Genomic DNA, 72,089 nt, shown 5'->3' with positions numbered 1-72,089 from the left:
AGAGTAAATGGGTATGTGGGGAGGGGACCGATTGGGGGCGTGGAGGCTGAAGAAGAGGGGAGAAGCAGGTTGAAAAAAGATTGATTTGCAAGGACGAAAGAGTGGGTGTTTTATCCATCCATTTCTTGCGATGGCACGGTTAAGTGTTTTTACTGTAGGAACTGCTTAAGGGCGCATGTTGGAAGAATATGCACTTAGATTACTCTAGGGGATGACTGTGTGTTTAAATGTATGTGTGTGGTGCAAGTCATGCTTGGGCCAGAGGAAGAGATTGAGAACAAGAAAAAAGATGCCTGAAACTAATTTGCAAACGGTCTTTTTTTTGTTTTGTTTTTGTTTTTTAAGATGAAGGGACAAACATACCAGTATTTGTGTGTGTGCGCGTGTATGTATGTATGTATGTGTGTGACTGTGAGAGAGATTGAGGCAGATCGAGAAAAGTTAGGGAAGTTACTTCAACCAACACTTGTATGCAGAGGGATTTTTTTGGCTGTTTGCATTTCAACCAAAAGGTAAAAAAAACATTACTATGCTCTTACACTACAAGCTCGAAAAAAAGAAGAAAAAACTGTGCATACACTAGTATTACAACAGCGCAGTCGGCTGGACTACAAAAAACAAACATTACAACAACAAAAATACACTTCAAAGTTCACACTCGTGCACTAGTCCTGTGTAGAAGGGAGCCTAAAGGTCCATCTGGGCACCCAGTTTCTACAATTGGCCAAATGTGTGCTACATACCGCTCAGGCCTGTAGATAACAGACAGTGCACTGAAATAAAGGGATGGGGTGATAGTGGTAGGTAGGTACTGGTGGGTAGCTGAGCTTTACTTGTACAGAAAGAAGCACTAGTGATACAGTTCAATAGTTACTGCAGGGCAGGGTGGAGGGTGGGCAAGGGGGCGGGGTCCAAACAAGGGAGTGGGTGGGTCACACACAAGAATGTACAGTCATTGTCTCGCTGATTTGGTCCTGTTATTTCAGAGCTCTGTGTTGGCGTTTGTATAATCAGATCTGTTAATCAGTCAAATAAAAGGTGTATTTATTCGGATTCATCCACCTGGGCCTCCCTTTTGTTTTATTCTTACCATACCACCATCCATCCTCTCCATACTCTGAATAAAAAAAATGGATATTCTGTGAAGGGGGAATTGTATCTTCCTGTTTGTTGAAATGTTGGTAAGCAAAGTGTCAACCATGTTTTAGTGACCTCATCGTGGGAGACACTGAATGATCTTTCAAAGGTATGAAATGATATGAAATTATTTGGAAAAATTGACATGAAAATTGACATGAGGGGGGAGGTGTAAATATAACAAGCAGATAGCGTCATGAGAGCTATGAGTATGCATTACTGTTCCAGTCCACTTCTTCTCTTCTCAAGCAAAAACCAGAAGATTATAGGATGACATTACATTGGAATATCACTTCAGGCATCAAGTAACAGAAACCCCTCTATCATGTTGACTCAGATTTTCTAGCTACACATTTAGGAGTCTCACCTCCAATTGTCTACGTATTTATTGTAGTGATAAGATAGACATTTTAATACGAGAGTGTAAATACATCAAATTGTAAGAGGTTTCTTTTGCTTTGACCCTGCTGTGTGGACACCATGGGTATCATTGTGCAGGTTGTGCTTTAGGTTGTCTTTTCTATTTACCATGCTGTATTTGTCATTACTCACGTGAATTGAATACACTTGCTGGTCCCTCCACCACAGATGCATACCATGGATGAGCTTCTTATGGTTTAATTCTCAGGGTTTGATGCAAGTCCCACACACTGACGAAGATAGCACAAAATAATGAAAATACATAAGCGATATTTTTAATAAGTGTCATTATCTTATGATAGATTTTTTTATTTATAACTATATTGTCACTCCATTTGCTTTGTCAGCATGTGGTCCATACAATTACTATCACTTCCAGACATTATATGGTATAATAAAAATGATCCTAAGTTTCCTTTCCCATTACTTATACACAGATAAACTGCTCAATGACACTTTGGACTTTGACCTTAGATAGCATGTGTCAGGCACATGGAAATTCACTCTACTAGGCCTATGTGTCTGACACTTTCTCTTTTAATTGTTTTTATGCAATATCAATACGTTTTTCTTGCATTTAGCCAAAATATTAAGAGAAATTGAGGGATGACTAATTGATGCGACGCTTCTGTGTACTGAATGTAAAGCTGAGAAGTGGAAGTCCATAAGTACACTGCATTAAATTGGATGTTGGTAACTGTATACGTTTTATGGGATGCAGATTAGAAAAGTGTATACTTCTTCCACTCCTTTTCAGAAATGTAATCCAAATTATGTTTGACAATCTAGGACTGCGTTATGCTTCCTATTTGTGTAATATTGATGTTTTATTTATGAAGCTTTTGCTCCTCTTTTACATGTTCAAAATAAATCAAATCAAATTACAAGAACAAACATAGACCTACAGTAGGCTATGCAATTTTTTAAGCCTTTCAAAGGCACACTAGATTGCCAACCTTGTCTCTGTTTCACTGCCAGCCTTTAATCAGTTAGCTTGATTGAACAAGAAGGCCTATATGCAGCTCATGTCACAACACAAAACAACTATGGAGACAAGTGATCAAATGTGATTTAAACCACAGCCTTGGCCATGTTATTGTATTTTGTATTCATTTTTTGTTAAAATCAATGTTTGTTTTTTAACTGACAGTCTTTTTTTTGTCATGGGATCAAATTATTATTGGTTAACCTGAAATTCAATAACGGCAAGACTACAGATCGTTTTAAATGTTGTGGTCACACAATGACTTAACGTCGTAAAATAAATGATATAGTCCTGTTAGGGATTCGTGTGTCTCTAAGTTAACTGCATGTTAATGAACTCCCTCTATCATATCACAGCAGCTCATGAATCACATTCCTTTCTAATGAATGCACCTCGCCCTCCCCACCGCAGCAAGTATGATATAAAACACATTTCATGTACACGTGTGAAAATGTCATACAAACGAAAGGGCCAGCTACTCTTATAATTAATAAACGATATTAATAGCTGGCAATTACTGTAAAATACTAGTTTCGCTGCTAAAACTGTATTTAAAATGGTGCCCTATTTTTTCAAGTGCGGCAGAATACTGTATTTTTTTCCTACGCCATCTTGATGTTGGATCGCACAAGCGGAAGCAACATCTTCGGCGGAGCAACAGCGGGTGTGGTTCGGACTTCTACGGGTGGTTCACCTAGCAGCCCTTTTCCAATTTTCAGCCAAGAGAAAGGAGAAAAATTCCCCGACAAGAACCACGGAGGAGCCGCTATTACTCTGGTAAAGACAGTTTGTTAACTACACACATTACACAGCGGATTTACAGCGCGTCAATGTTCGCTTCACCAACGAAAATCATCTTTGGCTTGGAAGGGGGCTCCGGTGGGGTTTTCTGATTTGGCTGGCAGCACAGCAGGTTTCGTATGGTGGCGCTTGGATCTACTTTTCATACGTCCTGGCTAGCTAAGCTAATCAAACCAGATTTAAAGATTTTGGAGGGTTCGCTTTAACGGCACACTTCAAATAACGAACTGATTTGCAACAATGTTCTCTTCTCATGTCGGCTGCATTTCGGGACACGTCTTAACACGCTAGCGTTTGTGAGCGAAGCCATACACACTGTTTGTTTATGTTAGCTAGATAGCTAACTAGCGGAGGGGTTAGCTAGGCACGTTAGGTTAGCCTAGCGAGATTTCAAGGTAGGCTAGCCAACCTGTTAGATAGCAGCGCTGGCGTATACATGTTTAAGGCTTCGGTTTTGAATTAAAAAATATGTTTCGTGATTGATGTAATCAATACAGTCAACTGTGCTTTATTGGTTTTAATGAGGCGGCTTGTGTTACGCTCGTAGTTAGACCCACCGTTGAGAGGAGGAGTCATGGAAGTGATTGCGGGGCGGAGGGGGTAGTTTTCTCATTGGAAACCCAAGCTGCGAGGTCGGAACTTGGCCGTGGTAGGGGGAGGGGGAGAAATATGCCTTTGATGTTCTTTGCCGCTGAATGGTGAATTGTGTTCACGCTGGCCTGGAAATACCCACCGCTTTGCTCTCTCGGCTGGAGGTGGAGGCTCGGCATTTCCCCTCATAGCTACGTTAGCGAAAAGCAAACAACAGGGTCTGAATCACAGGGAAGCTGGCCCAGGTAGCGCTGAAGACACAGCGAGTTTATTATTGAGACCACGCAGGAGAAACGCATACACGTTAACGATTGGAAGGAATGAGGAAAGGAGCAAGAAGAAATCTAGGTTGACTGCGAGTTTTCTTATTTTCCCCTGTGTACTTTTTTTCACCCCCTTCTACACAGACATATCTGCTGTGCGGGCTGAGGGCAGGCAAGAACAATGGCAACCCAGTGTAAGTATGAAACACGTAACTTTTTATATACAATAGTTTTCTGCTGACATGAACACATCCATTGGTAATTTTACCTTTTTTATGTGGAATAGTTGTTATGTACAAACATACACGAAACCAAGGTAAGCCTCGGGGCACTGTGGCAATTGGGAAAATTGGAGCAAGGTGAGCACATGTGGCAGTATCCCAAGTAATTATATTTCGTCTTTTGATACATTTGAGTTTCTCCTTCAGGAAGAAAGAGGTGTCTGGGGATTGAAGGAACAAACTTGAATGAATTTTATGTTTGAATACCTAGGGCGTTAAGGAACACAAGAGTTTTTCTTTTTGTGTTTGCTTTAAATATGATTACTTTTTTTCTTAGTTTTCCTTACAAATACAACTTATTTATTCCCTACTTCTGAATTAAATCAAGATTACGGATGTAATGTACAGATACGATTACTGAAACCTTTTTTAAGATACTTTTTATTTTATTTTTAAAATTGACTCAAGTGTGGTGAGGTAAAGATTATTCTCTCCTAATGACATTCCATGTACAACTTGTTCTTGCCTTTTGTGTAGCTGATTTGATGGAGCTGGACATGGCAATGGGGGACAGCAAGGCTGCAGTGAGCCAGTGGCAGCAGCAGTCCTACCTGGATTCAGGCATCCAGTCTGGAGTCACCACCACTGCACCATCTCTGAGCGGCAAGGGAAACCCTGATGCTGAGGACGATGATCCAGGTCTCTACGACTGGGAGTTCAACCAGCCCTTCACTCCTGAGCCTACAGGTAGAAACGATACCCATACATCTATCATAATATTTGCAACATTGGGTTAGCCACTATGGTTAAAATGTTATTCCAAATCTCTGATTGACAAATGTCTGTAATGAATCATTTTATCCCATCACATCTAGACATTGAGGGATATGCCATGACCCGGGCCCAGCGTGTGCGTGCGGCCATGTTTCCCGAGACCCTTGATGAAGGCATCCAGATCCCACCGACCCAGCTGGATGCTGCCCACCCCACTGCAGTGCAGCGTCTGGCTGAACCATCTCAGATGCTGAAGCACGCTGTGGTCAACCTCATTAACTATCAAGATGATGCTGAGCTGGCCACTCGGGCCATACCTGAGCTCACCAAACTGCTCAATGACGAGGACCAGGTATGAGTGAATTATCACATGAACACACTTAAACACCAAAACGCTACCTGCTGTATGGCGGATGGGGAAACATGGACCTTATTAGCAATGCGGATTACATCCCTTCCTAGAGCATTCATCACTAACAATTATTGTCTCTGTCCTAGGTTGTAGTGAATAAAGCAGCTGTGATGGTGCATCAGTTGTCAAAGAAGGAGGCATCGCGCCACGCTCTGATGCGCTCCCCACAAATGGTTTCAGCCGTTGTCCGTGCCATGCAGAACACCGGCGATGTGGAGACGGCACGCTGCTCTGCTGGCACCTTGCACAACCTGTCTCACCATCGTGAGGGGCTCCTGGCAATCTTCAAGTCTGGAGGCATTCCTGCCCTGGTCAAGATGCTGGGGTGAGAGACTAGAGGAATTGTGCTGCTTTGTACTGCATCTGTGATATTAGATTATGAGTGTGTGTACACATCTTTATGGTCTGAAGCTAGAAACAAAAAGGGCGAGAAACTGTGTTAAACTGGGTTGTGTTGGGTGTTTTTGTGGCAGGACTTTCATGGTAGAGAGTGGTGTTGATGAGAGTTTAACATTTAGGTCATAAATGTGTTCATATTTGTTTCTCACACATTGTTGGGTACGGTAAGAGCTGGACACAGCCTACAGTTGTGAGCTTCCTCACTTACTTTACTCTTTGTATTCTCCACTTAAAACCAAAGCAAACAGACAAAGGAGTTGGCTGGCTGGCAAGTTGCAACCTGTTGGATGTCACATGTGTGTGTTTGAATTTGCACCTGGGATCACATAGCAGCACTTCCAGTGCAGGGTGAAACGGTAGCGTGAGAGCTGATGAACTGCTGGATTGTATTAGATCAAAAATAAATCATCAATTAGATTTGAATGTGGGTATTTTGATTGCTGTGAAAAAAAAATAACGTTAGAGCGACACAAAGTTACTTTATTATTACAATCAAATCTTCAGTGATTTATGTTTCTTTCATAAAGCTTGGTCAATGTGTCAATGGTTCCTTGAATTTTGCATCAGGAATGGTTTGTAGATTATGGCAAACTTTTCTACTGGTACAGTGCTCTGAAGTATTGGCTGTAATTTGCAAAGGTCTGCACGTTGCTGTGACTAGTGTGTCAGCATTAATTAATTGTTTGTGGACCGTATGCTTTCCTGTGGTTTTGTAGTTGCCAAGTTTCATCGTTACTCTTAAATGTCACTTAGTAGTTGTCAGGAATTTCTGATGGGTAGCAAAGACGCTAGAATTTTTTTGCTATAAGTATCTCCAACATTTGTGATTAAAAGTTTTTTTTTCTCCATCTGCATTGAATATTTACCATCAAGCAGACATATCATTTGTAGGCCTGATTTTATTAAACTGCTGAGCTGAGTCTTTATGGATACTTATGGTCTTGTCATAACATTCAATGTATGAAAATCATATTGGCTAACTGTTAAAATTGTTTGTTTTATTTGTGTTTTTGTATATTCTTCCAGCTCGCCCGTGGACAGTGTGTTGTTCTACGCAATCACCACACTCCACAACCTATTGTTGCATCAGGAAGGGGCAAAGATGGCGGTGCGCCTGGCTGGGGGACTGCAAAAGATGGTTGCCCTGTTGTCTAACACCAACGTCAAGTTCTTGGCAATCACTACTGACTGCCTGCAGATCCTGGCATATGGCAACCAGGAAAGCAAGGTATTGGAACATTCGTGCATTCAAATTCATTCTATCTAGGTTCTAAAAGTCCCTCCCAGCAGTTTTTAATTACGTCTAAACATAAATCTTGATTTTGTTTTAAGCTGATCATTCTGGCCAGCGGAGGTCCCCAGGCCCTGGTCAACATCATGAGGACATTCACGTATGAGAAACTGCTGTGGACCACAAGCAGAGTGCTCAAGGTGCTCTCTGTTTGCTCAAGCAACAAGCCTGCCATCGTAGAGGCTGGTACGTACATATAACACTTCATACAGAATGGAAACACAATAAGGTGAAAAAAAGAAATGCTTCTGGTGTAATAATTTCCCCTAAAATAAACTGTGGCTATATGTATCTCTGATAAATGTTGTAGTTGTGACTACTATGTTGAAATTCCTCAGATGAAATTAATTCTTGTTTTTGTACTTTGGCTTGTGCGTGTGTAGGAGGCATGCAGGCCCTGGGGCTTCACCTGACAGACCCGAGCCAGCGTCTGGTCCAGAACTGCCTCTGGACTCTGAGGAACCTTTCAGATGCTGCCACTAAACAGGTACAACAAACACTCATCAGTCACTTACACTATTTTCATATGAGCCCCAGGTTCAATGTTAAGAACTTGGTTATTGATTTGTTAAATGTCCATAGTGCGTAACAAAATACTCTTTTAAAGTAATTTTATTTTTAACAGTATGAAATCTATGTACCTACATACGAGCCCCCAGTTGGTTTTGGACAGTTTCAACCAGTGCCTATTCATAAAAATACCCTTAGGAATAAAAGTATTGGATAAAACAAGGTTGTCCCTTTCAACCTGTTTTCTGCTTCATCCAGGAGGGAATGGAGGGTTTGCTGGGAACCCTGGTCCAGCTGCTGGGCAGTGATGACATCAATGTAGTGACGTGTGCAGCTGGCATCCTCTCCAACCTGACCTGCAACAACTACAGTAACAAACTCATGGTTTGCCAGGTACGCATTGTACACATGTCTTTGTGTCTAGTCAAACCAAGACACCTGACATGTCAACCATTCAACATAACTATCACTGTGAAACATTGATTTTGTTTTCTTTTCAATTGTTTGGCTGATGTGTTATTTTGTGTGCGTAATAACATTCGGTCCTATGTTTTGATCTCTTCACATGTTAGGTTGGAGGCATTGAGGCTCTGGTGCGAACAGTGCTTAGGGCTGGCGACAGAGAGGACATCACAGAGCCAGCAGTCTGTGCCCTGCGTCACCTGACTTCCCGCCACCAGGATGCTGAGATGGCCCAGAATGCAGTGCGCCTTCATTACGGCCTGCCTGTGGTAGTCAAACTGCTGCACCCTCCATCCCACTGGCCACTAATCAAGGTTATTGACCATCTCTGACAAGCCAGACTGACATCATTCTGGATCAACCTTGTATGTACTGACATCATCTGTGAACAGGAAGTAATTCCAACTAAAAACCTGTCTCATTTCCCCCCATCTAGGCCACAGTTGGTCTGATCCGCAACCTGGCTCTTTGCCCAGCCAACCACAGTGCTCTGCGGGAGCAGGGAGCCATTCCCCGACTGGTCCAACTGCTGGTCAGGGCTCACCAGGACACCCAAAGGCGCACCAGCATGGGAGGAAACCAGCAGCAGTTTGTGGTGTGTAACCAGGCCAACAACTCTTCAAACTTTTCTTTATTTCAACATTTTAGATATGTTGTGATTTAGATTTCTTTTTTCCCCCACATCTTAAATAGGAGGGTGTGCGTATGGAGGAAATTGTGGAAGGCTGCACAGGAGCTTTGCACATCCTGGCCCGGGATGTCCACAACAGAATTGTTATCAGAGGGCTCAACACCATTCCACTGTTTGTCCAGGTAAACCTAATCCCTTACAGTGAAATAATCAGGGCAACTCCTGCAGTTACAAAGTATCTCCATGTCATGTTTTTTGTTAAATTCTGCCCCTTTGCTCTCCAGTTGCTGTATTCTCCAGTGGAGAATATCCAGCGTGTGGCAGCAGGTGTGCTGTGTGAACTGGCTCAGGACAAGGAAGCTGCTGAGGCAATAGAAGCTGAAGGAGCCACTGCTCCCCTCACTGAGCTGCTGCATTCCCGTAATGAGGGCGTTGGTGAGTAAATATTACAACATACAGACAGCGCACATTTCCCATTCTCTGTGTACTTGGTTTACCATGACACTACTCGGTATACTCAGTTTACTTGACTTATCTTGTTGGTCATTGTCCCCTATAGCAACCTACGCTGCAGCTGTCCTGTTCCGCATGTCTGAGGACAAGCCCCAAGACTACAAGAAGCGTCTGTCAGTGGAGCTGACCAGCTCTTTGTTCAGAACTGAGCCCATGGCCTGGAACGAGGTACATGCACACACACATCCACACTGAGGGATAAAATGGGACGGGGAGAACTTGCTGCTAATACACACGCATGTGTGATTATATTCTAAAAGACCAACGTGTGTATGTATGTGCATCATGTATGAGTACAACTCTGCCATTCAAATGCATGAATGTATGCTTCCTACAGTCAGACGTATGTGTGTTCTGCACTGCATTGAGCAAGGCACTTAACCCCAAACTGCTCCAGGGGCGCTGTACTACGGCTGACTGCCCTGTGAATTTGAAAATTTTAGGGGGTATGCGAAAAGCCAAATTTGAATGTGACTTGTGTAAAATTGACTAACTTAAATAACGAATACACAATAAAGAACAATAAATGATTCATATCAGGCTGTTCATGTTGTCCACATTTAGATAAACTGTTGTTTTTCTCCTGTCTCTGTTTTTGACTGTTTGGAGACACCATGTGTGCGAGTACAGTGTGGTAGTACACAGACGCCCGTCTGACTTAGGAGTCACACATACGGGCGCTTGCATGGCAGTTACATGACACTCACTCACTCACTCACTTAGGCTGGTTTGTGGCTTTACTCATAACTATTTTCCCTTTTTCATAGACTGGAGACTTGGGTCTGGATATGGGAGCTCAAGGTGACCCTCTGGCTTACAGGCAGGATGGTGAGTGGCTGTTTTTATCTCAAATTAAATACCTACTGTTTCTTACCCTATTTATTCTTCCTTTTGGTGGAATATGAAAGTGTATGTATGCCCTCCTGCCTCGATCTTGAGCACTGTGCATTTGTATAGAATAAAACCAAATTGCACACAAGGACTTTCCTTTTGTCTTTCAGATGCCTACCGGGCCTACCCAGCCGCCTATGGCCAGGACAGCCTTTTGGACCCCATGATGGAGGGAGCTGACTACCACACTGACACGCTGCCCGACCTGGGCCACCACACTGATCCATTGCCAGACCTCGGCCATAGCCAGGACCTGATGGACAGCAACCAGCTGGCCTGGTTTGACACCGACCTGTAGGATTGGTAAGACACACTTCCTCACAACCCTTTTCTTTCACAGTATAAGCAATATTGCTATACATGGCAACACATTGACTTGTATTTTGTCTCCTGTGCTTTTTTTCTTGCAGTTGTATTCTGATAGAACCTGCATTGTGATTGGCCTGTATTGTTTGAATCAGCATTATGATTGGCCTGTAGAGATGTTGAAGGTAAAGGAAGGAATAAGGGGTCTTGGAAAGTGCCTGACACAAGAAAAAACAAAGAAGATGGTTGCCACGGGAATGTTAAAGCAAGTCGGACCGGGGGTAAAAGTATCGGAGAGAAGTGGAATCACACAATGGAGGTCTTGGGGCAGGTTACCTAAATGGATAAGTGCACATGGAGGTGGATCTTAAAAAGTTTGAAACACATATGTTTTAGCCTTGCCTGTATTCTTATCAGTTTCTTTGTTTCTATTTTTCTTATTCTATTTTTTTATTTCTTTTTGTATTACTCATTCTCTGTTATGGTACTGACCCAGCTTGCCTTCGCACTAGCCATCTTCATTTTCTCTTCAATGCTAATCATTTGTAATTTTTTTTTTAAAAACGTATATTACATGTAGTGTTAAGTTATAGTGATATTATACAATGTTCCTTTGGTTTATGGCCGAATGTGTAGAACACTAATAATCAGTTGAATTGTACCCTGACTTAAAGTGTAACATTGTGTAGTTTTTTTTATAATCTCAAAAATGGAGAATTATGCATTCTTAAATAATGTGCTTGTTTAAGCATAAAAATATGTCAGTGTCACAAATGTTTTAAAGAGGGATATGGGTTGAAATTAAGGGTGGGTTGGGAATAAATCTAGAGACATGTGTTTTATATACAGTATCACTGGTAGGTTAACAACTATTTTGTATGCTATCATTGGATGTCTGATAGAAAAGTCTTTAACGCTATCATTGGTGGTCGAATAAAACCCAGTTTTATGTGCTATCAAAGGTAGCTAGGTTGATGAACCAGTTGTAGTCCTGCTGTGCTTATTTTGGAGACGAAGTTATGACACGGCTGAACAATAAAATGGCATTTCATTTCATTTAGTCTCTGTCCTGTGTCTTCTCTCCATCCATTTGCTTTGGTGATTGTTCACAACTCAAACAATACAAAAGACCTGTGCTTTCAAGCGTTTTCTCTTCGCTGCTCTCCTATTCACAGGGAGATCAGTGGTGAAGGTTGCAAGATGGATTTTGCATAGTCTCTTGCAAGAGCCGGGATGCCAGTACTACATGGCCCTTTGCAATCAGTACGTTTTTAATTTTATGTAATAGATTTTGAAAGACATTTTGGGACCAAATTGTTGATTTAAAGGTGAGTTCTGAAACGGCAAAAATAGAGCTGTCAGTGTGGGGAGCCTTTAAAAAAAAAAAAAACACTTCCTCTTGTGGATAAATTCCATTGGTACAGCTTAAAGAGTTTATGTGAAAGACGGAGGCTATTTAAGAACTTCAGAAAAGAAGAGTAAGTCTCATGGCATCTGATCCACTAGTATTAATCATTAAAATGGTGTCTCCAAAAGGGTTAATGAAAGAACATCAGACATCTAAAATGTGTATTTCATTGTGTCAAGAGGATTTCTCCATCTCTATACGGTACCACTTTAAAAGGGTTGAGATATTGCTAAAAGCCTATTTTTCACATACAGAGTGTAATTAATCTGAAGCCAAACAGTACTATCTTGTGTAAATGTTATTTCATTCATCATTGCACCTCCACTCTTTGTATTGACTGTCCTGCACTGTGTTTATCAGTATGGTCAATACTCTTAGTTTAAATAGTATTTCAAGGCTATATATAAAGAGAGGGAGGTAACAATCCAACATGGTTTATGAGAGCAATTTAATTAAGAAATTATAAAAGTTTAATTTTTCAATAAGAGTTTCATGCTGAGGAAGGTCTGTTAGTCTCATTTGACTGAAAGCATAATTTTATAACTGCAGTGGCATGAAGATCCTTTCTGTGGACAGGATTGATAATTACTGGCCCATACGATAGGCCATTATCATCAATAGGACGTTCCAGTCAGAATGTGTATTCCATGTTAATGAGGGACCTTTTCATAAGTGAATGTGGTCTGAATCCTTGGGGTGGGGTCTGGTGAATGACAATAGATGTTGTGCTGTTGCTCACCTGGGCGTTCCAATAGTCTGGTGAATGTAATGGTTTGTGTTCAATCCATATATCTGCACATTTAAAGGCTAGCCTACTCTGCAAAGCGAGAATTATTCAAATCTGCAGGACTTAACATGTCAGGCTTTTAACAACTGCTATATCCAGAACATACAAATACAAACCAGGTTAGTGCTCACATTTGTTTTGGTGTATATTTTCATCTTCACATTGTGTTTTCTGCCACAGGCAGTGTTTTTGATAGTATATACTAATTGTATACTAACATTTATTTGTGTATGGTGGACTTAAGTCATTTCAAGTTGAGATACCTCATTTTGCTGCTCAATGCCAGTAAGTATTTATCATCAGAATCCCTCTCAATGAGCCACCACTCCCATTCGGTGTAATGGTATAGACTCTATACCATTACATTCTCTATACTATAGAGAATGATAGCTCCATAACATTTTTCACTGTGAAATGGCAATATATTAATTATTTGTTTCAGATAAACTCTATGCATGCCCTGTAATCAGCAGCCAGCACACATACAATTTATTATATCCAAATAACTATAAGATTGGCCACAAAAAAGTAGAAGTTGCATTCCTGTAGTTAGTATTTCAATGGCCCAACCCCAATATTTGCACCTCGTTAAAGAAACCAAAGGTCTTCATTGACCCAAAGTGCACACCCTCTTATTTCACCCTATTGTCCCAACAGGACTTATAACCAGAGCTGACCACTGCAGGTCCACATCATCCACTCACTGAGGTTGGGATCAGTCTGTATTCTGTGTGTCTCCTGAGTCATTTGATTCTCCCAACAAACAAGATGCAGAATGGAACAGAGAACTTTGTTTTTCCAGCCAGCAGCTCTCAGCAACTTGTGTCCAAGAAGAGCACCACCACCTACCTGGCTAAGATCGCTGTCCTCCTCCAAGACGCTCCAGGCAAGATGCTCACTTTTTCTCGGGTAAGAAAGAGACTACATTTTTTTCAATAACCATGTTTAAGAAAATTGTCATGGCATATTTCTCTTATGTCAACTTGATTTATCTTGCAGTTGATGGAAAAGCTGGCACCAATCGGTAAAGACAGGAAATCTGTTGAGAACAACATCAGAGTCTGTTTATCCACCCACAAATGTTTTGTCAAGGTAAGTTTTTATTCACTGAATGTTTCCAAAGAAAAATAAATAAATGAAGGAGCGAATGACCCTTCTCAATCTACACACATTTTAAACTTGTTTTGTTTTGTTTTCAGATTCCTGTGGTTCTCGATTCGATGGACAGTAGGAGAAACTACTGGAAACTGGAGCCGGGTCACATCACAGCAAAGATGGTGCGTCGTCACTTCAAAGGACTCCTGCATCTCTTTCCAGAGTTGGCCTCCAAAGTGGAACCAGACAACAAGGAGGGCAGACCATCATCAGACCAACTCCTTCACTCTCCCGAAGCTGTGGGAAGCAGAGAGGTTCAGGTCAGGTGTTCAGTGAAGTTCAGCAGTCCTTTCTCCATTGAATCCCTCCTGAAGAGAGACTCTGCTCCCTCTACTCGGGCCTCCACAGCTTCTCCTCTGTCCAGTGTGCAGCGGCCTCGCTCCACACACGCACCAGTTGGGACAAAGAGGAGCTTCAGCTGGGACTCTGAGGAGCATCTCCACCAAGGAGCATCACAAGGAGCTTTCCCCGTCCGCTCCACACACCATGGACTTAACAGAATGCATGTGTGCACTGAGCCCTCATTCCCCGTCCACACAAGAGACAGGGCTGCTCCTTATTACACCAGCTCACACAACAGTCACATCACTTACTCTGTACCAGCAGCATTTACCCACGATGCTCTCCGTTTCTGGCTGTAATGTGTGTTGATATCCTGACGTACTAACTTTTTGGAGCACTTTAATTTTTACAATAAAAGGTAGAGAAATACAATTTGTGTGTGTGTGTTATTTTTCAGTAAAAGTGCATTGTCCTTAACCAGGGGTAAAAATAATGTGAAAAAGTCACAACTTTAATGAAAAACATGGCAGAGCTTGTTATCATTGGGTATATTATTTCAGATTATAAGGTTAAAAGCAATTCAAATCAGTAACAACAAAACAAAACAAATGTATGAAAGTATCACATGAAAGATGGCCACTGCTTGCCTAAAGTTGATATCTTTGGATAACAATCAAAATTATATTAAGGTAAGTATTTTTATAAGGTCTTCGCTGTGTCCAAAACAGACTTCAATAATTTTCTTATCTTATTTACTTTTCTCTCCCTGATGTGTGTCATCATTGAAAACAAATGTACATATTTCACATCATATATAGATAGATAGATAGATAGATAGATAGATAGATAGATAGATAGATAGATAGATAGATAGATAGATAGATAGATAATGTCCTTTTTATTAAACAAGAGAACACTTCTATTTGTATACATTAAGCAACCTTTTGACATTCTTATATATTTGGTATAAAGATCACCTAATAAATATTTTGTATATTAAATTAGTGTTCCCCATCACAAAAAAAGTACATTTCTCTCACCTGACAAAGGGTGTAATGGAAGAGGCGCCAATCACTGGAATGTAACCGGTTAATGGATGATTACAACAAACACAATGGTTTTGACTGGAAAGTCGTTCACGTTCACATTCAAATGACTGAGCAGACACCTGGATGATTTCACTGTCACACTGTCAACAAGCTTTTTAAAATCCATCTTATCATTAAAAAATGAAATACTAACCATTAGCCTATTCAATGTGCTAGTGGATGATTTGCTCGTCATTTCAGAGGGGGATAGCAATAAAAACGAATGAACAAAAGCTTTTTTTGGAGATAATTGTAGCGGATGTTGATGTTTAACAAACAATGTATTTACATCTGCGTGGATGCTGTTTACCTTTACCTTGACAATTCAACTTTCATAGGTTTATACATCTGTTTTTGCAGTTCTGTCAAATCTAGATTTCTGGATCCAGATACCTCACCAAATCTGCTTCTTGGAACAGACTCCAGAGCAGCTGAGTTACAAAGCCTCAATCAAAGACAAGTGGAATCATCTGGTGTAATGTTTAGTCAGAAGTGAAACCTGCAGAGCCTCTTAACCAGCCTCCAGTTCTAAACTTGTCTTTGCTCAAAGCATTCAGCATAGGTAACGGGTAGGCACTGCACCTTCATGGGGATCACTGATGGAAATGAGCTCGGCCATTTGCGACAGGGGACAATAGGTTTGACTTTGAAAAAGTAAAGAGGACGTGCAAACTGCTGGACTGTGATTGGATTGCTCATTGGAATGTGCAGTGTCAATCAGCTGTGTATGTATCAGCCCAACCTGTGAGAGGATCAAAGCAACATGGCTATTTGTCTTTTCAGAAATAAGGTTGAGTTAAATGGAATATTAAACCTTACGGTTTCAAGTTCAGTGTAATTAGTGACGTTTGACATTTTACAGAGAATCACAAAGAGAAGCAGGATCAACACATGGCTGTGCATGGTTGGGAATAGGCAAAGGTTTGTCTCCGCTGTGAAAACGTGTGGAAGTCGCTTTGGATAAAAGCATCAGCTAAATGTAATGTAAAAACATATTCACCATTGTAAAGATTTAGTTAACGTTTGAAATATGGTTAAATGTTGTTTTTTAATGTAAGGTTTGTCATAAGTATTGTCATAACTTCAAAAGTTCACAATACTTTGTATATCATTGGTATGTATGTATAGTAGTTTCTGATGCACTGTGGCTTGAATTGTAATTCATTAGTAAAGCTTTGTGTGTGTGTGTGTGCGTGTGTGTCATACATATCTCTTTAACGCCTCTAAAGCAAAGTGAATGTGCCTCCTTATATGATATTTGATGTTGCTTCATTTGTTGATAAGTCTGAAACTGTTACTGAGAACAAAGAGGCAGATTAGTCTATCAAACCATCCACATAAACATGCTTTGTGATGTTACTGTGTCCCTTGGCTCCACCTCTGGCACCAATGGCTCATCTGCTCATCAAAAGGTCCTCATTGACCCAAAGTTCACACCCTCCGATTACACTCTATTGTCCCAACAGGACTTATAACCAGGGCTGACCACTGCAGGTCCACTTCTGCACTCACTGTGGTTGGGATCAGTCTATCTTCCGTGTGAGTCATTTGATTTTCCCAACAAACAAGATGCAGAACGGGACGGAGAAGTTTGGAATTCAGCAACTTGTGTTCAGGAAGAGCACCACCACCTACCTGGCTAAGGTCGCTGTCCTCCTCCAAGACGCTCCAGGCAAGATGCTCACTTTCTCTCAGGTAAGGAAGACACAAGGCATTTACAAAAGCCATCTCTTTTAGAAAACATGAAAAAGCCAAAATTTTCTAATTTCAACCTTTTGTGTTTTTTAGTTGATGGACAAGCTGGCACCAGTCGGTGTAGACAGGAGATCCATAAAGAACAGCATCAGAGTCTGTTTATCGTGTAACAAATGTTTTGTCAAGGTGAAGTTTTCATTCCCAAATCTCAAAAGTTTGGATATTTCTAGTGAACAATGACTTTGCTATTTTAAAACCCAATACTGACTCAACTGTCCCTTACTTGTTCCATTATCCAGATTCCACTCTTTCCAGACGTGATGGACAGTAGGAGAAACTACTGGAAACTGGAGCCGGGTCACATCACAGCAAAGATGGTGCGTCGTCACTTCAAAGGACTCCTGCATCTCTTCCCAGAGTTGGCCTCCAAAGTGGAACCAGACAACAAGGAGGGCAGACCATCATCAGACCAACTCCTTCACTCTCCTGAAGCTGTGGGAAGCAGAGAGGTTCAGGTCAGGTGTTCAGTGAAGTTCAGCAGTCCTTTCTCCATTGAATCCCTCCTGAAGAGAGACTCTGCTCGGGCCTCCACAGCTTCTCCTCTGTCCAGTGTGCAGCGGCCTCGCTCCACACACGCACCAGTTGGGACAAAGAGGAGCTTCAGCTGGGACTCTGAGGAGCATCTCCTCCTTCAAGCTTCACAAAGAGCTTTCCCCGTCCGCTCCACACACCATGGACTCAACAGAATGTGCACTGAGCCCTCATTCCCCGTCCACACAAGAGACAGGGCTGCTCCTTATTACACAAGCCCACACAACAGTCACATCACTTACGCTCTAGCAGCAGCATTTACCCACGATGCTCTCCGCTTTCGTTTGTGAAAATATTTCCTCCTATACTTGCAAATTGCACTTTTGTGTTGTGTTGCAGTCTATTTGCAGCGCTTTTTTGATGCAGTGCATGCGTTGTCAAATTGATGAAGATCAAATTAGCTTGTGTTTTGTCTATTTGCATGTGTTTTTCTTAAGTTGTAGTCAGCCTTCAGGGCCACCTGAGTTTTTATAATTTTAAATGGAGCATAAACGTCAGAGATTTTTTTTAAAAATCAGACACACTTTTAAATCACCAAAGGCCCATAAACAGGTATTGTGTGTACCTCATGTCATATAGATATATGTATGGCTCCTTAACCTGTGATTAGAAGAGATGGATGTTCATATATCCGAAAGTTGTACTTGATGTAAACTCAAAAGGAAAAAAAACTTGAACAGATTAGCAGACTTTTTTTCTGTCATGTTTTGTATTTGAGGTCAGTATGTCACCACAAGAGGGCAGCATAGTATTCTAAAGTATAGCTTTCAGTACAAAAAGTGTCAACACACACTCCCTTGTATCAACTCAAAATGATTAAATGTATTTTCTTCTACATAAAAATGATTTGTTGTTTTGACTGTTATACCCCTGTAAAATAGACATTCCATTACATTGCCATTATTGCATGCACCAGAAAACAAACCATATTAACCATGCAGGCTGGTTGCTGTTGTTAAATTTGAACTTTGAACCTTGTTCCCTGCAGCTGCAGTGGCCCTATTTAGAAGGTGACCTCATACTGAGTTGACTGACCACAGTGACAAGGTTAAACTGAGCAAATATGTAGTCGATGAAATCTGTTTGCCTGTCTATTTGCAGCACATCTGCTCCACACATTGGTACATTGCGTGGACCATAACCTACTCGGACCATCTGAACACATTTCGTTCTCTTTAAAGCAAGAACAGCAAGAATAGCGCACGTTTATATTCAAATGTCCATTCATTCGCATAAGTTTACCAATCGGCTATAGGACTTGGGTTGGTTACAAAAGCCAAAAGTCAGGGATTAAACGGACACTAACTTCATCCTCAACAGCGGCTTTTTTTATAATGCACTGACACATTTACACAAACAGTAGTACTATCTCTCACTTGGTAGAGGGGATGGGAGGCCCAACGTAAGATGGCCTCAATATCTATGACCATGTCGTAACTGTCACTTTGAAGTCAAACATGGGAGCAACGGGTTCTAATTCTCGACAGTCAACACAAGACATTTAAACTTCACAAACAAACTGGGTAGCAAGCGGCCAGGCACCCAGCAAAAAGTGTTCAAATGACAGCTCTTACCTGAGAAGTTTGCAGGCCAGTAGCACACCAGCAGCTTTTTAATATTCTGTAAGACTGACATTTTTTTTTTTTTTTTATTACGTTGGCATCTACTTTCAGAGTTTTTGTTGTCCAGCAAGTAAAGCCACAGGTTGACTGTGTCCAGGTCATTTTACTGCAAGAGTGGAAAATCAAATATTTGATAAAAAAGCAAGAGTTTAAATGGTCTGGAGGCAGTAACAGACACAGCTGCCACACATACCATAAGATAATGTTTGGCAGATGATGAAGGGCAAATTCTCCACCATGTCGAATCCTAGTCTCCAAAGCTAATGAGTGATACCTATCCTTCAAATCAAATGATGTCTCGAAAAAGCTGGGTTTCTTAATTTGGCACAGATTGGGTTATATTTCATCGTCATATGAGTTATGACTATATACAGTGATGAGGCATATAACTCAATAGGATGAGTGATTTGAGATGTATAGTTTGGATGACAATTCTTATCCATCTTGACAGCTCATTATTGAGGCCAGGAATTTCTCACAGATAACATCAGAGCATGTGCGTCTCTAGCAGTGGAAGGGCAAACTGAGGGAGGTCTGTCATGAGACAAGAACTTGGCCGGACAAGAGGGCAAGGAAGTTGGGAAGTTGGGTGAGCTCAGCATTTGGCATCGTTGGCCCACGGCATACTTCTACCCTGTGGGATTATACTAGAGGATGACCTAGATTGCGACACAGCCCTACATCTGTACACCCCCCCCCCCCTTCACTCCCTCTGCTGATCAACAGAGATTACACTCAGAGAGCAGTGCATGACAGCCAGACAGACTGAGCATGTGACTTGACTGAGTGACACACTGAGGCTATACGGGAGACGATAAACAACAACAAAACATTCTCTCTCTCCCTTTCTACTACGGCTTCTCAATTTTCCTCTCTCTGATTCTGTTACTCTTTATGCCTCTGTAAGAATGAGCCCTTTACCCTCCAGAGCAGCTTCTTTTGAGAAATCTTCACCACGCCCTGTCCCTGGGATGAAAGAAGGCAGAGCAACTGGTTCGTTTTGAATGTTTAAAATACCCAGGTTTTGTGACTATTAAACTTATGGTATAGAGCAGGGGTCACCAACCTTTTTGAACCTGAGGGCTACTTCATGGGTATTGAGTCATTCGAAAGGCACTCAGTTTTCTGAACACTCTTCTGAAATAACAAATTTGCTCAGTTTGCCTTTAGTTATATATTATTATTAATGATTAATGCTATTCATCTATGTGAAGACACCGATCATGTTAATGATTTCTCACAATTATGATCAACAATGACTTAAAAAAGGTGGGAAACAGATTATTATACTATTTTTAGAACAGGCCTGCGGCTGCGGGCACCTCATATGCTCCTTGCGGGTACCCGCGGGCACTGTGTTGGTGACCCCTGGTATAGAGAAAGGATAGCAGGAGATTGAACTGACAAGATTTCCTTTAACTGCACAACCAGAGCAAACTGGAGCTTGTCTATCGGCCTATACAGTCAAGGATTAACTCGCTGGTTTGTATTTACGGATTCAGTAAATTGGTTAAAGCATTAATCCCCCTGAATGCTGCACAATGTATTGGGTATACCGGACAGTATTGTGTGGGGGATGTCAGTGTGACTGTATGTGTTCATTGGTATTGTTCCCACTGCAGGTGCTCAAGTTATACCTCATCCTCTCCTCTCCTTCCTAGTGAAGTTAAAAAAGTTGTAATGCTGTTATATTGATGATTTGTTTATAAAGTTGCCTTTTGTCCCTTGCCTCTCAACATGGTGTGTGTGTGTGTGTGTGTGTGTGTGTGTGTGTGTGTGTGTGTGTGTGTGTGTGTGTGTGTGTGTTTGTTTGTAAATGCAGGCTCAGTCAGCATCTTCTGAGCATGTTGTTGTCAGATTCCACATCCATTTACATGCTAAGCAGGCACTATTACTGCAGGGCGCTGCATGGAAATTTCCACACCTGCAAGACACTGATTGTTAAAACTGTGAATCTGCCAATAAGTGCTATTATTGGCAATGAGTGTGTGAAAGGTCATATCCAGGCTGAAATAATGCCTGTGTCTCTGTGGTTCACCACCCTTTAACAGCATGCAGCACATGTAATCTGAGTGTTGAGGTGTGTGTGTGTGTGTGTGTGTGTGTGTTTGTGTGTGTGTGTGTGTGTGTGTGTGTGTGTGTGTGTGTGTGTGTGTGTGTGTGTGTGTGTGTGTGTGTGTGTGTGTGTGTGTGTGTGTGTGTGTAAACTAATATGTAGTCAGTGGCTATGCAGCTTGTTTACATGTTGGCCTGGAGACACCATGGGAGCCTATATTGCACTTTGATGGATTGAACAAACACACTAAAATTAGCACTCAGACATCCATTTCCTCCCCTTCTTAGACAGTCGAGTCTCTAGAGAGTAATTAATTATTTTATTATTATTATTTTACTGTGATTATTCCTTAAAAATACAAACATTTTGCCATTTTGTTTTACTGTACAAGAAAAGTAAGACATTAAAACACACCCAGTGGTGGAAGAAATATGCAGGCCCTTTACTCCAATAAAAGCAGAATCACATATACTAAATTACTGTTGAGTGGTATTACCTGTTATCATGCATCATATCTTTTAAGTTTATCAAGTTTTTTTATTTACTCAATAAAATCTTAATCTGCAAAGTAACTGTAGTAAGCAGTAGTAACCCCCCCCACTCCCCCCCAGAAAGGTGTAGTAAAATAACATGTAAGCTACAGTCAAAATTGTGCCTTGAATTAACGTTTCGGAGTGATATGCCATGAAATACACTGGAGAAACTACTGGAATGTTGGGTTGATATTTCTTAAAGGTACAGTAGTTGATACAATTCTCAAGACATCGACTCATGTAGGCTATAGGCCTACTTACACCGTAATGCCCTGAGTAAGTAGGCTATAGCCATGGACCTATAAAGAAAGGCTATAGCTTATTGGAAAATTCCCGGAAGGTGTGGCCCTCCCACGTAACGAGGATGAACAAGAACCACGTTTACATCCGCTCACAACAACAAACAACAATTGAGGCAGTCACGTCGCACTCGTCTTCCTCGTCCCGGGTCCCGCCCCGCGCCGCCCACAGCAGCTGCTTCCATCCCGAAAACTACTGGATCATCATTACAGCCCTGTGTCCATTCAGCCCGCGAGGCGTTCAAGGGCTGCACATTGAAATGGAGACGTCACACACACACACACACACACACACACACACACACACACACACACACACACACACACACACACACACACACACACACACACACACACACACACACACACACACACACAGCTCTGTCTTTGTCGTGGCTGTTTGTTTTATTTTGACAGCTAGGCTTAGTAGGAATCAAATAGTTTATAAATAGTACATAAAAAGGTAGGCTCTGTTAGGTTGAAAAAAGTGAAAACAAAATTACATTCTATGAATTCAAACAATCTAATTATGTTTAATCAATAGATTTTGCACCAAAGTCTGTTCAACGCAACTATCCATCAGATTTTTCTTAATTTCCCAGTGACGGAATGTACTCTGCTCAGATACTCATTCGATGCAGGCTACTAAGGCCTACTTTATAGGAGTAGAGCTATTTCCTTTTTATTTTAATAAAAAAATCTACTGCACTGCATTTCAGACAGAAAAAAACTGTAACCTACTATTATTTAATGTCATTTTTTCTGACAGCTATTGTAATGAGTAACTCGAAAATTCAGATTATACAGACAAAGCTTATGCATTGTCAAAAATAAAAACAAAAAAGGACATAGATAGTAAACATTATCTTCACTTTAACAAACTTCTTATACAATTGTATGCAACACAACTGTTCGTCTTTGATGTATAACACATTTGCAGGACAATCTCAATGGGAATCTTTATAGACAAACATTGTTGACCCTTGTAAATATAATTATCACAATTAACTTTTCACTTTATAGCTATAGCTTTGTATAACATTAACTTGTATTGTTGTTGTCCTGAAATGACTTTGTTCATCATGTAGTTTAGGCGTGACCTTTGGTTTTACAGCAGCGGTATTGTTGGATTATATTGCCTGCACAACAGAGTATATGCTGTTTGTTTATCCTCTTTATAAGGTTAATAAGGAATCATTAACCACTGGGCTATCTGGGCTGTCTGGGCCACCAATTAATTATTCAACAACAACTCAAGGGGCGAAGGAAGCAACATGGTAACGCATTGCCCCAATTTTGTGCCAGAACAAAACAAACTGTCAATCATTTATATATACACAGTATTATCTCCTTGGAGCAGTGCAATGGGGCTTAGCAGGCACTGGTGTTGATTAGCCGTGTTCCTGAATCTGTAACTTTTGAGGACAATCAGCCAGTCAAAACATACTGAACGTCATGCACACACAGCCATGCAGTAGTGTCAAGGACCTATGTATAACCCACAGGTTTTTTTTAAATAAATAGTTTAAACATTTTAGGAAATAAGTACATTTGCTTTATTGTTTGGCGTTAGGTGAGAATATCAATGTAACTGTGTGTTTAATATGTGGTTACGGGCAGGTTAGCTTTGCTTTGCATGCAGACTTGAAATAATTATAGCTCTCTTCCTGTCTGATTGTAACAAAATCCACCTCCGAGCCCCTCCCTATCTCACAATTTATATCTCAGTTGTCAGATAGTTCCTTTAACATATTTACAGTCGTGTTGTGGAATCTTCTGTTGCGATTTCTTGTCCATAATCCCACTCTCTCCTAGTCCACTCTTTCTCATTTATACTGATGCCACCTCTTCTCTCATCCACTACGAACCACCATTCCTGATATCTGTATTATTAGATGACACCCGCTCCAGCACGCCTACCCGAATAAACCAAACAGCTGTATCCACTGTTTATATAAACCCTGCTGTTCAACAGGACGTCAACTCATTTTTCACAGGACACAGACTTGCCCTTGAATACATCCAGGAAGAGGCCTACAACCAGGATTTGGGTATTTTTAGTTTTCACTATATAGGCTTCAATAATAGTAACTGAGTCAAGCTGTGTGGATGGATTGGTCATTGGGTACTTGACTGAGTTCATATCTCTGTATTAAGTTCTGATCTAACACACAGAGCAGTCTCACCCACCAGCTAATGTCCTGCCATCCTGACCTCACATATTTTCCTGCAGGAATCAAAACATGAGGCCGGTTAGGTGCAGTTTCCACCTTGGCGAAGCCGTCCCTACTTTATCTGCGCCAGCTGACTGGAATGTGTTGACCCTTGCCATGAACAAAATGCAGAAAAATACATTTGGTGGGATTTCCACAAGTGTTTTTGACATCATAAGGACAGCAAAGCAACAACATAAATGTTTTGCCAATGTAGTTGAATACAATTTTAAGCTACTCCTGGGTAGCACCAAGGCCAAGCCTGTTAGGCCTACACAGCCTTTCGCATGGTACAATGTCATCGGCCCCCAATGTGCTTCTCTGTGTTTACTGTGTCTAAAATTGTCGCTGGTGATAAAGACATGGAGATCTCTGACTGTGGCTCTGGGAGGATTATGTTAGCACAAGTCCACGCACTGTTTGTTTATCTTCTTTTCTTATGCAACACAGAATGCTCTCAGTCAGATGCATGCTGGTCATTCATACAACCGCCGTCCCTCTTTGTATTGAGTTGCCTATAGCCAGAAGGCCATGGAATTCAATCTGAAATAATCTGATCTTAATTGTGAATTGGCATTGAAGAAGAACTATGCATATCATATTGTCACATGACTTGACTGCATTGTACATAACAATTTGTTCTTATTGAGTTACACAGTGGGAGTCTTGTGTCTTTGCCTCAGTTGGAGCAGAGGGCAGAAGGTTGTTCATGCCTTTTTAAGATAGAGACTTTAATAATTACACAGACGTGTTAGTCTCACTCCTGTGAGGATGTGTGAGCTGACTGTCATGGTGTTTATGGGACTAGTAAAAGCTTTCATTAGAACAACAAGTCTGATAAGCCACTTTGATAACAATTTAGAAGATCTTGTGACTTCATAGTGGTTAACATATGTTCTTAATTACATGACACAGGAGTAAGAATTCAGCCAATAAAGACCTGAGGAGTGTACTGTGTATATTTGTTAATTTGACCTTCGCCCCGAAGAGCTCACAGACCAAACATTCTTTTCTCTCTCTTGGCTTTACTGTTGATGACTCTAACACATCTGTAACATTTGCCCGGCCTGGCTAGTCACTCAGTAACAAGCTTATCAACATGAAGAGAAAAGAGGACAGTCTTATCGTAGCATGCAGTTACTGCACCTTATTTAAATAATCAATATTGAATATGGGTCAGCATGAGGGAATAACCTTGCATCAGAAGCACGCAACACTGCAGATACACTCACTATACAGCCAAATAAAAATCCAGTTTATTTGCCCGTTAACCTATGGTTCAATAATGTCTCATAAATTAAAAAATATAGTAATAAAGATCTCTTAGTACATGATAGAAAAAACTTTTTTCTTATTTTTTTTTAACTTTCTTGCTGGTAATCGTTCAAGCTTGTGCTGTAAAGTATTTTAAAGATACTGTTAAAAACGGGTTGAGAAAAGTAATTTGAAGTTCATTAATAAGATAATGTGTATGTTAAAAAAATTTGATATAGGGGAGAACGGGGGAATCTGAGGCATCGGGTAATGTGAGCCACCCCCTGTATCTAGGCAACGGAAAACATTTGTGGTCATGTGAGATATATGTTTTCAAGCCCCTCTCATTTCCCCATGGCCCTGAAAGAGAGGACCTCATGGTGCTGTGGTAAGCATGTTTTTTTCACCAAAATAGGTATTTTGCATGTAAAAGTAAATTTTCTTGCTGTCAACTTAATCAACTGTTGTGCCAAAGCAAATGTATTCACGTAGAAAAACTTCTATCATACGTGTTGATGAACTACCAACATATGAAACCATGTCATGCTGATAACTGAAGATTAGCCTGAAATGCTAAGAGAGGTAGTTTTTTCTCAAATTGGGGTGGTGGGGGAAAGTGAGCCAAATGCTGTTGGGGAAAGTGAGCCACTGTCTCACTTTCCCCCACCATGAGGCAAGTTAAGTTTAGTCTTAAACATATTGTAATGTAATATTACATAACATATGTTTTATTTTAATGTCATATACATTGTAGAAAAGCCATCATGCCAAGGAAATACACCAGGAAGACGAACTGGGGCAACTACACGGAAAGAGCACCTTCTCATCTTTCCCTGTAATCTTCAGGGCTGGAATGTAGAGTAGGCCTAGTTGTAGAGTATGACAGGCTGATGTTATAATCCAGTTGGGTCTTCTCCTGTGTTCTGAGTCCCAGGCTGTTCTCGCTGGTTCTGATTTTCCTATTCTTTGACCCCCAGACACTAGCTGGCTCTAAGGGTCCTGTGTTCTGACCCCCAGACTGTATTCTAATCTAACTGGTTCTATCTTTCATTTGAATCTTATTAAAACCTTTTGAATTATAATATGTGGTATTTGATTTTGTTCAGAGATACTTTCAAGTGTTTAGAAAATTTGCTTTGCTTAATTGACCAAACCCTATCATTATTTTACTAGTCCGACATTAGTTCTGGAATGTGTGGCTAGCTTTCAGGATTCTTACTGTTACAATATGTGTTGTTATGGTAGTTTCAGAGTGGAAAAAGTAAGTGGATCAGTTTACCCCACAGCTGGGGTAAAGTGAGCCACATGACAACTTTTTTTAAAACAATCATATTTTCACTGCCCTTTGTCTTGAAAAAAATCTTCTAATGCCCATTTCTAGGTAACATCCTGAATTAATGGGAAATGTGTAAATTTGAGTGATAAATCATTTTAGCTCCCTTAGAGGGGAGCAAATGTAAAAAGTGGCTCAGATTACCCCGTTCTCCCCTAGTTTATATTTACAAGGTACTGTTTAAAATACTAGACCAGTAAAACTTAAGGGGTTTTAAGAGCATTAAAGATGCACTATTTACAAACTGTTTATTGTATCAGAGACAAGAGATATGAAAGAACAACACTGTGAGAAAAGGTGTGTGTTTTGAATTAAGAGTATTTTTGTGTTTTTTGGTTTGTTTTGAAGAACATTAAAATATGTCTGGATAGACAGTATATGCAGTAATATGATACTGAGTTTAACATGAATGGACAATGTAAAGACAAACAGTAGCCTTCAATAAATCAACATGTTAAATGAATAAATATAACTGTCGGGGAAATTCTATATTTCCGACATATCTGTAATAGAAGACTAAACTCACAGAGAATTTAAGAATGTAATTACATAATACAATAAGACAAAACAACAGAGTCACAGAGTAAAGTTGATTCAGAAACCTGCAGGGAGACAGCCCAGGAGGGACTGCCTCCTGACCAGTATTTTCAGAGACCCTTTATGCCTCTACAGGAGAGGGGTGTGTGTACAAACATTGGCCTATAAGGGTTACAGGATAACACAATTAACGGTTGGTCTTGTGTTTATATTGTAGTGAGGAACTAGATATCTTCAAAGGGACAGGTAAACCCAGTTAGATTGCCCCCAATAAACATTCCACATAGTAAGTAAGTAAGTAAGCTTTATTTATAGAGCGCCCTTCACAGACAAGGGCCACAATGCGTTTCACAATCATTTACATATCTTAACACATTTTATACACACACTAGGGATGTCCATGGTTAACCTGTTAACCGTTAACCGTTAAGAAGATCTTTAACCGGTTAATACTAAAGGTTAAACGTGTGTGTGTAAATGTATGCACATTTCAGTCACTTATTGCACTTTCGGCTCATACATTCGCATACTAGACCTCTTCTCACAACAGACAAGGTGCCATGTGAATGTCAAATTGTAGGGATTTAAATTGGCTACTGGTCCCTGAATAGTTTTTAAATGAATAAACAAAAAAGGTCGGGAGCCTGCTATAATGATTCATGTATTTCACTATAAATAGGCTACATTAAATCTTAACGGTTAACCGGTTAATAACCGTTAATTCTTGTGGTTAACCGGTTAAAGAAAAAATACAAAATGGCCATCCCTAACACACACTCAAACACCGATGGCAGTATACACTATAGTTATCTAAGAATCTCTTGACTTCTTAACACATAATGACGAGAGCAAGATTACAAGAGAGTAATTGTAGAAATACATTAGTACAAATCATTCTGCCCTCACAATAACTACTGAGGATTTGAAAGGACAAGCCACGTCTCTCGTGTCAGCATTCTTTTCTTGTGTTTCAGTTATCTATTATCTGTCCACGGGCGCTCCCACCTGGGGCCCGTTACACTTGTTTGATTCAAAGATTTGTTCCTTTTTTTCTTTAAGTTAAAGCGAGGAGTTGGTTAGCTAGCTTAATTAAAGGTGCTCCGAGGAACTTTCAGTTTGTGTTAATTCTTGCACCACCAAAAACGGTAGTGTTTATACCACGCCAGCTGTTGTTCCTGGGTGAGTGTACTAGTCTAGCAGCAAGTGCTCAAAAAAGGCTTTAGTTTTCGAGATACCCCTACCCGAGGTAGAACAAACCTCAACAATGATTTTTTTTATCTTTAGAATGTCCTGTTCATGAAATTGATTCTTGAGCATTTTTATCTTTGGGCGAAATGTGTTTTTTTGGTTATTCTTTAGAACTACTCCAGTCCCTGAAAAAGAGCCAAATTCGGCCATTCAGAATAGGGGAGATGTGACAAAAAAGCCCATAACTTGGGAATGCTCACTCTTTTCTTCATCAGATTTGCTGAGGTACTAACCAGGTGTCTGTCCCACATCACCAAAAAGTTCAAATGTAATTTAGCAAAACATTTATTGATATAGGGTTCTGTATACATAGCTTTAGTTTAGGCGGAAATTGTACTTTTGTGGTGATAGGAAAAGAGGGTTCCTTTACTTTTCTCTCAAATATCACCAAAACATTAATCCCTACCAAATATACCATTTATGTATTGTCTAGGATGCTATTGAACAATAACCAGTGGTTGTATGAAGATATCTATTACAGCTCAATTTCTAATGAGATTTCTCCAGAAGTACTCCTGCACTGAAATAGCCAAATTAGGACATTCCGAATGGAGGATAGGTGGCATAATAGCCTATAGTCCAGCAGATATGTGAATGCATTGTGCTTTTTATGATACAAACATGAGCTTTGGCACACTGTTAGAGCATGCCCTAAGGAAGATTTTTGGCTATAGGGCCATCGCCAATTTTTCATATGGCGCCCATGGCGCCCATTTTTAAAAATGGCCACCAGCAGATGTTATAGTATCAGTAGCTTGGGTTGTAGAGCACCTAGGATCTTGATTATGGTGTCTAATCCTACATTTTCAAGGATGGACAAGGCAGTGGTGCTATTTAAAACATGCTAGAAAGTACCCAACTTTATCTGGCATTCAGGGAACACAATTGTGATAAAACCTTCAAATATTAGCGGAGTTATGCACATTTTCATGAATTACAGACTCAGTTCATGAGTTGTATGCTGACCTTATATGCTTACAAGTAAATATCTATTTCAAAGCCTGACCAATACATCAGTTTAGCCTGTTTGAGTGGTGAAATTGCTATTTTATCCGTGTAACCCACTCTGAGTAAGTCAACATTGCTCTAGGTTCCGAAGGAGCTAAGTGATATAAACAGTTACCACAATGAAAGTACCAGGCAAGGTAAGTTACAAGCAGTAACTTTTACTCGCATAAAGTTGTAGGTAACACCCAAAACACATATGCATATACATCATTTGAAAATAAAAACATGGGCCATTTAAAATAAACAAGTGTTGTCAATAGTCCTTTTAGTCTGTATGTTTTGTGATCACTTGCGGTTAATCAATCCACTGTCAGCGGTTTTCGGTTAAAATGTCTGTAACTGGTCCTGTGACAGTTCTTGGAAAGGATGTGTGTAGTAGTCCAATGGATGTGTGTATCCTCACTCTAAAAACAGATACTGCATATTACTTAATTTAATTGATGTAACATTTTTACACTCAAAAATATTGAGTAGATTTCAAAGCTTAGAAATCAAGTAAAACAAACCATGAATAATGAGTAGATTTACTTAATATTTTCTATTCATAGTTTATTCTCAAAAATATCAATGAAACATACAGTAATTATTCTAAAATATTTACACAATGTAATCTGTCAGTCAAGTAATACATTTTATTGATTAAATAAACTTACTTTATTTATTACATTTCACACAAATATTTCTGTTTAATTTTTACTCATGAATTTTGATTAAGTTAACCCAAATGCTCACCAAAATGATGTTTACTCATCTTTTTCAAGCAAAAAATACTTTTATATTACTGTTACATTTACTAAGCCCTTGAAATATTTTTTAGAGTGCTGGCGACTGGTATGGCCCTACCACATGTGGAGTATTTCATGGGTCGGTTCCTCGTCCTGGAAGGATCACACTCGGAGGCTCGCCATCAATGGAGAGGGATCTTCACAGTGGATCTCACTCTGTCTAAATGTTATGCAATAATCATACTAAAGCATAAAAACATTGTTAACACCAAGAATGACACAATGTAGTGTGTACTTCCCCTTTTCCATGACCAAGCCAAAAACGTTCGCCATGATTCACCATTCTATGAATGCGGTGAAGAAGGCAGTGGAGATTCTGAATCCTGCTCAGGTACCAATCATCACTCTGGATCAACCTCTGTACGCGGTGGCAAAACAAATCCAGTGGACTTGGCCAGCAGCTCATGGTGAAGATAACTTTATTGTGATGTTTGGTGGTTTCCACATTGAGATGGCAGCACTCAAGGTACTTGGCATCATCTTGGAAGGTAGCGTGTAGAGCACTTGTGCAAGCTGGAGTTGCAACAGGGACAGCCGATTACTTCAATGACAACTTCAACTCAATAGTAATTACTATTGAGTTGAAGTTGTCATTGAAGTTTCATTTTGCCAAAGTTTATCATCATTGATTTGTGTTGAGTTTGAAGGTTTTGCATTTATCATGCTCTAAGTTTGAATGTTGAAATTCTCTTTTGAGCGTTGCTATAGAGCAACGAAGGAGGGGAATGTAGGAATTTCCAACATATATATATATTGTCATTTTATAGAACTCTCTATGTTGACCAGAAACACAAGGCAACCTTAGGTTAACCTTGTTGCCACACAAACAGCAATAAGAACAGGTGTTGTGAACACAGCAGAAGATAGGGACACTTTGCAAAATCTTGCTGCAAATAGCCTATAGCTCTGACACTAGATCTGTTACACACACACATACACACATGCACTCACATGCACACTCTCACTCACACACAGACAGATACACGCACACAGACACACACACACAACTGCCTGATAAAAGGCATAGAGCCTGGCCTCAAGGCGCGCTCTTTCGCCCGAGGAAGATGACATGGTTGTGGGTCGGGGTTCCCCTTTCAAAGTTCGGTTGAGAGTAGGTAAAGTCTAGTAAGATCTGAACAAGAGCCTTTCTTTTGTAATGTATAGGTAACATCTGTGAGATAGTAGGAGCTGTGTCTACTAGCTTGTAACCTTGATGTCAACCTTTAATAAAGTAAACCTGTTTGAGACCTGATCCTCTGCTCTCCGCGTCTCCCTTGCCTGCTGAGGTCTCTCCTTCCTAGTATCAAATGTCGTGGAATCAATGGCCCACTCGGCCACGGTAATATCTCATTATTCCACCTCACCATGTTAAAAGTCGCTTAAACCCCCTTTTTCCCCATTCTGATGCTCAGTTTTAACTTCAGCATTTTGTCTTGACCACGTCCACATACCTAAATGCATCGAGTTGTGGCCATGTGATTGGAAGATTAGCTTTTTGTCCATATAAGCAATTGAACAGGTGTCCCTAATAAAGTGGTTGGTGAGTGTAGAGGACATGGGCAATCCATTCTGTGAAAAGAGCGCTGTAGATCTTCTTGTACTTGATACTAGGGATGTTGCAGATGAAACAGTCATTGACACTGCCAACCAGACAAAGCCAATTAAAGAACACATCATAAGGAACAACCTCCCTTTATTCAGCCGGCCTCCAGTCCGAGAGAAGTCCAGGTCCCAACAACAGCTCTCATCCCTGAAGAGTGACTGCTCCCTGTTCTCTAGGCTTTATATTGTATCCCAGATACGTGATGGAAGTCTGGATGAGTTTTTTTTAGCACAAAAAACCAGGCATGTCCACTGGCATTGTCACAAATTGGCAAGCTAAGAACTGGATCCAAGTCAGACTTGATTGGCTGTTTAGAAACCCTGATTTCATCATAAGTGAACAAATCCAACCCCATAGTACAGGTCAACATACTTGATGGGGCTGCTCTTGTGAACATGCTACAACCTGGTGCTGCTGAGACCTTTTCTAAATATGCACAGAAGGTGTTCTCACCATACATCCTGTCTAAGCTGGAGCATGTCAGCAGAGTGGATGTTGTGTGGGATCAATATTTTCCTGACAGCCTAAAGGCGGAAACACGCAGCAAGAGAGATGCCAGGAAAGACAACAGTTCAGCCTTGTTGTCTTCAATGCGCAAAAACTCTGGCCATTTTTGAGGAATGGCACTTGACGGCTCAACTCTTCTACGAACTCCCTGAAGGGCCTGACAGACCTCAACACTGAAAAACAAGTGATTAGCACCCATCATGCTGAACTCCTCTGCACTCAGAAGTTCTTGCACTATGCACACATGAGGAGGCTGATACCCGCATCCTACTGCACCTTGGAGATGCTGTGAAGGAAGGGTATAACAGTGTATCAATATGCACAGTTGACACAGATGTGTTAGTAGTGGCAGTGACTGCAGCCCACTCTCTCAACATCAATGAGCTGTGGGTTGCCTTTGGAGCTGGAAAGAGTTTTTGGCATTTAGCAGCTCACAAGATGGCAACGGCACTAGGTCCAGAACGATGTATAGCCTTGCTTACATCATAGCCTATAACTGTTTATATCACTTAGCTCCTTCGGAACCTAGAGCAATGTTGACTTACTCAGAGTGGGTTACACGGATAAAGTAGCAATTACACCACTCAAACAGGCTAAACTGATGTATTGGTCAGGCTTTGAAATAGATATTTACTTGTAAGCATATAAGGTCAGCATACAACTCATGAACTGATTCTGTAATTCATGAAAATATGCATAACTCCGCTAATATTTGAAGGTTTTATCACGATTGAGTTCCCTGAATGCCAGATATATGAAGTTGGGTACTTTCTAGCATGTTTTAAATAGCACCACTGCCTTGTCCATCCTTGAAAATGTAGGATTAGACACCATAATCAAGATCCTAGGTGCTCTACAACCCAAGCTACTGATACTATAACATCTGCTGGTGGCCATTTTTAAAAATGGGCGCCATGGGCGCCATATGAAAAATTGGCGATGGCCCTATAGCCAAAAATCTTCCTTAGGGTATGCTCTAACAGTGTGCCAAAGCTCATGTTTGTATCATAAAAAGCACAATGCATTCACATATCTGCTGGACTATAGGCTATTATGCCACCTATCCCCCATTCGGAATGTCCTAATTTGGCTATTTCAGTGCAGGAGTACTTCTGGAGAAATCTCATTAGAAATTGAACTGTAATAGATATCTTCATACAACCACTGGTTATTGTTCAATAGCATCCTAGACAATACATAAATGGTATATTTGGTAGGGATTTATGTTTTGGTGATATTTGAGAGAAAAGTAAAGGAACCCTCTTTTCCTATCACCACAAAAGTACAATTTCCGCCTAAACTAAAGCTATGTATACAGAACCCTATATCAATAAATGTTTAGCTAAATTACATTTTAACTTTTTGGTGATGTGGGACAGACACCTGGTTGGTACCTCAGCAAATCTGATGAAGAAAAGAGTGAGCATTCCCAAGTTATGGGCTTTTTTGTCACATCTCCCCTATTCTGAATGGCCGAATTCGGCTCTTTTTCAGGGACTGGAGTAGTTCTAAAGAATAACCAAAAAAACACATTTCGCCCAAAGATAAAAATGCCCAAGAATCAATTTCATGAACAGGACATTCTAAAGATAAAAAAAATCATTGTTGAGGTTTGTTCTACCTCGGGTAGGGGTACCTGAAAATCTGAGGGCCCCTCCTGCTAGTCTATACCCATGACAAAGGCGTTAAGAAAAACTATATAAAAATATCATTCTTTGCACTGACGGTCTCTTTGGCTATTACTTGTAATTTATGATCATCAGATGAAAAATTAGACTGTTTCAGAAATATTTAAAAGTTCCTTGTAGCACCTTTAACTAGAACCATGTGAAACTTGTGGACCAAATTTCACTTTTTTGTTTTGATCCTGCTTTTTGCTGTAGCTTCATAAGTAACAGACATACATGGGGGTGTTACATAACATGACACAACGCTGGGCTAAAGAATACATGTAATGAGTTATCCGGACATCATCGACCACTTTTGGAAATTTACTTTTTAACTTCTTGATTCATTATACAAAAAAAATAAGTTTGTAAAGATGTACCACTCAGGTCAACAGTCACTGCCAATGACACGCCTTTCACGTTGTTGTCAGGCTTTTTTCTGTCTCTCTGGAAATACAATACAGGCATACCTTTCTGCATTGCTCACCAGTTAGTTAACATCACCTTACATGCCTTTTACTACGTGACCACAGACGCGGCTTCATGTCATGTGAGTGTCTGAATCACTGTTTCTGGTTACAAGCCTGTTGCATCACTTTGCTTGTCATGACTGGTTGATTCTGGTCCCATGAGGAAGGCCACACAAAAGACGCAGGAATGGGCATGTGTAGTGAATGAAGCCTAAAAACAGGCATGTGTCAGGGAAACACACATTGACTGTTGTATTTAATGTGAACACAATAGCTTAAAGGGGTAGTTCAGGATTTTAGACATAGGGCCTTATTCCCAAGTTAGCCTTGGTGTTCTTTATCAGTGGAGACAGTTTTCAATACATTTAATTCAGTCCTTCTAGTTGCAGAGTGCGCTCGTGCTAAGCTAGCTCACGGCATCGGGGGGATACCTAGCCTGCTACTAAAACAGTCTTACCCACTCCACAGTACACCTGAGGCTAATCAATTATAACGCCAGACTATCGATGTAAATGTCTGTGTTGATAGAATAATTTTAGAAATAAAACCAACCTCGCATATTGCATTTTGAGGGACTTTATTCCTTGTAGGCTGCGGCAGCAGCGGACTAATACCTAGGTTACAGGCTCTATAATAGTTTGTTTACCTGCTGCTGTCTTACAGACGCAGAGTACAGTGCACAAAGGAGTTGTATTTGCCTATGCAATAAACAAGATATGGCCACGTTTGGAGGACTTAGCAATGCGTCTGCTTTTGAAGACGATTATGAGGAATTTGTTGTATCCAACGAACCGTACCTGTACGAGCCGGAATACACTGATGAAGAATTGAGAGAGATGGATGCTCAAAGGGCAGAAAGAGAAAGAGCGTCTGACAGCCCCCGCTGGAGCTGCAGCAGAGAACCGGGACAGAATGACGGTAGACTGGTGGCAGTGCAGTTTCAGTTTCTGTCCCACGCTGCTCTGTTTACTTTCTGCTGTAGTGATTCGGTTACACAGCAAAGTAAAAGTCTGCTGCTGCTAAGAAAGTAGTCCCTCAAAATGCGATAATTCATGCGATGCGAGGTTGGTTTTATTTCTAAAATTATTCTATCAACACAGACATTTACATCGATAGTCTGGCGTTATAATTGATTAGCCTCAGGTGTACTGTGGAGTGGGTAAGACTGTTTTAGTAGCAGGCTAGGTATCCCCCCGATGCCGTGAGCTAGCTTAGCACGAGCACACTCTGCAACTAGAAGGACTGAATTAAATGTGTTGAAAACTGTCTCCACTGATAAAGAACACCAAGGCTAACTTGGGAATAAGGCCCTGTGTCTAAAATCCTGAACTACCCCTTTAACAGGGTTGGACAGTGTTCAATGAGCTTTGACCTTCAGTGCGACGTAGTCTGTGTTTTATTATCTGCTCTGTTAGCAGTCAACTGCAATACACTGTGATCATGGACTTAGAGATCAAACAAACTTCAACTGAGTGACCCCTGACTGCGGAGAGACTATAAAATAGGCAGGAGACGTGTCAGCTTGTGCTACTATACTCGATGTACAGTGGTACAGAGTACAATGTTTACCGCCAACTGTACTATTGGAACAGTATATTCCTTTTTTAGTCTTTCTGTTAATGACCTTGCGCCACCTTTTCTATTGACTTATCCTTCTATACTGAACTCTAAGCTCCCAGAAAGCACTTTACATTAAAAAGAAGAAAAAAAATACATAGGCTTCACCCATAGTAATGTCATGAAGCCCATACCCGAGGAGGACGTGAGGAGCTTTGGCCTTGTACAGGCTGCCATCTGTTCCCTCAAACATGGCAATCAGCTAGGTGAAAGTCCAATGGTTTTATCAAGCATTGAGACACTCTGCGACCCACATAAGCTGCGCTAAATCTGCCACAATCTTTGTTTCACAATGGTAGCTGGAGAGCAACTGTCTGTGAGTCGGACCTGTGAACTCACTCAATGAAACAGACACACACTTAGATGTTCACTATGTAGTGCTTTTACTTAATGGCTTTTATTTTTATTTTACTTCTGTCCATCAGTGTTGCTTGCTCCCCATGGGACTGACCTGAAATATACAGCAGTTCAACAGTATTTTTCCCCTCCAATGCGCCTATTGTCTGACGTGTTTCTATCGAGGGCCTCACATTACAAGCCCACAGTGCGGCTATTGTGTCTTGACAATGACCTTTCACACACTCATTGCCAATAATAGCACTTATTGGCAGATTCACAGTTTTAACAATCAATGTCTTGCAGGTGTGGAAATTTCCATGCAGCGCCCTGCAGTAATAGTGCCTGCTTAGCATGTAAATGGATGTGGAATCTGACAACAACATGCTCAGAAGATGCTGCCTGAGCCTGCATTTACAAACAAACACACACACAAACACACACACACGCACACGCACACACACGCACACGCACACACACACACACACACACACACACACACACACACACACACACACACACACACACACACCTCAACACTCGGATTACATGTGCTGCATGCTCTTAAAGGGTGGTGAACCACAGAGAGGCCATTCAACACATTCATTATTTCAGCCTGGATATCTAGTTGAAGTCACTCTGTAGAGGGGATTGTTGATAACATGTCTCCCATGCTTGACCTCAAAGTAAAATCAGCATGGCAGCTCACATGGAAGCAAACTGTCTTAGTTAGGGCATTGATTATTGCATCTGTGGGACAAGCTAACTTTGATTGGACAGGGTGAAATCCAGGGAAAGCAGTGTGAAATGAACAGAGGGACGGGCTTCCCTTTGTACAGACTTTTCTCCTCTTGGCCTTTTTTCAATGTTTCAGGCCTGGCAGCATTCCTAGATCCCCCGTCTCACACAGCCACACCCATGATTGTCCTGCCGTTAAGGTATTCTATCGAAGGTATATAGTATAGGTGTGATGCCTTTAGTGCTGCAAAGACATTGCGTACCAACTTGGTTAGCTGATCTACATGTACGTATCTATATGTAATAAATCATGCCGGCTTAATCAAGGCTATCTAGCTCTACTAAAGAGAACTGCTTAAAGTTCAGTAGCATTCTTCCGTAGACTGCAATTTTTTTTCTTCAATTTCTGTAAAGGGTTGGAATTCATGCTAATATTAGGTGTCCTAGCTGAGGTTGGTAACATTTGTATGCAAATATCTGACCCGGTGTTGAGAGAAAGAGGGAGAGTGAAGATGATTGAGATGAGAGAGGAGGAGCAGGTACAGCCCACCACTGTGTCCAGGATGTAGCTTACCTTCTCCAATTTTCGCTCTCCAAATGTCTTATAAATTTAGATCAGGGAGTTCAAAAAATAATGTTGGGCCAACAACCCCCCTAAAAATATCAGTGTTTGAAATTCTGTATTTCTGGAAAAGTCCCTGCTTATGGGCCTGGTCACTCAGCCAACAATGACTCAGACACATCTGAAATAAAATGTCATCACACCGTTATATGACTAATTATAGTTTACGGGATAGTGACGTGAAAAAAAGACAACAACCCTGCCAAGATTCATGTCCACACCCTGTCACCTCGTAGTGGAAATATGAACTCTGGTATACAAAGGTAATTGCCTGCTCAGCATTAAAGTCAACTTCAAAATGATTCATACAATTGGGTGGCAACGATGGCACAGCCAGTGTGACACAATGAAACACGATTCACCTCACTAAGGGCCTACAGCAAATTTGTTTATTCAGCTACCGTGTGAAGAGACAAGAACCACACCCTATGATAAAATATTGCTGAAAAATACACAGAAATGGAAAAAAGTGTGTGTGTGTGTGTGTGTGTGTGTGTGTGTGTGTGTGTGTGTGTGTGTGTGTGTGTGTGTGTGTGTGTGTGTGTGTGTGTGAGGGGGGGCTGATGTGTGTGTGTGTGTGTGTGTGTGTGTGTGTGTGTGTGTGTGTGTGTGTGTGTGTGTGTGTGTGTGTGTGTGTGTGTGTGTGTGTGTGTGTGTGTGTGTGTGGAGGGGGGGCTGATCAGCTTCTTCATCATGCAACCGCTGGAAAGAGTCGAGCAGCAAGCCCCCTAACTGCTATGGCCCAATAGAGAAAAGCAGAGTCGAAAGTGGGCCGGGCTGCCCGCCCCCACGCCTTTATAAAATTCCCTCATACATCCGCCTCACGCCGCACGTTATAAACAAAGCGACGCTCCTGTTACTGCAGCAACTTGCGCTGGTTGAAAAAAGAAAAGAGACACACATTGAACAAAAAGTTTTCGTGGACTTTTTTTCTTTTGGGAGACTTCATCACAGGACAATCAGAAGTTAAACTAACAGGTGGGTTCCTGCTTCACGTCATTATTAACTTACTTTTTAAGTTCATTAGTTGAACTGCAGGCGCTTCCTTTGTCTGTGGTTGTTTGTTAGTTTCTCATCACGTTGCTATTCCTCTTTCGCTGTCACAATTATTGTTTCAGTTCATAGTGAGGCAGTTTTTCTCTTTTTTCCTTTTGTTATACATATTTTTTCCCCTTAAACAATAGAAAACAACCTCAAAATGTCGCTCATGTTTAAGAACAAGTCTATGGATTGTGTGCACAAGAAAATATGCAAAACCTGCTTTAATTGCACTTTTACTTCTTATGTAGCGTTTTTATGTGTTTATGTTCACTGTATTGTGTATTTATAGTAAGGCAGGGCTGTGTTGCATTTAAACAGGCAGAGGAGACTGATCATGGATGCACATATGTTTCCCACGTGCTTGTGGAAACACGCACATCCCGCACATCCCCACCCACACACTTTCAGGAGCAGGATGCATTTTTGACAAATGTTACAAAATATTATGAGAGCAATAATTTCATAACAAAACCTTTTGGAAGACAAACAGGAGAATGCATGTGGGAGGGGGGATGTGTAGTGTGTATGGAGCTGGCAACATTAAAACATTTATTTTTTTTACATTACAGTAATGGCACTCTGCCAAAATAAAATGTGTCCTGACCTGACCTGTTTGCAAGCTGTGTTTAATTTTCCAGCAGTTTTTTTCAAAAAATGTTGAGACATGCCACAATTTAAGGCCTTGTCTCCAGTCCTGTCTGAAAGATTATGAAAGCAGTGTGGCTGCTTTAACCAGTGACTGTGTCAGCGATGTTTTTTGAAGTGATGATCCCCCTTTCAAACCACCCTGACCCCCACTCGCCAACGTACTGTATAGCACCCCTGTAGTGTTGGGATATCTTTTACAATCTGCAAATGTAGGTCTGTGTCAGCTTAGGCCTGCTGCTGCTGCTGTGCTGCTGATATTTCAGAACCAGGGATTTGACAGATTAGGCGAGTTCCCAAAGATTAGGGAAGCAATCATTGTTTCTGCAGATGGATGATGTGCCTGGATTTTAAAAAAAACTACATGGAAGAAGGATGGCCTAGCCTTGTTTTGTCTCTCTAAAAATAAATACTAGATGTGCAAATCTCATCAGTACATATGTTTTCTCTCTCTGTCTCTCTCGCCAGACAGATAACGAGTTTGAGCTCATGCTGTTTTATAACTTTGATGTTCTGGCTTAAAGTAGTGTGTGTCTTATCTCTGGATTTACTGTGGTAAACAAGCTCTGATGCGTAATGTTGGCCTGCACAAGTGTTGTGTTGTTGTTGTTGTGGTCCCTCTGAAGGTCAAACCACATTATATGCTGCCAACGTGTCAAGTGAAACTTTTGGATCTTCAGCTTTTCAGGAATCGACACAAACAACCCAATCATGAGAATAATGGTTGTTTTCATAGCTTGAAAATGTAATGAGATAACAGTTGCGTGCTAAGTTCAGACTAATATAGTCAGGTAAAGGAGTTTGCTATACAGTGCACTTTATCATCCGGTTTCTTCAGAAATGGTGAAACGGTACGTAGTGACAAGTATTTCACCATAAAGTGTGGAATTTGGCATTCTTTGTGATGCGCCAGATTTTGGGCCACACATCTCGGATCATTCCGAGGCCTATATCCCCCCCCACCCCATTTCCTGTGATTGCACAACACAGTATCACTTCTGCCAGGGCTGAAGCTGTCTCAGTGAAAAGCCTGTTTTGCTCCCCCCAGAGCCAGACAAAGAACGAGAGGGTAATCGCAACCAAAGCAAGTTTCGGATACCTGTATGCATGCAGTAACTGGTTTGCCTTGGTTAAAGACAGCGTGCAAATGTTGCCAATGACACACCAACCCCAGTTTGGAGTGAAGCCAGTTTAAAAAAAAAAAAAAAAAAAAAAAAAAAAAAACCACAGCGGCCAGCAACATCAAATCCCTGTGAGAAAAGAGAAGCACTGCGAAAACATCACTTTTCTTTTGTATTGATCTATGTGAGCGTTTGACAGCGTGCGGAAAGAAACATACTGTTAAAGAAACAAAACAGGTCTTTTTCTTCATCATTTATATGTATATTTTCAATAATTTCCCTCGCTAATTATTTGACTCCACATCCATGAAATGATTCACTAGCATCCCATTTCTTGGACTGAGGACCCTGTGAGGTGAATACTCTCGGCCAGGTGAAACATTAGCTCAGCGAGGCGAATGGTCTCAGGCACACTGCAGGTTTGAACAGCAGGAGACCTAGATGTCCCTCAGCCTGCTGAGTCTGACCAGCTAGACTTTCTCTCTTTCTCCACACCTGCTAACAGGTGTCAATGGTGGCCAAGTACAGAGGAACTATGCACTCCATTTGGCTCCAAATAAGCTCCCCCCTAATGTTGATAAATGCAACTGATTTTTCCTCATTTTTCTAATCTGAAAAGGCCTGGGTTGTTTCATTTCTCCCCATTATGAACAGGCCTTATTATCACATGGCTGTGGAATCTCAGCGGGGGCTGATTCCTTGTCCTCTTCAACAAAGCCCCTGCAGTGTGGTGGCGGCCATATTTTCCAAGGCCGGGACAGAAAAATGAACCTGTTGTTTGATACTCCTCTTCTTCCTCTGTGCTATTGTGGGATCCGGCTGGCTCCGGACTATGTTCTTTCAGTCAGAGATATGTGTGTGTGTGTGTGTGTGTGTGTGTGTTTGTGTGTCTCCAGGGCGTATTCTGCCAGAGAGCTTTCATTTTACATATTTGAAAATATAATGAATCGCTTCCTCTTATAGATCAACTCGCTCTGTCTTGCCACCCGGAACACTGCAGCCCTTTAAATGGATGTTGAGCTGTTTTCTGCCATGGCTGTAAACAAAGTCCTAATGAAAAAGAAAGAGGGCAACAAAACAGATGGTAAGAGCAGAGGGAGAGCAAACATAGCGTCTACTCGGAACCCAAGCAGAAAACCAAGACAAACAGAAAAGTGACACGGAGCTGGAAAGCCAGCAGCGGAGTGATGAAAAGAGGCTGGGATGTTTTGATGGGATGCAGGGTGTCTGTTGCATCCTGTTTATGTTTGTGTGTGTGTGTCGGCCAGTGAAGGGGGAGAGAGAGTGGATGGCGGTCCCCTGGTTCTCAGGAGCCACTGGTGCCAAGCGGACAAAGAGCCCTCTTAGCTGGCTCATTTGATTTGCATGCAGAGTCGCAGCCTGCCCGCTCTCATTCCAACACAGAATCATGATCTGCAAGCACAAGTTGATGCCTGCCTTGTCTTTCACACTCCCCCCTTTTTCCTTTTATTTCTCAACTTCAATCTCTTTCTTTCTTCGTGAACTGGATGCTGGCGTTCTCTTTTTTAAATTATAGCTTCAATCTTGAAGCCATTATAAGGGAGGGACTGTCTTATTGTTCCAATCTGGTTGTCTGAGAGACTTTCTCTCTCTGCGTGTCTCCTCGACTGTGGGTCCATGTGTCCCTGTTGTGGCGCGGCTCACAGGTGTGGCCCATTATGTGGTCCGCGTGTTAGTGTAGATCACAGGGCCAGTCTCTGCATGTTCCAGTGTCTGTACAACTTTTATTGTATGTGTGTGTGTTTGTACTTCAGTTTCCTTTTTACTAACTTTGTGTAGACAAGAAAACACGCCCATCCCTAGTATTGCCCGCCAACCCATGCCACACCTTTTTTAGGGATCCAGCAAGAAAAATTACCCTAGTTCAGTGGAAAGAACACACTGTAACACTGTCAATGTAACAGGAGGCTTTGTCCATTTTGATAGGCTCCAAACCTCTAAAAACACAGGTTGAAGCAGTCAGTCACTATAACCTTTCTCTTCTCCCTGTCCACCAGGCTCTGCCACTCTTTTGAAATGGATCACATCCAGGTTGAGTCCACACACCTGCTGACCGTCGACAGGGAACTGCCGGTATGTTGAGTCACACAGTCATTTGACGATAATTCTCCTGAAAATGTGTTCCGACATGCTCAAGTATCGCTTAGCTTTGCCAGATTAATGCCTCACAAGTTTCTAGTTTGGTATCACACAAATGATTGTAAATTTACTTTTTCTGACATTGTTCTGCCCTGAATCTGAGCCATCAGCCAAAGTCAAATGAGGATTGATTATTTTGGTAAAAGTCACCACAGTGAGAATAAAAACCATATTGTTTGAAGGAACAATACACACCATAAAATATGCATCACAATAGAGGTATTGAGAATGTATGAGTCGTATCTCTTTTCTGAAACTATAATAACTCGGAGAGCACTGGGAATATAGAGGTGCAGCAGTTCATTAGAAAATGGAAAAAATGGGGGGGGGGGACATGCATAATCTGACAATTAGCTATTCCCCATTGTGCACCTGGGTTTGGATCAGCAACATACCATCTGATGATATTAAATATCACACTAACTAACTATTCATCAGATGAATAAATAGGACTCCCTTCAATGACTGGACATTAGTTGGACTGCGGGGAACGCTTTACACAGCTGAGAGTAGTCTGCTGACCCCTGTCCTAATCGCTATAACACTGCGTTCTACAAATAATGCTGTTAAATCATTGATCGTTTGCCCTTTTGTAACTATTATTATTTTTCTCATATGGCAGAGGCCACATAGATGTGAACATGCATTCAGTGATAGCATTGCATTAGTTACTGTTTATATTTTCATGACTCTGTTATTTCCTTTGCAGGGCCTGAGGGAGGCTGTGCAGCAGCTGGTTATTAAGGTAGGTTTCGCAGATGCAATAAATAAGACCCAGCATTTATTATTCCCACCAGCTGAAAAAACCCAGGTTTGTTATTTGGAGCTTGTGTGTTGACAGTTCCTGGTGGGGTATCCTCCACATACTGTTATAATCTATATTCCTATTACTTTGGCTTATCTGGTACTATCTAGTGGTAGATAAAAAAGAGTTACTCAGCCATTAATCAACATAGCTGCTGTTGCACTGGTTCATCTATCTTGAGGGATGATGATGACCTCTCATCTACCGTGATGTTATTAGATTACCCACAATCTAATTCTGTCTCCGCTAATTCAGTCAGCTACTGAAAGTGATGGAAACTCGCTTTGGATTGGGTTTGTAAGATAAAACAGCTACAAACGCATTAACCCTTTCACTTTCCTTTCCGGCACGCTGACACGCTGACACACATACACACACACACTCACGCTGACACATTTTGGTCAGTGGGTGCTACAGGGTCTAGGTAGAGGGGGGCTTTCAGCACCACTGATAGCGCTCAGACATATTCCCTAAGTATCCAGCCTGTGAGGAGATATGGGTCTTCTCCCTCACCTATCTTATTCAGTCCTAAATAAAGAGCTAATTCCCCTTCTAAGCTCTCTGATGGTCTTTTGTGTCACACACCGATAGGTTAAATGAGCTGAACGATCCAGGGAAAAGCTTTGTTATCTCTGTACCAGTTGAGCTCACAACAGTTAGTGACTAACTAACTTACTTAGTGAAGTTAAGGGTGACCATGTTAAGGGTTGACTCCTTAAATTGCAATAAAGAATATGAATACACACAAACACCAGCAACCAAATGCATCCACTTCCCCCCTTTTGTTTCTTCCATACATGCATAAACGTGCATACAAAAAAAAATGTAGAAGTATGCGCTTGCAGATTATCTCTTCTGTGTAGCGTACATTGTTGTTGTGAGTTGTGTAAAGGCAGAGGTTAGGTGGACCGAGGTGAATCCTCAGATGTTTACGTGCACATTGCTTCGGTAAATAGGTTCTACGGCTTCTTGGATGTTCCCCAAGAACAGATCCCATGCAGTCAAAACTGGTTGGAGAACTACCCCCACCGTGAGTCACCATTTTGGGGCAGTATTTTTATTAGCAAAACTTTATACATACAGTATGTATTTAAAACAAATAAGTCAACAGCATTTCAAGTTAAAGCTTTTACATTGAAATGCATCTGTCTTGCTTCTGTTGTTTAATCTGTTCATGGCGTTTTTTCAAGCAATCTTTATGACTGTCATCAAAAGTATTTGTTTTGCTCTTTCTAGTCTTGAGAGACATTTGTTCCAGCAACTCATTTGAAAACATTTCCCAGAAATATTGCTGAATAACAACCACTTTATTCTCCTCCCTAATTCGTTCACTATGTACTCTCCATTGATAAAACATACACATAGTAACTCACATGAACTCTGTAGCGTGTAGCCAATGCCCCTCTGTCTGACAATTGGCTGATCCAATTACAGGATCTCGTCTTGTGGGGTTAGCTTGTTTTGACCAGCCTGCAAGGCACCATGGGATGCGGTGGGCTTAGGCCAGCTGGTAAGCAGCAGGGGTATAAAACGCAGCTCTCGGAGCTGGGCTTAACAACTTACGAGCCTGACCAGCATTTGAATCTGTAGCTCAGGGAGAACACTGCGACAGCACGTTTATTTCAGTAGCGAGCAGCGTCAAACTCCTCTTCTGCAAACATGGTTCTAGACGATTCTGATGTGGAAATGATTGTCGTTGCTGAGATTGAAGTCAGCGTGAGTGGACTGATGGCTTTATTGAAATGTTTTGTAGTTTCCTGTGGATTTGTTGCATTGTTCAGCCTACTGGACAGTAACTTCTTTTGGAGTTATCATCACGAAATAGACAATGATTTGTTTGCTTTGTAGATTTTTGAAAGTGTAGAAAATCTTTAAAAAATAGTTTGGCAGTCGAATAATTTGACTTGAGTTTTGAAACTTCAACAAAAGTAGACGAAGCCATATCAAAGTGTGTGAATGTATCATTGCAAACACTCATTGCAAAATCCTGTGTGGTTAACTGTCATGTTAAATGGTGATGAACTATTCAGGTCTGATATATCACTCTGTTGAGCTTAAAGCTGAATTCCTTGATTTGTGTGCTTTTGAATGTTGTTGAATTGAATTTTTTTTTCACCTAATAGGAGCATGATGTGGAGACTCCATATGGAAGAATCCACTGTACAATGAAGGGGGCTGCCAAGGGTGACAGACCAGTGCTCCTCACCTATCATGACATCGGACTGAACCGTAAGCCCAGCTCTTATTAATTCAGCCTCAACGACGTGTATCATCTGCTGTTGTGTTTATCAATTAGCGTACTACTATGTGGGATCAGATTATGGTTTACGAAGCTTACTCTTTATTGCTAAGTCTATCACAATGCCGTAATCGCACTCTTCCAAGCTTACTACCACTGACAGTCTTTTAGGACGGTCTCAGGAAAATGAGGCACAACACCTGCATGTTTTTTACAAAAAAAAAGAAAACCCTGTATGACTCACGCACTTGTTCTAAAGGTTAGCTGAGGTTGTTTCTGCTTATCAACCAAGGATCACTTATCCACCTCCACCTCCCTTTTTTTTAGACAAAACCTGCTGGGACACGCTATTTAACCACGAGGACATGGCTGAGATCATGCAGCACTTTGCTGTTTGTCACGTAAATGCCCCTGGGCAGCACGAGGGAGCGAACACCTTTTCCACCGGGTGAGCCAGATACACACACACACAGAAACACACACACACACACAGAAACACAGAAACACACACACACACACAGAAACACACACACACACACACACACACACACACACACACACACACACACACACACACACACACACACACACACACACTGACAGAAACACATACACTGACAGAAACACACACACACTCACACTCTTAATGTATGTCAAGCAGTCTGTGGCCTTTGACCCGACAGGTAAGATCACTGCGGGTATACTTAAGACGACCTAATTTGACAGGCGTGCTGTACCGGCATGTGTTTATCTCGTTCAGGCTAATCTCTTGCTTTGATTGGTGGGACTTTGCCTCATGATAACAATACCTGGACTGAACATGATAGGGAAACAGATAGTGAACGGATAGATAACTATTAATAGCAACAATAAGGAGCAATATAGATCAGTGATTAGATTAAGTTATTAATAAATTGTTAACTAATTGTTTGAAAAAGAAATATGCTTATTGTTTCCCCAGATATGAGTACCCTTCCATGGACGAAGTCGCTGAGACCCTCCCACTGGTGATGAAGCACTTTGGGTAAATTGAGCTGCAGTTTTTCACACCGACTCTTCACGCTCAAATTTAGGATCTCTTCTAGCGTGTTTTTCTAACAGTATCCGTGTATGTCCACGCGCAGGCTGAAGACTGTCATCGGAATGGGCATCGGAGCCGGGGCCTACATCCTGACCAGATTCGCCGTAAGTCCCTCCACCCCTCTCTCTCATCCAGGCTTGATAATTATGAGCTGTAATCATTTTTGGATTATTAGGGTCCAGCTAATGTTTTAGCTTTTTTTTTGTTGTTGCTGAATTTGGCAATATAACGCCGCTTATTGCTTGAGCCTGCTGAGCCAGAAAAGCCTCAGGAATGTTCCAGAGCAGCTCAACACTAACACTGTGCTCACTGGGAAGTCTTCACTCTGTTGACACAAGGCTGACAAAGAGATACAACTTTTAACTCCTTGCTGCAGCCATCCCTGTGACTTAACGAAATCAAATGTGCGTCATTGTGCAGTATGTTTATGCATTTAACGAGCCCATTTGACATCAAGTATGTATCTTGGCCAAAATAAGCAGCAATCACAATGAGTTTCAGACAGGTGACACAGAATATGCCACCTAATTTAGAATGAAATTGAAATGCAATTAGAAATGATGACGCATAATGAGTTCAATTAAACAAAGACTTGAACCCATATGCCCCACACACATAGGTAGCCAAATGTGACATTGTGTGTTACAGAAAGAAATCACAAACTTCATGTTGTGTGTGTGTGTGTTTTCAGATTGACTACCCCAACATGGTAGAGGGTCTGCTGCTCATCAACATCAACCCGTGTGCTGAGGGATGGATGGACTGGGCTGCACACAAGGTGACACAGCTCATACATGCACACTTAGTTAGCTGGTGACTGAGGATTGCTGAGTGGCAGAGCTAACAAACAGATAAATGCTTCATTAAAGGAAAATTGTGTGTCAATTGTGTTTTTTTCTTATTTTTTTTTTCTTCAGCTCAGCGGATTGACTCACGCCATGCCTGACACGATCATCACCCACCTCTTTTCAAAGGTATGGATTCAAATTCTCATTAAGATTTTTAGCATTTAGATTTTTTATTTTCTTAACATACATTGTTTAGTGTGTCTGTTAACTAGATTTTCCAGGTCTTTAGAGTGTTTGTGTTTTTGGTCTCCTGCAGGAGGAGATCCACCACAACCAGGACCTGGTGGGAACATACCGCCACCACATCCTCAACGACATGAACCAGTTCAACCTGCATCTCTTTGTCAAGGCATACGAAAGGTAAAGAAAACATCCGTTGACATGTTGTTTACATGGGCAGTGAAGCAACATTTGAACTGGGCATTCCAGGGCCAGAAATACTGTTGGTAGAGTCCAACCTATAGGATGCAACTGGTTTTTAGAATCTTAACTTACAATCCATTTAAAAATATTTGGAGACTTTCTCTAACATAATGTCTCTCTTTTACAGCCGGAGGGATCTGGAGATTGAGAGGCCAGTCCCTGGAAGCCACGTCAGAACCCTCAAGTGAGTTGTTATCATCAGGCAACATATTTCATTTAAATCACAATATTATATTTTGCATAATATTTCACCAATGCTGATTTGTAACTATAGGCTATGTCTTTCCCATATTCAGGTGCCCTTCTCTGCTGGTGGTTGGCGACAGCTCTCCTGCTGTGGAGGCTGTGGTGAGTTGAGGCGCCATCTTATACACCACCATTAGAAAGCCAGGCTCCAATGCTAATGGTTACACCACTTCACACAAACTCGTGTGGGACGTGTTTTGAGTTCACTTAAGTCACCTGCTTACGGCCAAGATTTAACGCTTAGGGACAACAGTCTAACATGACTTAGAGACGAGAACAAAGTTGGGAACAGAAATCAAGTGACCCAGAGTCGTTTTTTTTAATCCGTTACTGCTTTTAGCTTAGGGAGGCCCCAAATACCCCAACAGCCTTTCTGTTCTGTCAGTGTTTATTAACCATATCCAGGGACTATAGGTGACACATTATTTTCAAATTATATTTAACAATATGTTACATTTTAAATGCATACTTTTTTTTTATCACATCAGTGTATATATTCAACCTGAACACTATGTTAGCTAATCATAGGAGAAAATGATCTCAATAGTTTTATTCCTACCCACAGGTTGAGTGCAACACCAAGCTGGACCCAACAAAGACTACCCTGCTCAAGGTAAAGTCCACACTCTCCCCCTCCGCCCCCTTGCTTCATATCCTCATTCAGATTATAATAGCCTTGATGGAAAGGCATCGGCTGATAAGATTCCAGTGGCTCAGCATTTACCCGGTGACATATTAACCAGGGGTGCAGGCAAAAGCTGAATGCGTCCTCAGAGGCGACGTGCGTTTATGCTGCAGCTGACCTACTTGTATTGGCCTATGGCAACCTTTTATGATCCACAACCGAAAAACCAAATGGCTACGAGAGCTAAAAATGGGTGCCATTTATTGTGGTTAACTGTCCGGGGTCTATTAGGAACACCGACCAGATGAGGCGGTGACAAGGTGTTTTGGTGTGTTCCAAATGGGAAGTGTCCAGAGTAATGGGGGGTAATGGCGTGTGTCCGATGCTGTGCGAGTGTACAAGCGTCAACACTCTTAATGCAATGTCCTCTTTTGTGTTTTCCTCTTCTCTCTCCAGATGTCCGACTGCGGAGGCATGCCCCAGGTTGACCAGGTGTGTATGGCTGGGTTTGTTTGTGTGTGTGACAGAAATAGCGGCTTGGCCAGACACTGATAATGTTAATCTAAAGTGCATTAGCTAGTAGCTAGTTGTCATATTGTAATCCTCCAATCTGCCCAACACCTGCTCATAGCAGCTGTCATATCTCAGACCCTGCTTAGTAAACTGCCGGATGAGGATTTAAGCCAATGTTGTGTATACAAAAATGTCAAAAAGTGTGATCATTAAAGGCAAGAGGAGTGATTATCTCGCTCCTTGTGTTTTCCTTTTGCAGCCTGCCAAACTGACAGAAGCTTTCAAGTACTTCATTCAAGGCATGGGATACAGTAAGTAGTCAAGGCTTTCAAAATATTGCTTTTGTTGTTTGTTTACCATGGTCACAAGCAATTCTCAAGAAGTGTTGAGATTACATTTTTCTCCACTCCCTACACAGTTGCATATAAAAACCCTGCCACCTTGTGGTGAGATGAAGATCTTTGGCCTTACATTCTCCTCTTCCCCCCTCGGTGTTGGTTAATAATTGACCCTTATGCTCACTGGGGTGTAACTTTGACTCGGCCTAAGGTCGACGCCAGATGTTTACTGTACCACACAGAGAGAGTGCAGAGAACATTAGCGGACGAAGCATTTAGATTTAAACCACCCGAGTGACATTCTAAACTTTACTTGAATTAAAAAAAGAGAAAATTGCCACTTTTTAGGTAAAATGGCCTGTGTCACGGTGTCATTTGTGTTGTACTGTATAATATGAAATTGGGTATTCAATACTACTACATAAACATGAACTATACATTGCATTTTGTATGCTTATAGGTTTTTGAAATCCTAATCTGCAAGTTAAACAATTAGCTATAGCTCTGAGATGTGTTTGGTGAAGTAAACAGTACAAATGCTCCTTTAAAAAGCAGTGCATGTACTCAATCCTCCTCCTCTCCCCCTTCTTAGTGCCTGCTGCCGGCATGACCCGCCTGGCCCGGTCCCGCACTGCCTCTGGCGCCAGCATCACGTCCTTCGAGGGCAACCGCTCCCGCTCCCACACTCACGAGGGGAACCGCTCACGCTCGCACACCAACGAGGGCAACCGCAGCCGTGCGCGCTCCCACACGGCCGGCTCCATGGACGGCAAGGTGGACCAAGCCGTGCCCAAGTCCACCGAAGTGTCCTGCTAAAGTGAGAGCCTCTCCAATCTCCCAAGACACACCCAAACCTCTTCAAAGGTCCCTTCGGCTTAGTGCTGCGCTGCCTCTAACTGACACACACGCATTCCTAGTATGCACATATGCAAAGATAGCACACCTGGAATTGTAGAAACGCACAATGGACACTCACCTGCTAAGATTATTCTGTGCAGCTGAGATGCCCCCATTTTAAATCTGATGTCATTTGAGCGAGAGGTAAAGGGTCAACTGTATGCTTAGTTTTGTCCATTCTGAGGGACTCAAACATATCTCAAGTGAAAAAATCTCCTCAGCTCCTTTTAGTCAGGTGAATGTGTAGTTAGGGGCAACGCAGCATCTGGGGACACCGATGCAGAGAATGTTGGAAAAAGCTGTGGCTACAAGTACACCAGATTGTACATGTATCTCTCATAATCGCTCATATAACAAAAAAATAAAAATTTAATTTCCATTTCTGCATTCCCTCTCTTCCTGTTTTTATCCATTTTTACCATATTGACACAGCTTTTCTCAAATATACCTTACTGTAAATGTTTTCTGTTCTGACTAATTGTTTGATCAGTTATTTTTCAATGTTTTAACGTGTTTTCATTTTTACATAGATGCATATGTGGAGGAAAAAAAGGGGGAGGCACTTGGATAAAATGCAAAAGGCCTCACCAATTGCTATGTAACTTTGAAATATTAAGGGACTGACTTCATGTATATCATGTGTATGCAGTGGATAACATTGTTTCATCATTGCCAATGTCCATTATCCTTGAGTTTTTTTTTTTCAAAACATGTACATTTGTTCACCGATTAACTTAAAAAATCTCTTCAGGAATCACATTTTTTACTATACATTCCAATGAGACTGTATGCTTTGTCATGGATCAAAACACATTCTGAAACGGAAATTTGAATGCTTTTTACATCGTATGCTTTATTAATGGATCATGGCTTCAGACAAACAAGTAATTATTTCTTTCTTTTTTACAATGATTTCTATGCAATCAAGCACAATGGAACAAAGATGTGCCATGGAATTGTTCACATGTTTAGATGTGATGCTCCTTTGTGGTGGTAGATGATTGGGCGAGTGAAGTGATAGGTCCACATGTTAACATGAGGATAGCCATAGAACTTACCTGACACCTTCTACTCCCGTATTGTACTTGCACTACAGAAAAACTATTTAGCTTTTTAGAACACATACACAGCTTTGTAAAGATGCGATGCACAACCGTCTAATGCTGTAGAAACGCATTAAATAAATGACATAACAGTTTGTATTTATTAAAAAATTACAATAAAAAAAAACGTGTAACTCATCTTCCCTGATCCTGTCTTTATTGCGTATTTAAACGTGTGGTTCCAAGATAAGGTTTTGTCTTTGGCGTTTGTTTCTGACCTTTTTATTACATTTCATAAAATAGGATGGAAAATATGTACAGCAAAGCTTTAGTATTAAGTTGACTTGTGAGTTTAAAGAAAGCGACTGCTAGGCTGTACTTTAAAGCCTCTCAAGAGTGCTACATGTATTATTAAATATACAATAAAAAGCATCATAAATAAATTAAGCCTGCAATATTTCACACACTCACCGGATGAATGTATATATATATTTTGTTTTATTTGCAAAGCAGTTCTTCAAAATATTCTTCAAATCATGCTTTGTGAATCCATTTTGGAGACACGTGTATATTTCATATTTACATATTTTTCCAATAGGAAAAAAAAAAGACCGTAAGAAAAATCACACATTACAAAATGCAACAACAACAAGAACACTGCATAAGGAAACAGAGCCTGGAGTGTATAGTTAGTTCATGACCTCTGGGTAACCATAGTAAGTCTCCAGCTCTTGGAAGATGTCATTGGGGTTTCTGCAGCTGAGGTTGCAGAAGCAGGCCTGGATCCACAGCATCTTCCAGGTCAGTCCCGAGCCGCTGGGACACTGGAAATCCACATCGATGGTTTTGGACTTGTAGGGGATGCAGCAGCGCTCGTCAGTGCACACGCCACAGAACTTGGGCCTGTACTGCTTCTTGCTGGTGCAGCCGGAGATGGTGAGGTTTGAGGCCTGCTCCTCTCTGTAGATGTTCAGACATTTCTTTCCCGGCTAATGAAAGGAAAGGAAAGGAAAGGAAAGGAAAGGAAAGGAAAGGAAAGGAAAGGAAAGGAAAGGAAAGGAAAGGAAAGGAAGGGGGGGGGGTGGACGTTTTAAGAGATACACTATGCAGTTTTCAGCGGAGGGGGATTTGTTTACATTTGCAGAGCCTGCAGTTAGTTTACAAAATATATTTACTCTACATGTAACTCTTTGATTAATCATAAATCAAAACAACATTATTTTGAGGCACCGGGAACCAAACGTAAGACTAGATTATGTTTGTCAGCAAACCGGTGGGCCCTGGTGCTGTAAAGAACAAACAATGGAACAGTAACTTTTCATAGCTAGCTTTCTAACTTCAAACAGTGTTCTAGGGTTCCAATTTCCAATGTGAGAAAAAAAGTTTGTTTATTCAGTTATGAGAATGAACATTACTTCACAGACACATTACAAAGTTACATAGTGCACCTTTAAAGTCCTATCTTTATCATGCAATCATCCTTTTTGACTGCTCTAGATGTTTGACAGGATTCTTACCTTGATGTGTTTGGTGATGTCCACCTCACAGGGCCGCAGGGTGCACAGGCGAGCCTCTTTGACCAGCTCACACTGCTCATTGGCGTTGGAGACCCTCAGGGACACGCCTCGGCCACAGGTCCTGGAGCAGGGGCCCCATGAGGTAGTCTGGGTAATGCAGTTCTTGTGCCAGCTCCTGGTCTCGGCTGGGGATTCTGGGTCAACATAGAGACAAGAGGTAAAAAAAGGCCATGTCTACAAACTGCTATAAATATCACACTGCTAGATCTTTGGTCCAACACAAAGCCATATACTTAACTTACATACAGTTTTAGCAAAATAAAGAACTAGTGCATTTTTATTGAAGACCAGTACAGACAGTTCTTGCCCTATATAGTATGTAATCTTTTACCATACTCTGCATCCATTTCTACTGCCTAAATCGTCAATTTTAAGTTGTGTTTTGCCTAGCAATCTGGAACCGATTTGTGTCCTCTTTACACAACACAAAGTGATCTACTTTCACATTTTTCCCTCTGCAACAGTGCTGCACTAAATGCCTGGAGACTGGCAATGAGCCAAAAACAGTGTGAGGGCTTCCACAGGAAAGGATTGGTCTGTCCCTGCGCGCACACACACCACGTGCACACACACACACACACACACACACACACACACACACCTCATGATCCTCCTGGACTTTTTGAATACCAATTTCAAACACAGCTGGTGCTCTCTCTCTCTCTCTCTCTACTTTATAAATATAAAATGTTCTATTTGTATGAATTAATTTCAGTTGTTGATTTACTGTAGTTGAAACAATAGGAAGTCAAAAAGAGGCCATAGAGGAGTTATTTTTTATACATTGCATTTTGACCTTTGAACATGTACAATATATTCATCTGGTCTAAGAATTAAGTTTATAGAGCTGCATCTATTCATGGATAGTAACGAGTCCTTTAAAAGCCTCTTGAACCTAAGCATCAGTTTACATAACAAGCTTATATATAAATCAATTAAAATATTCTAATCTTTTTTGAATAATGACCCAATTCTACTCCTAGCAGTAGACTTCCTAGTTTTTGTGTTTTCTTTCAATACTTTCAATACGCACACTTTGATTTGGTGTTTTCAGACCCAACACATGAACTGTGTTGCATTTCACAAAGCTGGAAGGAAGTTAGGAGGGTTGGCAGTACTATTGAAACGTGTAAAAAAAAAAGAAAAACATAGGCCACAACGTCCCACTCCCAGTATATACGCCCTGAGGTGTCCTACCCTCTACTGCGTGGCGCGGTGCCGTCTTGCGCCCTCTTTTGGGTTCATCACAGATCCATTGCTCACAGCACTGTCCCTTCACTTTGACCCGGCGTGGGGATTGGCACCACACTCTCGGAGGCTTGGACTCCAAGCACAGCGACACACAGCCGATGGCACCGTTCACACACACACACTGGTATTTACAGCTGGGCTTGAAGCTCTGCCCGTTGCGGTAGATCACTCCATCGTGCTCGCAGCCTGTTCCCGACATATCTGGCAGATAGGACAGACAAGCGGCCACATATTATAGAAATATGTAAGGCACTGCCGCAAATTTAAAAATAATCTGTAATAACACCTTCACTTTAACTATCCATTGTTGTGAATGAAAATATTCTTAAAAAGGTAAAAACCAGTTAATAAAACTTTTTATTTTGTTCAAATATCAGTGACAGAGAGAAGTTTCTTCACAGAAGTATGTGTGAATGATATGACCATCAAAACGTTGCCAAGTTACTAAATTGTAATGTGCAACCCCAAATTCTCTATTTTGAGTGTGAAAAATGACATACTGATTGTCTAACTTAGAAAGATTAGACATTATTTTGGGCTAAGGTTAGGTTATTAATGCTTAAAAAGAACATCATAAAAGTGATGTGGTTTGTAAAATGATCCACAGCCTATATATTATGACTTCTAATTTATTGCATCTGTATGAAAATGCATCATGCAGTTAAAAACTAGTAAAAACACAAACACAAATCGAAGAAGCTGAAATACTTTATGCTGCTGCCTGTGGTATTAAGCAGGAAACATTGAAAAGCTGTTCATGTGATGCATTAGTTGTTACTGTGACAACCAGTGTGTATATGTCAGCAAAAACATCTGGTGGCTTACAGTCAGTGGTGCTGCGAGGGACAGTGAGGCTAAAAATAACCACATCAGAAAATAAACTAAAAAGCTCTCCCTGCTGTGTGACAGCTGCTGTTTGTTTTTGGTTCGGTTTTTCGGTGAGTGACACTTACATGCACACACTCCTTTTTCGTACCTAGGCTTGTCCGAGCTGTAGTCACAGTACAGTCCCTTGTGGTAGTCGCACGTGTCCGCCTCGTTGCACACCTGGCCCACCTGTTGGGCACAGGCCTTGCAGCAGTCGCAGCCGTCCAATAGGAGGCTGACACCCGGCGGACACGCGGGGGTGACCGCGGGACACTCGCAGGGCCACTTGCAGTACTGTTTCCGGTTGTACGGGTCTGCCGTTGGGGATGTGAGGGCTGCTGCAGGAGGCATAGCAGTGGAATTCTGGGAGTAGGCCTGGAGAGAAGAGAGTGGGCAAATTAGGTGTATAAAGGGAAGCACAAATTACAACTTTCTTAAAAGCTTAACTCAGTATGATGTGTGCAGTTCATTTTCTTTTAACTCTGTACAATCACAAATGAACAAACCCCCTTCACATAGAAAAAATTATCTCACAACAAAGTCACAGGCTTCCATAACTGCTCTGTCTCTGTGTTTTTTGCAAAAAAATCTAAATGCCATCCTTTATTATGTGAGACATATTTTACCCCCGGTGGTAAGGCAATGTTGTATATATCCTTAATCCTAAATTCTCTCACATTCTGCCCTATTTGGCAACCTTTGCTGATCCAAATGAGCTCACACACCTCTGCCTTACACTGCCTCCATGGATGAAATACATAGCAGCCGGCTAATGCTTGCTAATGCTCTGCAATAAATCAAATAGGGTAAAGAAATTATGAATTAAAACTGAGTTAATCTTGTTAAATCAATGACTATGTCGTGTACGTGTTTAGAACTCTGGAAGTGTTCCTTCCGCATATTTGAAATCTGCAAATGGGCAGTTACAAAATCCTGCCAAGGAAAGTCAATTGTCCCCCCCTCTTCAGCCTGTTTTGACTCATACAAGCTGCTGGATGAGGCCAAGATCACACAGTCAAGAGCTCTGCAGCTCTTAAAAGCAGATGTTCTCACTAAAACATGCCACATGAGTACCATTAACAGCCTAGCAATTGGAGGTTTGTCCTGAGTGAATCTCAGCAGAGGAAACTTTCTAAACAAATATCCCTTCACATAGGCCAAATTAAATCCATGCTTTGTTTTGGGAACACGGCGTGATTGACAAAATGCCAGAATGATGAACTCCGGGTCGCTGTTGTTCAGGGAATGTGTGGAACTGAGATTGGCTTCCTGGCGAAGAGAAGTTACATAACATTTCTGCTACAAATACACTGAACATTTACATCCTTCGAAAAATGCAGAAATTCAAAGTACCTCAGTTTTAATGGCCATGATGTAGTGATAAAATCATGAAGGGTCTTTTTGATTAAGACAAACTGGAGCTGTAGCAGACACCATTTCCGTTATAATTGCCACACTGTTGGCTGATCTTGACAGGACATTGGATGTCTAAATCTGTCTGCATACTCATAAATCATACTAACCTCCATATGCTTGGAACAGCAAAGCAATGCACTTTAGTAAGGAGCTTCTGAACCATGCAAGACACACACAAACACAAAGACGCACACACCCATGCACAGTGCACCAACGCATGTGCATGCACACTTAATCCACAATGAATTGAGGGGAAACATGCTTAATCATTGTGTGCAAGCTGTTCCCTTTATCACATCCCTAAGCTCGTTCTCTGCACTTCAATGGAATTAGGGTGCAGAAAGCTAACGCATATAAATTAGTTTTAATCGGGCCCGTGCCACAGAGCCATTTCTCAGATAGGTTAGTTTAGCATACAGCCATCAGGATTATTTGCAGAGCAGAAAAACAATCGACAAAAAGAACACAGCTCAAAAGTGGTCCATCACTCCAACAAAGAAAAGAGAGCAGAGTGAGTGGAGGAGATTCACAAGTTCCTTACGATAACATTGCCTAATCTCGTCATCATCCTGAAACTGTTTATCTTTTTTGACTCAATTTATTTAGAAAGTATTGTACTACTGTCAAACAGGGCGGAATAACATAGCACATGTTCAGAGCAAGACTGCAGGTAGAGAAAGAGGCCCCTTTGGTGATCTCAAAATAATTGTTCTAATTAGAGTTTACTTCGAATGGCAGCCATGTTGACAATCAGTGAAATGAAAACTGTGTCTTTCCCGGTTGTGAAAAGTGACAGGGACTGATGAAACGGGTTTGATATCGTTTCCTCCTTTCACTGTCTGCACAAATCAGATGAGCTCTGGATGCACGTGCACAGGCATGGACAAAGCCTTCCTCAAGGAGCTGGGAAACCATTAGAAAGATAACACTTTTATCTAAAGAATGTCAGGGGGTGATGGACAAGTAGTCACTATCTAAAACATGTTCAAAGTAAATAAATTGATTGCATTACTATATTTCATTATCATCTAAAGAAAAATAACATGTTAATACTACTCTTGTAATTTAGTGTATTGTGCCACTGATTACTTTTTCAGTTGCTGTAAAGCTTAAATGCAGGCCATACATCTGACTACAAAATTAAAAATAAACATAGAATAAACCAACATATTTGGCAACGTTAGTGGCACTGTTAACCACACATCCAATTTCTAAAAGCTGATCCACAACTGATGATAGATAAATGGAGGATCGATTGAACATTGGGGACACAGAAAAGCCAATAAGAAAAAAGTTGTTTAGCCTATGGGCTATAACCACGAGGTGGCACTAAAATATAACAAACGATGTTTGGTGAAGCTGCAGTAAATCAACTGACAGCATCTCACTCTGAGTTAATTGAGTGAGTGATTGATGACGACAAGAGGGACTTCTCGTCTGGGATATCAGAGACATTAGGCCTTTATCAATTTATCTTTTTAATACCAAGACAATGAGACTTGCCTTACAAAGTCAACCAGCACTAACTTTTTGGGCTAGTAGATTTTGGGCCCACATCCACACGACAGACGAATAACAATGGACACCGCATAATAACTTTCTATCAGGAGGATATTTATTAGCCAGCAACCGGAGGGAAAACAGCCAATCAAAACGATACCGTCACTTCGGAGTCATAATTAAATTACATTAAGTTGTAGTTCTTATAGCCTACAGGTATAACCGACTCCTTTTTGATGTAATTAAATTCATATATGTAATCTTAAAGACATGTGGTTACAAGCACACATGTCAAGTCCCCATACAGATAAACTACATACACAACTCTATAGTGATGATGTAGCAAAAGTTGGGAAAATGACATAAAGAGGGCCAGAAGTCAATGAGAAGTAGGCTATTGCAAACTAAAATCTTTTTTTTTGTACTTTAGTAACTTTGCAGCTTTTCATGGTGTAACTAGCACCTTCAATAGTCAATCGGCTTCAGAGATGCATACTTTCAGAACAACTTTCTATTATTAATTCACCTCACTGCTCCTCTGTATGCAAAGTTGCATTTTTTTTTTTTTACAAATCTATCCTCTGTCCCACCTGTTGAATCCCGGCTGCAGTTAGAATCCACAACAGGAGCCAACTCATCACTGGTGAGGAAGTGCAAATGCATTGAATCCGGAATGAGTCCCGTTTTAAAAGCTCCACGCGCCGCTCTCCACAGGTGCGCTACATCCCGCTCGTGCCGTCGCTGTCATCTCCGTACACAGCACCGCTCTCTCTCTCTCTCTCTCCCTGTGTCTGTCTGTCTACGTCCGCAGCGCGTCTGAACGGCCTGTTAAAGACTCCCGACTGACGTAAGGTCTAAAGGACGAGCCCCGCATTCTTCTGACAGGGGACGGACGCTTTTCTTCCCTTTCCCTCTTCAGCTCCACTTTCACCCGGTCCTCCTCCTCCTACGCGAAGCATGGCAGCGCCGGCGGTTAGGGCGTGTCTGCAAAGACGCTCGGGGCCAGCCACAGGTCCTTGAGTTATGGGCTAGTGTATGTTGCCTCATTTAAGATCAAATTATAAGATTAATTTACACACACTCAAATGTCCATATGCACATTAAGATAGTTATTGGTTTCTATTCTACGTAAAGGTTTTGAGGTGTTAGGCTACACACTGGATGCACATCTTGCACACCACCCTTTAAATGCCATTGTGGTTTTGATTGTAGCCTGCTGTACATCTTTATATTTGGTTTAGATTGAGCCCATTGATGATGTAACAGTATAATCCGAGCCAAAGGTGCCACCTCTTAAACTTAAAATGTGTCCAATGTTTACTTGTTTTTATTGCGCTGAATTGCAATCAGCATCTTGATTGCTTAAATGAGCGTCGTTGATTTGGATTAAATTATAATAAATAAGCACATCTAACACATACAGTCCCATTCAATTTTCATACACCACATTCAGCATCCAATTACCGGCCCCACTATGTGACTGAGCTGCATGCTCCAAGAAATATCTTTAAATAAATGTCTGTGTTCATATTGTCAAAAGGATAGTTTGCTTTGAAAAAAATAAAAAATAAATAAATACACCCACACAGGTGGCCTATATCTCCCACCAACAGAAACTATTTCAAGGCTGGGGCTGTGTCTAGCCCCCAGATGTTCCCCCAAGTTAAGTCAATGATGTCATCTATCACTGAGTCTGGAACTTTGCTTTTCCTTTCATTTTTTTCCCCTGGAAATTTGAATGTTTGTCTTTCGAGGTGACGGCAAGCGAGGGCCCACACCATTCTGCTTTTGTCGGGTTGTTCAACCATATGGAAATAAAGATCCCTTATTTCAGTTGTATTGGGGCCTCTTGTGTCACCGACCTGCTGATGAAAATCTGACTGGAATGACACCAACCTCTGTAGTTTGGCACCACAGGTAATGGCGAGAGAGAGAGAGATAGAAAGAGAGAGAGAGAGAGAGAGAGAGAGAGAGAGAGAGAGAGAAAGAGAGGGGGGAGAGAGATAGTTGAGAAATGAGCACTTTGTCAGAAATGAAGGTGCCCCGGGTCTGAACCCCTATAATTTACAGGCAGTGTTCTTATCGCTGTCAGAGAGCTGTCAGCCTCTGAGCTGATCTGAGCACAGCTTCCCGACAGCACAATGTACCCACTCTCTTTCTGCATGTGTTGCCCTCTTTAGGTTTTCTCACTTTAATCCAAACCCATCCACCTCAGTTCAGTTTGTGTTTATATCTGTTCAATTTTCATTAAAGATTCATACCTTTTTTTATTATTGAATCTTTTGTTTCCTTAGTGATAATGGGCTTTCAAATTATTCTTGAATTCCTATAATATTTTTGATGATTTCCCATTCTTAGAACCCTCTGGGACTCAAATACACCCTGCATGTGTTTATCTAATATATACCTCATTTGGGAAGAAATGTAATAATTGACCTCTTAAACGATTCCCTGTTTATCGATAACTTATATATACTTTTAATAGAGTAATATCCTGACTCAGGTCTGGATGTGTGTCCCTATCCAGATGAGGTAAAAAGTCATTTTTTTTTTATTGATACCCACGTGACATTGTTCATCATCAATCTGGGCTCAAACATATTTAACATAGTGTTTTTTCAGTTGCATAAGGTTATGGGAATAAAGACAAAATACAGAATTCCTGATGGGCATGTGTTTGGCTTTGTGTGTATTCTTCTAGTCCAGAAAGTATCATGGTGAATACAGAAATATAATAATAAAGTAAATTGAATAAAGACAGAGGGATAGATTATTATCAGATGATCAGTTTAAAGATCAGTCCACCCATTTTAAAACAACAAGAAATGCTAAAAATATTTGAAGAAGTAGGCAGTTCCATCATTCATTTATGATTTTCTGTGAATTACTCACTTCCTCAGTTCGTCTCTTTTCTTCTTTATTTAATCCTCTTTAAACTTGTCTCCCCTTTGCCTGTCACACACTGTCTGTCTCTCACCCCACAGACCAAACTTTCTTTCACTGAAACAATACAGAGACAGCTTAACAAAGGTTAATAAAAACCACATATGGTGTTCATTCATGCTCGTGTCAGCATCTGTGCTCCATTTTCAGGCCTGATCCGATAAATAATGGTAGTTAGTGTTAACTCGAGAGCTTTACACAAGCCCACAGTATGAACCATTAGGTGACGTCAATCAAAGTGCCGCTGCGTGCCAACAACTCCTCTGTGTTCCTCATGTGTCTGTTGTCGGGCATTAGGCAAAAAATATCTCATAATGAAAGCCAGGTCTCTGAGGGAACGGCTGCTTTGCTCTCACATTTGTTTGTCAGCTGACTGGAATTCACGGTGTTTAATGATTCAGTTCCAAGTTTAAGCATTGAAGGTTGTTTAAGGAAAAGGCTTGACATGGGACCCAACAAAGAAAACTATATGTATGAATCATCATTTTTTTCTTAAAGCAAAAGTGTATTCGCTTATTCCCCCTTCTTTGCCAAAAGTAAGATCAGTGTTGATTGGTTCCACTCTCATGTCAGTCCTCATATAGCTTCATATTTTGTTTACAGACATGATCTTTTCATCTAACTCTAAATAAAATTTGCGGTTTTTTTTCAAATCAAAATGCCAAACTATTTTCTTCATTCTTTGAGGATATCCCAGCATGCATTAGGCGGTTGGAGAGCTGGCGACACTGTAGCAAAGTTTTGCACATTCCTTTATATTAACGGTGAGCCAAAAGTCTTTGCTTGATTTGTGTAAACTATAAGTCTGAGGTAGCAACATGCAAACTGCACGTACACAAATGGGATCAAACATTATAGGGTCAAAATTGCTAATCACTAACCCACTGTTTCACCCTTTATTAGCGTGTGCACCCCTAGACTATATGAGTGCATCACATTCCTGTATGTGAGGCAAAATAAAACACAGTGTCCCCTGAGTCCTGAGTTTGAAGCTATTTGTCCCATGAGAGCGAAGAAGCCAGTCAAGCACTCCAGGCATGAAAAGTGTGATAGATGGGCCGGATTACTTGAACCCACCATCTATGACTGCAGTCTTGCATTGCCGGTCAAACTGAAAATCCCCCCCCCCCCCCCCCTCATTAAAATCCCCTCAACTCACAGAGAAGCCTTGAAGTCAAACCGTGTTTTGGAAATCTTGGAGCTTCAAAGTCAAGTGGAGTCAGTAATCCCCCTCAGAATGGGAGAATGAATTAACAACACCTTGAGGCGACCGAAAACTGCTGAGGTGATATGTGAAAAAAAAGAAAGTAAGTCTAGGCCTACTGCACAGGACAGCACTAGTGTGGGAACATTTTCTGAACATCACACCACATATCTTTTGCAGCTAACGGCCTTAATAATAGACTCGCTTAAAACAGCAGAGTGTGTTTTCTCTGCAGCTTGAAATAGCTCAAGATCAGAACAACAAGTCATGCTGCAAAAACAGCCCGAATGCAGGGATTCATGCAATGCGATGACATTACTAGAACACCCCTAAGATTAGCAAGAACAATTTAACATAAACAACAATATGATGTCCAAAAAAAAGACATTAATTGTGATTAATGACATTTCAACGGAATAGCTCCACATTTTAGATAAAAGGATTAATCTGAGCTCTCATGTCCTTACGGTAAATGTGGAGATCCCGCCAGCAAACGGTTATCTGCCTGCCCTGCCATCACTTTTAAAGCTCAAAACTACTTTATATGTAATTCTGTTTGTTCTATACAAAGTTGCAAAGCATAGGCCTGTCAACACGTCAAGTAATGGTTAATGGTAATGGTAATGGTAATTTTACATGTGGTTCTCCAGGAAGTGCTTTGCTAAAAATAGTCCCTGTGAAACCACAATTTACTTGTTGTCTTTATAAGATATGACATGTTTGTTTGTGAGGTTTAGAGATTGTGGGGTAAACAGCCTTTTGTTACTTCGAACAGAGCCAGGTTAGAGCTGACTAGCTGCTGGCTAAAGCTTCATATTCATTGTACAGACATGAGCATTAGCTTCTCAGCCAACTCTCAGCTACAGAGATTATTTGTGCGTTTTTGTCCCAAATATCAAACTCTTCATTAAACTCAATTGAACTTTGTGAGCCATATGTAAGGCCTTGGTGCTCAAACTATACAAGTGGCTTGTTTGTGTGTGTGACTGAGAAAAGGGCATGGCAGGCTGTGCTCAGACCAGTCCAGTAATTAGACTGTCTTTATATAGCTGTGGTTTGATGCTGGTGGACTGAAGAAAACATCTGCTGGGCTCAACAGATAAAAAGAATCCCACATGAACTCCAAGCAGTTTAATAGCAAACTATTCCTCATGTAGCTTTCTGGGTTGTAGTAGGCATTTGCCAACACTGTTACACTTAATACTGTGGCATTGATGGAATGAAACCTACATTGTCAGTTCGGTAAAGTCAACAGCACTCAAGTACAGTTCAAACAAAGTAAAGCTCAATATAGAAACACTCATAGCCAGCTATTTAAAGTTGTATATGAGTAAAGCTGTGTGTACAATGCATGCCTGATGAACATATATAATAATGATTGATGTATTATTCCTTTGTCCTATATTGCACAACTTGAGCATTCACCTTTGGTTACTTGCAGTTACTAAAGGTGGAGAGATATTAACATAAAAATCCAGGTTTTATTCATGCCTGTGTCCTAACACATTGTCACAGCCCTGCCAAAAGCAACTTTTTTATTTTAGTTTTATGTCCAGTGCAGTTGCATCTGTATAGTATAGGCTTTGTATGAAAAGTGTGTGAGACACATAAGCACTCAATTACTGTGTGTAGTACAGATGCATGCATACATTTCCACACACAGGTGCAAACACCAGGGGCTAAAAGCTGAACAATAATTTGCTTCTGATTAAAATGAGTTAAACCAAAGGCTTTTAATGTCTATCATTATTCTCCCCTTGCAGCATATTTCCACTGGCTAGACCCAGCCAGGCAAGATTTATAACTTTGTTGAAAAATTTTTGTATGACATTTCCTCTTCTTATCAAAGGCGGAGAGCAGTTTAATGCATCCGCTTTACCCGACTGCAGCTACCCACCTAGACAATAACAGAACAATCAGGATAATACCAGTCAAAACTAAAAAAAAATAAAGTTTAAGGATAAAGTCTTAAACAAAACACATTTTGTTGTAGTTTTGTTTCTGGTTTGTGTCTGCTTTTGGTTTGCTCCAAAAGCTGCCAGTCTGCTGCTGCTGCTGCTGCTGCTGCTCTGTGTGTGTGTGTGTGTGTGTGTGTGTGTGTGTGTGTGTGTTTTTCTTTCATTTTTGATGACAAACTTTCTATATAATGTATAGTTTATTGTACCCACATAGATATACAGTACATGGTTTGCTTGCACGGTGGAATTTAATGGAATATTTCAGCGTGGTGCTTTGTTTCATATTTTCAGAAATTTGACGCCTGTGTGACTTAAGCTTTAGTCTCTAGGTAACAGAAATTCCTCTTGTCACGTCAGCCTTGTCCTGCGATGTGAGTCCAGGCTCAGACATGCCTTGTGAATGTTTTGCAAATGGTACTGTGCCAGCCTTAACGCATGATGCAATATTACAGTGTGTGTGTGTGTGTGTGTGTGTGTGTGTGTGTGTGTGTGTGTGTGTGTGTGTGTGTGTGTGTGTGTGATTTATGTATATGACCATGCCACAGGTCATCAGTGCCTAAATCTGTATGTACAGTATGAACACACTTCTCCAAAGGTTGTGGTTCATACTGGTCTCAAATTACGGGGCAGCTGAGCTTGTTGTCAGCCTATGACACGCTGTGCCCACATCAAGCTTTTAGAGACGCTTTGTTCTTCTTTTTAGCCCCTTAGCAGGCGAGAGAAGACAGGTAGACAAAGCCAGGGATTTAGGATGCTGGGAGATCTCAACTGTTTCCAAGGTCAGAACTTATTAAAAAAAAGCTGCCTTTCTAGACAGCATCTAGCGAGGCTTATACATTTCAGCTCAGTGTGGCTTTGGCTGTGATTCAAACCAAACACTGGCCCAACAAAGTTCATTTTGTCGTTGTGTAGACAGACATCAACTTGTACGTTGCAATAAACAAATGTGCGACTGTTTTTAGATATGTCTTCGCTATAGAGGGCTGATCTGCTGAGGTTCTTGAGCCCAGCCCCATGTTGGAATGCTTTGTCTTTGTGTTTATCCTGGCTGATACCTGCTATCTCTAAAGGCCCACTCTCAGGATATGTGATTTTTTTTAAGCGCTTTACCTATTGCATCCAAGGTGTTATCATGGCTTACAGAAGGGGCACACAGCACAGAGATCAGGCCCTGCTGAGGCTTTTTTTCCACAGCTGTTCATCACCATCCCTCTTGATCCTGTGCATATCCAAATGACTGATAGGGCTTATATAACTTTGAGAAACTCTAAAGGCTTTAATGCCAGATCTCTTACAATAGCAACACATCCCCTTAAAGCATGGGTGGAATCAGTCATTGGGATATGATCAAGATGATCATTGTAAATGACACATTTCCAAAACAAAGCCAAGCTGGGGGATGGCTTCAGATGTAAAGGTGCTGTGAACTTCAGAAGTGTCATTGTAATTCTTAAACGGCTGGAAGAATCAGCAGCACAAAGAGAGGTGCTAGAGTGGAAAAAGATGATACATTGTGCCGGTTCAGGCTGCCCCTCACAGCTCTATCCATATTCAAGATATTTCAAAAGGTTAGGAGAAATCTTGGAGCCATCGTGGCTGAATGAATTTTTTGTCAAAGTGAAGTGAAGCCGTAAAAACAGGATTTAAAACCCACATCCCTGGAGAACCCACCACAGTGAAAACCACACTTTAAAACGTCTGTCTGGTGTGTGAAAAACAAAACTGCAAAAACCTGCAGGCACCGGTTGGAAAGTGAGACAGTATGACAGGGGATTCCTTTTAAAATCATCTTCTGACTTGTCCACAACATACTACAAGACAAATTCAAAGCTGTTGGCAATCATCCCATGCAGTCTTTTTTCCTTTGACCGTTTCTGCTCTGTGAAGTTGCCAATGGGAGCGAATAAGGAACCAATTACACACTGATATGAAACACAACCTGCAGACAGTGAACATTCTCACCAGTAGCATCTGCACTCGACCGTCAAATATGTTCCTATATATACAGCCATTTGTTAATGGCTAGACAGTAAATCAGTGTATTGTTGTGACACTGGATCAGATTCCCTTCAAAGCACATGGCCCGTTGACGCTGACAGTTGAAAAATAAATGGCCTCAAGTGACTCATCTTTTATCATTATGTTCCAGTCTGGGGGAAAAAGTCTTTGCTACAAAAAAAACACATAGTTTCAGCGAGTGTGACCTTAGAAAAATTGAATTCTGGGAAATTGTAGTAAAGTTGAAGGCCAAGTATTTAATCACTTCATCCTGGACTGTGATGAAGGGACATGAGTGAGTGCTGGTGGTCAGTTTCTGGCGCGATACCTTGAACACTGATGACAAGGTGAATTCCAAAGTTAAAAAACCTTCAGCAGGAATGTCAGGAACGAGGGAAATGAGAGGAATCCCGTCACATAGTTTGAGTGGACACGAGAGAGGGCATTTGCTCCCTCACAGGAATAGAGTAATGGAATAGAGCCTTAATATCATATTTTGTTATTACTGTTGCACTTAGAAAAAGTAGGTGTGTCGTGTAGGGAAGATGTATCAAGAGATATTCAGATAACAGCTATTAGTCTTTGGAGACAACTTGAATATTTGTCATTTGAGTTGCTTATACAAGAAGAAAAAATAGTCTAGCTATAATATGTAACTTTTGCGGAACAGCAGCCCGTGTGGCCACAAAAGACAATTACAGGATAACAGAAAGTGAATTTTTGTCCAAAACGCACCCCTAAAAGTACAACCCTCTGTCAAGTGAAGACAGCTAAAGTTACACCTACACAACATTATCTTCTCAGGGTGGTGAATTATTACATTCCACACAGTCCCATATCACTCATAACATGTTTCCAGAGAGCAAACACATGCTTACACCAAAGCTGACAACAGTCTAAAAAGTCTTTATCGGATCTGGCTCTGGGGCTCTTTTGGGATTTAGATGTCTTAAAAACAGCAGTGTGCCTGTCTATTTGCAGAGGGGGGTGGATGTACTTTCACAGGTGCACGGGGAAAACATGCATCGTGAAAATAGCTGGCTGGCCTGTAATGACTGGGTAATGGATGATGATGCAGCGATAAACGGTAAACTCGCATCTGGATCGCTGAGGAGAGCGAGTGCACTGTCCACTGATGCAGACTCTTATTATGGGCTTGGCAGGGGCTGGTGCTAACCGATAGTTACCCTGCCCTGGATGTGAAGGCTGGCATTATCCCTGATGTGTGCATGTGCAAAAGAGTGCATGTGGAGGCGGAGGGCGGGGCTGCCATAATACACAGGTGGGCCTCATGGAGTCGCTGATAACAGAGCTTGACTTTAGGCCCTGACATTAGGGAAGACTTTCCCTCTTTGCAGAACACACCTCTGGGGGATTTCACTGCAGGGACACTTGTTGCTTTAATGGCTCAATTAGTGCAAGTCTGCGCCTCATCCAACTAATGGATGCACGATGTGAAGTCTGTCCTGGTCTGGAAGTATACCTCAGGCAACCTTTTTTTGTGAATTTGAAAATGAAAGGGCCTCTCCACAGATTTGTACACATCAAAGTCAGTTTATGCGTCTTGGGGAGTTCAATTCGGCCAGTGAAAATAGTTGGATTGTCTCATGTGGCTCTGTGGAGAGAGCTTTCATAAGCCTGAGAAAATAAACCTGACAGTCACCAGGGTTATCTCGGGTTGGGCTTGGAGACTATACAAGTTCATCACAGAGCCTTGAGGTATGGACTTTTGAAAGACGTGGTTATTTCCCATGCATCTAAGATCCAATCAAAATATGCTAATGAGTTGCATAATGGGAAATGTAGGATTTGTTTTTGGAGCTAGAGCCTATTAGCATACTGGAGCCTTATAGTCAAGAGATATCTGCCTCTACGTAAACATTTTCTTTTTTAAGTTTGGTTTATGCAAGTTCCCCAACCAATAGAAGCTAATTTCTCAGCTCTATTTTAAGAACCAATGGCTGTGTTTCCTGCTCCTTAAAGTTGAAATAGTTAATATTTCAGTCCTGGTTGAATTGGCAACACCCATGTTCACCGTTGTAGCAGTTTGATACTGCAGCAAACACTCCCTGAGCGACTGCTTTCATGTGTTAACAGTTACTAGCATTATTAGCTTTAGCGCTAACAGCGGTGACTGATAGGCTACGTTATGTCTCTCTTGACTGCTTCACAATAAAGAGCCACTTTTGTCAGTTGGATGCTTTTCATGTGATTGAAAATGAGCAGGACATTTTCAGTTTGCATCAGCACCAAGTTAGTAGCCTAGAACATGGCTGTGGGTGGCTGAACAGTTACGGTGAGGTGAAAATCAGTGAGATAGAATTCAAATCAGTGTTGAGTTTTTTTTTTAGCTTTTTCATTTCCTGTGGCTAACTTGTGTGTATAATCAATTAAAGTCCAGCGCCGGAATGATGCAATCCTCCATAACAATGAGTTATTACACACTGTAGACACATTAAATGGTTATTGTTTGATTTCAGTGATTTCAGACCAGCATGAATGAGAAGGAATATATTGGCAAAACTCACATAACTATTAATTACTCCGGGTTTTATTTGTGCATGTTATTTTGCCAAAACAGTTCTCTTAAGTACCTCTACCTAAGTACCATCGCATAGCTTCGTGCTGGATTCTTTTTTTAATGGTGGTCGTGGTTCACAGTCATGTCAGTGATGTAATTCAGTGAGTAAAACTTTCCTATAGGCCTACACCGCTGAAAAAAAAGCCATTAAGTCGTGTCTCATAATCGCAGTAGACTGGGATGAATGTCTGGGAAGGTGATTGTTGTGTTGACTCACTGAGGAGCTTTGCTTTTGCTTCCCTTCCCCAGGAGACTAAACAGAAGACAGCTTTGCAGCCCTGTGCACTTTCTCCTCACAAAAAACTACTATAATGATTGTGGCCGTGGTTTGCAAAGACCGGGTCGGATTTCTTAATGCAATCTCATCCAATTATGTTCCCATTAAAATCCCCAAAATGGCTCTGCTGAAGAGTGCTCGGGGGGGATAAAATGCTATGTTATTATTACGGTTATTTTAAAAATGACTAAATAAGCAAATAGAAATAACACTTATTTGTGAAAGCTCGGAGGAATGCATTAATGGATGTGAGATGCAGGGAGGGCTGATTACGATGGCAGATGGTTTTGTGGATAAGATGCTCCAGATGCATAAATGACCCATGTGCAGTGACCACGTTACATTAATGATTACAGAGAGGACTCGGGCTTCTTTATTGAAGTGTTTCTAGCTCCCGAGTCTGTGGATAAAACTGTGGCTAAAAAAGCTGCAAATGCGCACACATGCAGATGTAGCCGAGACACACACACACACACACCCTGTTCCTGTCAATCCTGTGGTTTGGAGTCCAGTGGGGTCAGCCTTCTGTATATTTAGATACTACACTATTACAGTTTGAGAACACAACAACCACATGAGGGCTATAACTATACTGCTGTCAGAGCGTGTGGAATGTGTATTGTTTTAAGGAAAAAAGTGTGGCAAGATCCATTGTTGAACAGCGCTCACCTCTTGCTTCCACTCTCTGCCACATGAGCTCATCTAGATTTAGACTTGTAGAAAAAAATAAATATGATGGGAATTCCTCCGCAGTCAGTAATTTGATAATTTTAGACAAGAGGGCGTGGAAGTCACCTCTCCTTGAAATGTTCAAACACATCCAGCCTCCACACAGTCCGCCACACCAAGCCACAGACATGGAGCATGTGTCTTTGGGAGAGGCACAGAAAAGAGTGCCCAGAAAGAAAAAGTGCTTACAAATCACTGGCCATCTTCTCAGTCTGAGCTTGAACTTTTCCTAAACATGTGTTATAGAACGGACACCGGGGACATCAATCATGCTGACCTCTTTAGCAATTATCCACGTGAGGGAAGTCTCTTGACAGCTAAATATCAGCCTTGCCACCAGCAGCACACCTGCAAACACCTGCTACACCGCTTTTATGAGCATCTCGTGAACGAAAGATATTTGTTATAGACGGTTGGATTCATGGTTTTAGCGGCAACGGTAAAGGTAACACTACGTGGCAGCTGTATGCCCTTATAATTTAATGTCTTCCACTTTCCTTTCTGCTTTAGCCTATGCTACGTTATTCCTGTAATTTGCCAAATAATCGCCTACCTAATCCAATCCCACATAACATTTATTAATAGGAGCTATTTAGATGGGAGACACGATCAATTACCTTAACGACTCGGGGGAATAAGATTCTCAACCGGCGATGCAACAAAGAGTCCATTGAGCTGGAGGTCAACGTGGATGGCCGCACACGCTGCTTGAGTTTCACCTGTGTTATGTGTTATGCTTAGTGACTCATTCAAAGACACACATGGCCATGGTACTGGCAGCGACAGGAGCCAGGAACTGAATAGGAAAAGACCAGAGGAAAATAGCTGTTTAGCTGTGAATATGTTCCAGAGAGAAGAGATAGCCTAGTATGCGTAATGCTGTATATTTGACAAACCTATTGTGTTGAATACTTTGTACGTAAATCTGTTATTTTTTTTTCTATGCGGTGTCTTTCACATGTTAAGTATGTAACTTTCCCCCCTCCCAATCTTGTTGCTTTACCAGTTGAATTGTTGAAATGTGACTTGATACATTTAGGCTACTTAAATACAATTTTGGTACTTAACTTTAAACATGAGTATTTCAAGTGTATGCTACTTAATCTTTCTACTCCAGTAAATTTATCTAACACCTTTAGCAACCAGTTAGATTTTACAGACACACAACCGATAATTTTTTAATTTTTTTTAATTTATTTATTATTATTCTTTCTGACAATTACACACAATACACAATTTTGACTTTGACATATTCATACGTATTTCTTTGTGTTGGTCCGAAGGGTGGCAGGAGAAGCCAAAGGCTTATCAGGTCCCGCCCCCATTTTCATCACATTCAGATACACAGATACACAGCTATACTGATACAGATAAAACACATCTGCAAAAGTATTACAAAACAGTCAAGTCTGTACCTCTGTTATTTGTTATGGTATTGTTATGGTAATGACATTCACATAATACACTGACATAATCAGCTTGTGTTATGATAAAACTACACATCAACAAACTATAAATGCTGATTACACATAAATGCATCATTATTACAACAGTATAACATTGACAGGTAATATTCTCTTATAAATACCTTACATTTAATAGTTAACAGTAAATTGTGCCGATAATATTTAGGTATTTTTACTTAAAGGTCCTCCGAGGAACTTTCAGTTTTTGTTCATTCTTGCACCCCCTTTGGACAAAA

The 72,089-nt window shown here is 41.1% G+C and overlaps 4 protein-coding genes across 6 annotated transcripts in view; 3 read left to right on the top strand and 1 right to left on the bottom strand.

The window, feature by feature from the left end:
• Positions 1 to 876, top strand: part of dync1li1 (dynein, cytoplasmic 1, light intermediate chain 1) — a 7,703-nt gene extending 6,827 nt beyond the window's left edge. For both annotated transcript variants that reach the window (XM_080045986.1, XM_080045985.1), the window contains one exon: positions 1 to 876. This exon is cut by the window's left edge and continues 477 nt beyond it. The gene's annotated coding sequence lies outside the window, so the exon portion shown is untranslated.
• A 2,304-nt stretch (positions 877 to 3,180) lies between these two features.
• LOC307264255 (catenin beta-1-like) lies at positions 3,181 to 11,657 on the top strand. Its single transcript, XM_080045600.1, has 17 exons — positions 3,181 to 3,319; positions 4,342 to 4,391; positions 4,956 to 5,165; positions 5,294 to 5,544; positions 5,691 to 5,929; positions 7,030 to 7,231; positions 7,336 to 7,480; positions 7,678 to 7,781; positions 8,063 to 8,197; positions 8,377 to 8,580; positions 8,703 to 8,861; positions 8,960 to 9,079; positions 9,182 to 9,332; positions 9,457 to 9,578; positions 10,178 to 10,238; positions 10,412 to 10,604; positions 10,712 to 11,657. Exons 2-16 carry the CDS (start codon positions 4,379 to 4,381, stop codon positions 10,597 to 10,599), a joined length of 2,304 nt encoding a protein of 767 aa, XP_079901726.1. The 5' UTR covers positions 3,181 to 3,319; positions 4,342 to 4,378; the 3' UTR covers positions 10,600 to 10,604; positions 10,712 to 11,657.
• Positions 11,658 to 38,899: 27,242 nt separating this feature from the next.
• ndrg1a (N-myc downstream regulated 1a) lies at positions 38,900 to 51,797 on the top strand. 2 transcript variants are annotated; one of them, XM_080044907.1, is made up of 17 exons: positions 38,900 to 39,039; positions 42,887 to 42,962; positions 43,738 to 43,773; positions 45,957 to 46,062; positions 46,400 to 46,520; positions 47,034 to 47,096; positions 47,197 to 47,257; positions 47,845 to 47,931; positions 48,071 to 48,127; positions 48,258 to 48,361; positions 48,552 to 48,608; positions 48,721 to 48,772; positions 49,236 to 49,283; positions 49,752 to 49,787; positions 50,068 to 50,119; positions 50,739 to 50,963; positions 51,574 to 51,797. In XM_080044907.1, exons 2-16 carry the CDS (start codon positions 42,906 to 42,908, stop codon positions 50,960 to 50,962), a joined length of 1,161 nt encoding a protein of 386 aa, XP_079901033.1. In that variant the 5' UTR covers positions 38,900 to 39,039; positions 42,887 to 42,905; the 3' UTR covers position 50,963; positions 51,574 to 51,797. The 2 variants fall into 2 exon arrangements, with proteins under 2 accessions (XP_079901033.1, XP_079901032.1); XM_080044906.1 differs by lacking the exon at positions 51,574 to 51,797 and having other exon boundaries at positions 50,739 to 51,422.
• Positions 51,798 to 52,433: 636 nt separating this feature from the next.
• On the bottom strand, positions 52,434 to 59,576 carry ccn4a (cellular communication network factor 4a). Its single transcript, XM_080044909.1, has 5 exons — positions 59,288 to 59,576; positions 55,868 to 56,156; positions 54,861 to 55,115; positions 53,604 to 53,797; positions 52,434 to 53,075 (listed from the first exon to the last, which is right to left on the bottom strand). Exons 1-5 carry the CDS (start codon positions 59,333 to 59,335, stop codon positions 52,776 to 52,778), a joined length of 1,086 nt encoding a protein of 361 aa, XP_079901035.1. The 5' UTR covers positions 59,336 to 59,576; the 3' UTR covers positions 52,434 to 52,775.
• Between the last annotated feature and the right edge of the window lie 12,513 nt (positions 59,577 to 72,089).

This window comes from Ammodytes marinus (assembly GCF_949987685.1).
Source record: "Ammodytes marinus genome assembly, chromosome: 17".
NCBI lineage: Eukaryota > Metazoa > Chordata > Actinopteri > Uranoscopiformes > Ammodytidae > Ammodytes > Ammodytes marinus.
This window is presented reverse-complemented; position numbering and strand designations above follow the sequence as displayed.

Bases quoted from the DNA above. Each gene is read 5' to 3' on its own strand.
- LOC307264255 (XM_080045600.1), top strand. The intron at 5,545-5,690 runs GTATGAGTGAAT...TCTCTGTCCTAG, and splicing joins TGCTCAATGACGAGGACCAG to GTTGTAGTGAATAAAGCAGC. The intron at 8,581-8,702 runs GTTATTGACCAT...CCCCCCATCTAG, and splicing joins CCCACTGGCCACTAATCAAG to GCCACAGTTGGTCTGATCCG.
- ndrg1a (XM_080044907.1), top strand. From the start codon at position 42,906: ATGGATCACATCCAGGTTGAGTCCACACACCTGCTGACCGTCGACAGG. The intron at 48,362-48,551 runs GTAAAGAAAACA...TCTCTTTTACAG, and splicing joins TTTGTCAAGGCATACGAAAG to CCGGAGGGATCTGGAGATTG. The intron at 49,788-50,067 runs GTGTGTATGGCT...TTCCTTTTGCAG, and splicing joins GCATGCCCCAGGTTGACCAG to CCTGCCAAACTGACAGAAGC.
- ccn4a (XM_080044909.1), bottom strand. From the start codon at position 59,335: ATGAGTTGGCTCCTGTTGTGGATTCTAACTGCAGCCGGGATTCAACAG. The intron at 55,116-55,867 runs GTAAGTGTCACT...CCTATCTGCCAG, and splicing joins CGAAAAAGGAGTGTGTGCAT to ATATGTCGGGAACAGGCTGC. The intron at 53,798-54,860 runs GTAGGACACCTC...ATGTTGACCCAG, and splicing joins ACCGCGCCACGCAGTAGAGG to AATCCCCAGCCGAGACCAGG.